Here is a 72,089-nt window from a genome sequence, read left to right on the forward strand (position 1 = left end):
GGGGAGGGGGATTAGGGAAAGTTTAGTTGATAATAGGTGCTCTTTAAGCATGGGTCCCAAAATGTCACAGATCTACATCATAAGAGTTAACGGGGTATTCCAGGCAAAAACGTGTATATATATATATATATATATATATATATATATATATATATATATATATATATATATGTATATATATATATGTATATATATATATATATATGTATATATATATATATATATATATATATATATATATATATGTATATATATATATATATATATATGTATATATATATATATAAATCAACTGGCTCTGGAAAGTTAAACAGATTTGTAAATTACTTCTATTAAAAAATCTTAATCCTTCCAATAGTTATTAGCTTCTGAAGTTTTCTGTCTAACTAACTGCTCAATGAGGATGTCACGTCCCGGGAGCTGTGCATGATGGGAGAATATCCCCATAGGAAATGCACAGCTCCCGGGACGTGAGTCATCAGAAAGCAGTTCTAAAGAAAATATCAACTCAACTTCAGAAGCTAATAACTATTGGAAGGATTAAGATCTTTTAATAGAAGTAACTTACAAATCTGTTTAACTTTCCGGAGCCAATTGATATATAAAAAAAAGTTTTGGCCTGGAATACCCCTTTAACTACAAGAAACACCAGAAATAAGCACATAGGGGGGTATTTATCAATTTTGCCTGTTGACAGTTTCTTTTTAGCGTTTTTTTTTTTTTTCACTTTGGTTTTCGTGGAATTGCACCGTATTTATCATTTGGTGCACATTGTTAGTAGTTTTAGCGCAAATGTTGAAATCAGCTGTTCTCAGCGCCTTTTACACAGAACTTACCCCCACATAGGACGCGTATTTTACCCTGTAGAGCAGCCATTTCGGGGTCCCCCCTGCAGTATATCAGCAAGCGACGTGAGTTATTTTCTTTTGTGGGGTTTATAGCCGCCATGTGCAATGGATTTTATTTTCAACTTGAGTAGTTTTTTTTTTGGTTACTTTAGTGCAGTGGTCTTCAACCTGCGGACCTCCAGATGTTGCAAAACTACAATTCCCAGCATGCCCGGACAGCCAACGGCTGTCCGGGCATGCTGGGAATTGTAGTTTTGCAACATCTGGAGGTCCGCAGGTTGGAGACCACTGCTTTAGCTTACCTTTCCTGACCCTGTGCGGCCATGTCCAATGCTGGCTCAACGGAGGGTGAAGGTTCCACAGAGACAACTATGTCGCAGGACAGTATTGCGCAGCCCCGGAGGCGTCGCTGCTTTCACAAAAAACATTTTGAATGTATTTTGACGCCTTTACATTTTCTGACATTGCTAAGTGTGTTTTCCATGTGCAATTTCTTGGCGGGGATTTGCGCCAAAAAAAAAAACCTAAAAGTCGCAAAATTGGCGCAAATGATGAATTACTGACTAAAGTAAAAATTCCACACAGGACCGTGTGATTTTGATAAAGTTGTAAAAATGACAGTGGAGAAAATGCGCCAAACTTTAGCGCAAAAAGACACTGCGCCAAAGCATTGCGCCAAAGTTACGTTAAAAAAAACACATAAATCCTTTGATAAATACCCCCCATAATGATCCAAAGGTACTGAAAAAGTTCCTTTTTAAACAAATATGCTCAAAATGACATACATTTAAAAGCATATCAAAATATTATAAAGTAATAAAGTGGTAGCAAAGGTGCTGAGAGAATCGACTGACGAGTGGAGACTAAACATTTAGCATAGAGCCTGATAGAAAGTATAAACATACTCAATATACATCATAATAGTTATGAGGACCATAGTGGTCACAATACATAAATGGTAAGTAAAGTGGAACAGTGCATAAGACATATAGGTCCAAAGAAAAGGCTACCAAAGTAAAGAAGTATGCATCAACAGATTACATCATTGCCGCAATGGAGAGGAATGGATGTGCGAGCCTCCACCTCCCAACGTTTCGCTCAAGGCTTCATCCGGGGCAAGGAGGAAGTAAAGTAAAGAAGTATGCATCAACAGATTACAACATCATTACCACAATGGAGAGGAATGGATGTGCGAGCCTCTACCACCCAACGTTTCACTCGAGTCTTCATCCGGGGCAAGGAGGAAGTAAAGTAAAGAAGTATACATCAACAGATAACAACATCATTACCACAATGAAGAGGAATGGATGTGCGAGCCTCCACCTCCCAACGTTTCGCTCAAGGCTTCATCCGGGGCATGGAGGAAGTAAAGTAAAGAAGTATGTGTTACGCCGAGCGCTCCGGGTCCCCGCTCCTCCCCGGAGCGCTCACAGCGTTCTCTTATTCACAGCGCCCCGGTCAGACCTGCCGACCGGGTGCGCTGCGATATTGCTCCCAGCCGGGATGCGATTCGTGATGCGGGACGCGCCCGCTCGCGATGCGCATCTCGATTCTCTTACCAGACCCGTTCCCCGTCTGTGCTGTCCCGGCGCACGCGGCCCCGCTCCTTAGGGTGCGCGCGCGCCGGGTCTTTGTGATTTAAAGGGCCGGTGCGCCACTGATTGGCGCAGCAGGTTTTAATCAGTACCTTCACCTGTGCACTCCCAACTTATACCTCACTTCGCCTGCACTCCCTCTCCGGATCTTGTTGCCATTGTGCCAGTCAAAGCGTTTCCTTGTGTGTTCCTAGTCTGTGTTCCAGACCTCCTGCCGTTGCCCCTGACTACGATCCTTACTGCCTGCCCTGACCTTCTGCTACGTCCGACCTTGCTCTTGTCTACTCCCTTGTACCGCGCTTATCTCAGCAGTCAGAGAGGTTGAGCCGTTGCCGGTGGATACGACCTGGTTGCTACCGCCACTGCAAGACCATCCCGCTTTGCGGCGGGCTCTGGTGAATACCAGTAGCAACTTAGAACCAGTCCACCGACACGGTCCACGCCAATCCCTCTCTGGCACAGAGGATCCACCTCCAGCCAGCCGAATCATGACAGTATGCATCAACAGATTACAACATCATTACCACAATGGAGAGGGATGGATGTGCGAGCCTCCACCTCCAAACGTATCGCTCAAGGCTTCATCCGGGGCAAGGAGGAAGTAAAGTAAAGAAGTATGCATCAACAGATTACAACATCATTTACCACAATGGAGAGGAATGGATGTGCGAGCCTCCACCACCCAACGTTTCGCTCAAGGCTTCATCCGGGGCAAGGATGCCCTGGATGAAGCCTTGAGCGATACGTTGGGTGGTGGAAGCTCTCACGACCATTCCTCTCCATTGTGATAATTATGTTGTAATCTGTTGATGTATACTTCTTTACTTTACTTCCTCCTTTCCCCGGATGAAGCCTTGAGCGATATGTTCGGTGCCGGAGGCTCGCACGTCCATTCCTCTCCATTGTGATAATGATGTTGTAATCTGTTGATGCATACTTCTTTACTTTGGTAGCCTTTTCTTCGGACCTATGTGGCCTATCTATCTTATGCACTGTGCCACTTTACTTACCATTTATGTATTGTAACCACAATGGTCCTCATACCTATTAGGATGTATATTGAGTATGTTTATATTTTCTATCAGGCTGTATGCTAAGTATGTAGTCTCTACTTGTCGGTTTAGCACCCTTTGCTTTTACTTTATTAATTTGTAATATTTCGATATGTTTTTAAATGTATGTCATTTTGAAAATATTTGTTTAATAAAGTATACGTTTTCCATACCTTTGGATCATTATGCGCTTTATTTCTGGTGTTTCTTGTAGTTCATTTTCAATGAACTAAAAGTTTTCACTCACAGAACGAGACGATCATCGTGAAATCACCGGAATGTGTCTGACACATTAGCTTCTCCGATTTTTTTTTTACTGCACAACCACATTCCCAGTCATCCACTGTGCACGGAACTACAGTACTGCTCCACTAAAGTGAATGGGGTTGTATACAGCTTCATTAAAGCGAATGTGGTTGTAAACTAAAGTGAATGGGGTTGGATACAGCTCCACTAAAGTAAATGGGGTTGGATACAGCTCCACTAAAGTGAATGGGGTTGGATACAGCTCCACTTAAGTGAATGGGGTTGGATACAGCTCCACTAAAGTGAATGGGGTTGTATACAGCTTCATTAAAGTGAATGTGGTTGTATACTAAAGTGAATGGGGTTGGATATAGCTCCACTAAATTGAATGGGGTTGGATACAGCTCCACTTAAGTGAATGGGGTTGGATACAGCTCCACTAAAGTGAATGGGGTTGGATACAGTTCCACTAAAGTGAATGGGGTTGTATATAGCTCCACTAAAGTGAATGGGGTTGGATACAGCTCCACTAAAGTGAATGGGGTTGTATATAGCTCCACTAAAGTGAATGGGGTTGTATATAGCTCCACTAAAGTGAATGGAGTTGTATATAGCTCCACTAAAGTGAATGGGGTTGGATACAGCTCCACTAAAGAGAATGGGGTTGAATTAAGCTCCTTGTAAAGTCAGAGCACTGCTGTGAAGATCCTTAATTTTTAATGTGGGGGTCCTGGCCGATGTTTCCATTAAGCTGCATGGTACCCGGATTTCAGAGGTAACATAAACACCTCTTCTACTTCCATGCACATTCCTTGGGACCTCATGATCAGCCAAAGGGCTTGTCCCTGTCAGGAACTGTACAGAGTAGAAGTAAATCCACCTAGCAAACCTCTCCTGCTCTGGACAGTTCCTGACATGGACAGAGTTGTCAGCAGAGAGCACTGTGCTCAGACTGGAAAGAACTACACAACTTCCTGTGGAGCATACAGCAGCTGATAAGTACTTTAAGGATTAAGCTTTTTATATAGAAGTAATTTATAAATCTGTAGAACTTTCTGGTACCCGGTGATTTGAAAACATGTTTTTTCCACGGGAGTGCCCCTTTAAAACTTTATGTTATCTGGCGAAACAAAGGAGACTGCTAAATAGTAAAACTTTCCTTGTAAACACAACATTGTTCACAGAAAAATACAATAAAATGGGAAGGCAAGGAGTCATAAAGGGGTTAATGCATTTGATGACATTTCCATCTTTTTCTGGCTGGTAGGTTCTTGTATTTTCGGACTCTTGGAGGGGTCTCTTCCTATTGTCTCCAGTCTTGAGGAGTCTGATACTTTGTTACGGCCTCTTATATAACAAATAGCGGTAGCGCCATGTAGTCACTGACCTCTGACCTTCACTTGTATTTGGCGGAGTGTATTTGTAATACAATATGTCATCATCCAGATATATTAAACTAATCTGTGGATCTACAATAATTCTGCTGACATTTAGCCTCGCGGCTCCTGGTGCAGAACAAACCATATGGAAGGAGTTTAGGCAGTCAATGAGCTGGCATCTCTACCCACCGGAGCCTGGGCGCCATTGACCCGCACGCCGCGCACAATGAATATATAAACATAGGAATAAAAGACATAAGAGCAATCGATATCGAACTGCTGAGCTGGTGATACAGGGAGAGAGAAGGGTCAAGTCTTATGGAGGAACACAAATCCTGTGAGACGCCGGAGCCGCCATCTTTACATTATAACACGCGGAGCAGAGCTGTCACATATATACACGGAAGAGGAGGGGCCAAGGCAAATCATATATACGATACAAGATGGATATGGGATAGAGAGATAGATATGAGATAGATAGATATGAGAGATAGATAGATAGATAGATAGATATGAGATAGATAGATATGATATAGATAGATAGATATGAGATATAGATATGACAGATAGATATGGGATAGATAGATAGATATGAGATAGATATGAGATAGACAGATAGATATGAGAGATAGATAGATAGATAGATAGATAGATAGATATGAGATAGATAGATAGATATGAGATAGATAGATAGATAGATAGATATGAGATAGACAGATAGATATGAGAGATAGATAGATAGATAGATAGATATGAGATAGATAGATAGATATGAGATAGATAGATAGATAAATATGAGATAGATAGATATGAGATAGATATAGATAGATAGATAGATATGAGAGATAGATAGATAGATGGATATGAGATAGATAGATATGAGATAGATAGATAGATAGATAGATATGAGAGATAGAGAGATAGATATGGGATAGATAGACAGATAGATAGATATGATATGATATGATATGATATAGATATGATATGAGATAGATATGAGATATATATGATATAGATAGATATGAGAGAGAGAGATAGATAGATATGAGAGAGAGAGATAGATATGAGATAGATAGAGAGATAGATAGATATGAGATAGATAGATAGATAATAGTAAATATGATGCAGCACTCCACAAGTTGCAAAGAAGGGTGGTTTTATTCCATCATGTGCATAGACAACGTTTCACCAGTCTCACACTGGCTTTTTCAGCGTGAGGCTGGTGAAACGTTGTCTATGCACATGATGGAATAAAACCACCCTTCTTTGCAACTTGTGGAGTGCTGCATCATATTTACTATTGTTTGGATTGAGGAACCGACGGACCCAGGTTCCAGTTATGCGGGCACCCCTAATCTCACTTCTCTTCTGGACATTGGTTGTGCCGTTTTTATTTGCATTAGATAGATAGATAGATAGATATGAGATAGATAGATAGATAGATAGATATGAGATAGATAGATAGATAGATAGATAGATAGATAGATAGATATGAGATAGATAGATAGATAGATAGATATGAGATAGATAGATAGATAGATATGAGATAGATATGAGACAGATAGATATGAGATAGATAGATAGATAGATAGATATGAGATATATAGATATGATATAGATAGATAGATATGAGATAGATATGAGATAGATAGATAGATATGAGATACAACCAAAGAATTGTATCTCCCATATGTGTAATACATCCAAAGAATAAATTGGCCAGCACTATTGATTCCAAATTATTATATAAACCTGGCATACAGGTGCAAGCTGCTGGGCTAAATATACAGCAACAGGAGAATACAGCAGCACACTGCTAGCACAAAGATATAGATAAAACATGAGTATATAGATGAAACATGAGTATATAGATAAAACATGAAAAGCTATACAGCTGTAATGCAACAAATGAAAATATGAAATTATGAAACAGTGAGGTACTTAGCTTGCAAATTTGGCGCCAAATAGCGTGGACCATCCCACCATGGTAAGGTGACCTCATTGGGACGGACCCTACACTATGAATATGCCTCTGTGTGAACAGTACAACAGGCATTGCAAGGTCTGAAACATCCAAGGCAGCTTATATACACCTGATGGAGGTGGGTGGGGTGCAGGAGCCAACATGGAGGTAGCCACTCCCCCGTATGTGTAATACAACCAAAGGATAAGTTGGCAAGCACTATTGATTCCAAACTATTATATGGACCTGGCTTACAGGTGCAGGCTGCTGGGCTAAATATACAGCAACAGGAGAATACAGCAGCACACTGCTAGCACAAATTTGGCCGTCAAATTTGCAAGCTAAGTACCTCACTGTTTCATAATTTCATATCTTCATTTATTGCATTACAGCTGTATAGCTTTTCATGTTTTATCTATATACTCATGTTTCATCTATATCTTTGTGCTAGCAGTGTGCTGCTGTATTCTCCTGTTGCTAGATAGATAGATAGATAGATATGAGATAGATAGATAGATATGAGATAGATAGATAGATGTGGGATAGATATGAGATAGATAGATAGATGTGAGATAGATAGATATATAGATGTGAGATAGATAGATAGATAGATAGATGTGAGGTAGATAGATACCGTAGATAGATAGATAGATAAGAGATAGATAGATAGATAGATATATATGAGATAGATATGAGATAGATAGATAGATAAATAGATAGATAGATAGATGTGGGATAGATATTAGATAGATAGATAGATAGATAGATGTGAGATAGATAGATAGATAGATGTGAGATAGATAGATAGATAGATAGATAGATAGATAGATAGATAGATAGATACCGTAGATAGATAGATGTGAGATAGATAAAAGAAAGAGAGTTATTTGAATGTGACATTTACTCGTCCATTGAGATGCAGAAGAGATGTATTCCACATTTCGGAGCAGTAAACCTTCCCTTATCTCTGGCAGATATTGATCAGGCGATGACATTACTGATGGACTCACTGACTTCTTCTAACATTTCAGAATATTTCTTTTCATTTCTACTGACAAATCGATTCAAATCTTGGAAGAACAAGAATGAAAGAAATAAAATCTGTCAATAGTAGAATTGTCGGTATTTCTAAAACCACATGTGTAATATATCTGCCGCACAACAACCCCCATCATCCTCATGTGTAATATATCTGCATCACAACAACCCCCATCATCCTCATGTGTAATATATCTGCCGCACAACAACCCCCATCATCCTCATGTGTGATATATCTGCAGCACAACAACCCCCATCATCCTCATGTGTAATATATCTGCCGCACAACAACCCCCATCATCCTCATGTGTAATATATCTGCCGCACAACAACCCCCATCATCCTCATGTGTGATATATCTGCAGCACAACAACCCCCATCATCCTCATGTGTAATATATCTGCCGCACAACAACCCCCATCATCCTCATGTGTAATATATCTGCAGCACAACAACCCCCATCATCCTCATGTGTAATATATATTCCGCACAACAACCCCCATCATCCTCATGTGTAATATATCTGCAGCACAACAACCCCGATCATCCTCATGTGTAATATATCTGCAGCACAACAACCCCCATCATCCTCATGTGTAATATATCTGCAGCACAACAACCCCCATCATCCTCATGTGTAATATATCTGCAGCACAACAACCCCGATCATCCTCATGTGTAATATATCTGCAGCACAACAACCCCCATCATCCTCATGTTTAATATATCTGTAGCACAACAACCCCCATCATCCTCATGTGTAATATATCTGCAGCACAACAACCCCTATCATCCTGATGTGTAATATATCTGCAGCACAACAACCCCCATCATCCTCATGTTTAATATATCTGTAGCACAACAACCCCGATCATCCTCATGTGTAATATATCTGCAGCACAACAACCCCCATCATCCTCATGTGTAATATATCTGCTGCACAACAACCCCGATCATTCTCATGTGTAATATATCTGCAGCACCACAACCCACATCATCCTCATGTGTAATATATCTGCAGCACAACAACCCCCATCATCTTCATGTGTAATATATCTTCAGCACAACAACCCCTATCATCCTCATGTGTAATATATATTCAGCACAACAACACCCATCATCCTCATGTGTAATATATATTCAGCACAACAACCCCTATCATCCTCATGTGTAATATATCTGCAGCACAACAACCCCCATCATCCTCATGTGTAATATATCTGCAGCACCACAACCCACATCATCCTCATGTGTAATATATCTTCAGCACAACAACCCCCATCATCTTCATGTGTAATATATCTTCAGCACAACAACCCCTATCATCCTCATGTGTAATATATATTCAGCACAACAACACCCATCATCCTCATGTGTAATATATATTCAGCACAACAACCCCTATCATCCTCATGTGTAATATATCTGCAGCACAACAACCCCCATCATCCTCATGTGTAATATATCTGCAGCACAACAACCCCCATCATCTTCATGTGTAATATATCTTCAGCACAACAACCCCTATCATCCTCATGTGTAATATATATTCAGCACAACAACACCCATCATCCTCATGTGTAATATATATTCAGCACAACAACCCCTATCATCCTCATGTGTAATATATCTGCAGCACAACAACCCCCATCATCCTCATGTGTAATATATCTGCAGCACAACAACCCCCATCATCCTCATGTGTAATATATCTGCAGCACCACAACCCCCATCATCCTCATGTGTAATATATATTCCGCACAACAACCCCGATCATCCTCATGTGTAATATATCTGCAGCACCACAACCCCCATCATCCTCATGTGTAATATATCTGCAGCACAACAACCCCCATCATCCTCATGTTTAATATATCTGTAGCACAACAACCCCGATCATCCTCATGTGTAATATATCTGCAGCACAACAACCCCGATAATCCTCATGTGTAATATATCTGCAGCACAACAACCCCCATCATCCTCATGTGTAATATATCTGCAGCACAACAACCCCCATCATCCTCATGTGTAATATATCTGTAGCACAACAACCCCCATCATCCTCATGTGTAATATATCTGCAGCACAACAACCCCCATCATCCTCATGTGTAATATATCTGCAGCACAACAACCCCCATCATCCTCATGTGTAATATATCTGCTGCACAACAACCCCGATCATTCTCATGTGTAATATATCTGCAGCACCACAACCCACATCATCCTCATGTGTAATATATCTGCAGCACAATAACCCCCAACATCCTGATGTGTAATATATATTCAGTACAACAACCCCCATCATCCTCATGTGTAATATATCTGCAGCACCACAACCCCCATCATCCTCATGTGTAATATATCTGCAGCACAACAACCCCCATCATCCTCATGTGTAATACATCTTCAGCACAGCAACCCCCATCATCCTCATGTGTAATATATCTGCAGCACAACAACCCCCATCATCCTCATGTGTAATATATCTGCAGCACAACAAAACCCATCATCCTCATGTGTAATATATATTCCGCACAACAACCCCCATCATCCTCATGTGTAATATATCTGCAGCACAACAACCCCCATCATCCTAATGTGTAATATATCTGCAGCACAACAACCCCCATCATCCTCATGTGTAATATATCTGCAGCACAACAACCCCCATCATCCTGATGTGTAATATATCTGCTGCACAACAACCCCCATCATCCTGATGTGTAATATATATTCCGCACAGCAACCCCCATCATCCTCATGTGTAATATATCTGCAGCACAACAACCCCCATCATCCTCATGTGTAATATATCTGTAGCACAACAACCCCAATCATCCTCATGTGTAATATATCTGCAGCACAACAACCCCCATCATCCTCATGTGTAATATATCTGCAGCACAACAACCCCCATCATCCTCATGTGTAATATATCTGCAGCACAACAACCCCCATCATCCTCATGTGTAATATATATTCCGCACAACAACCCCCATCATCCTCATGTGTAATATATCTGCAGCACAACAACCCCGATCATCCTCATGTGTAATATATCTGCAGCACAACAACCCCCATCATCCTCATGTGTAATATATCTGCTGCACAACAACCCCCATCATCCTCATGTGTAATATATATTCCGCACAACAACCCCCATCATCCTCATGTGTAATATATCTGCAGCACAACAACCCCTATCATCCTCATGTGTAATATATCTGCAGCACAACAACCCCCATCATCCTCATGTGTAATATATCTGCAGCACAACAACCCCCATCATCCTCATGTGTAATATATCTGCAGCACAACAACCCCTATCATCCTCATGTGTAATATATCTTCAGTACAACAACCCCCATCATCCTCATGTGTAATATAGGGTTTTCCGTTTTATGAGCTTACGTTTTTTCCTCCTTACCTTTAACAAAATCATAATTCTTTCAATTTTGCACGTAAAAATCCATATAATTGCTTATTTTTTGCGCCACCAATTCTACTTTGTAATGACGTAAGTAATTTTACCCAAAGATCCACAGCGAAACAAAAAAATGTGCGACAAAATTGAAGAAAAAATTCCATTTTGTAACTTTTGGGGGCTTCCGTTTCTACACAGTACATATTTCGGTAAAAATGACACCTTATCTTTATTCTGTAGGTCCAGACGGTTAAAATGATCCCCTACTTATATAGGTGATTTTGTCGCACTTCTGGAAAAAATCATAACTACATGCAGGAAAATTAATACGTTTAAAATTGTCATCTTCTGACCCCTATAACTTTTTTATTTTTCCGCGTACGGGCTGGTATGAGGGCTCAATTTTTGCGCCGTGATCTGAAGTTTTAAGCGGTACCATTTTTGTATTGATTGGGCTTAATAATAGATCATGATGGAATTTTTTTGCGTGTATGCCATTTACCGTGCGGTTTAATTAACTATATATTTTTATCATTTGGACATTTCCGCACGCGGCGATACCATAAATGTTTTTTTTTTATTTACACAGTTTTTTTTTTTTTTTTATGGGAAAAGGGGGGTGATTCAAACTTTTATTAGGGAAGGGGTTAAATGATCTTTATTCACTTTTTTTCCCCACTTTATTTTTTTGCAATGTTATAGCTCCCATAGGGGACTATAACACTGTGCACACTGATCTCTTATACTGATCATTGATATCCCATAGGGGACTATAACACTGTACACGCTGATCTCTTATACTGATCATTGATATCCCATAGGGGACCATAACACTGTACACACTGATCTCTTATACTGATCATTGTTATCCCATAGGAGACTATAACACTGCACACACTGATCTCTTATACTGATCATTGTTATCCCATAGGGGACTATAACACTGTACACACTGATCTCTTACACTGATCATTGTTATCCCATAGACTATGACACTACTGATCTCTTACACTGATCATTGTTATCCCATAGGAGACTATAACAGTACTGATCTCTTACACTGATCATTGTTATCCCATAGGAGACTATAACACTGCACACACTGATCATTGTTATCCCATAGGAGACTATAACACTGCAGACACTGATCATTGTTATCCGATAGGAGACTACAACACTGCACACACTGATCTTTTACATTGATCATTGTTATCCCATAGGAGACTATAACACTGCACACACTGATCTCTTACACTGATCATTGTTATCTCATAAGGGGCTATAACACTGCACACACTGATCTTTTAAATTGACCAATGGTTTCTCACAGGAAACCATTGATCAATGATTCTGCCGCTTGACTGCTCATGCCTGGATCTCAGGCACTGAGCAGTCATTCGGCGATCGGACACCAGCAGGCAGGTAAGGGGACCCTCCTCGTGTCCAACAGCTGTTCGGGATGCCACAATTTCACTGTGGTGGTTCCGAACAGCCCCCTGAGATAACCAGCATTAGCTTACTTTCACTTTAGACTCGGCAATCAACTTTGAATGTCCCGTCTAAAGGGTTAATAAGTGATTGCGGTGCCGTGCCATGGATCCCAGCCGTTGTTAGAGGCCGAGCCCGACCCGCTATGATGCAAAAAAATTAGCCCTCATACCACCCCGTACACGGAAAAATAAAAAAGCTATAGGGGTCAGAAGATGCCAATTTTAAACATACTAATTTTGGTGCATGTAGTTTATAATTTTTTTTAAGTATTAAAATAAAATAAAACCTACATATATTGGGTTTCCTTGTAACCGTGTGGACCTACAGAATAAAGATAAGGAGTCATGTTTTACCCAATATTGCACTATGTAGAAATGGAAGCCCCCAAAATTTCCCAAAAAACGTTTTTTTTTTTTGTAATTTCACCCCACAAATATTTTTTGGAGGGTTTTGCACAGCTTATATTCTAAAATAAGTGATGTCATTGCAAAGTACGATTAGGGACGTAAAAAACAAGCCCTTATATGGGTCTGTAGGTGCAAATTTGAAAGGTTTATGATTTTTAGAAAGGAAAGAGGAAAAAGTGAAAATGCAAAAACAAAAATGTGCTGAGTCCTTAAGGTGAAAATAGGCTGAGTCCCTAAGGGGTTAAAGGGTAACTATAATATTTTTTTACAGTGGAAGGATAAACCTTTAAAATGTTCCCCAACTCCATAGCCCATTGTTTGAAGCAAGCATTTAACTGAACTGCTGGCAGCCCCATGCAAGTCTACGGAGTGCTGGCAATTCTACAGACCACTCTCTTTATCAGTGGGCTACGGGGTTTCAGGGAGATTAAGGGTATCCTGCCACCGTAACAACATGGTAGTCACACTTTAAAGGGGTACCCTCGAGAACTAAACCCATTGCCCATCATTTCCCTCTCACCAACCTATTTAATTGTGTAAATAACCATTCATTAGCTATACTTAGCTGTTTCCTCTCTATTAGTTCTCACTTACTTGCCCTGCACTGTTGACTCAGGCTTCCTTTACTGCTGAGAACTGGGAGGAGTGTGCAGCCTCAGCCAATCACATGTTTTATCTCTCTGCTTATAGAGCAAAAGGATGAGGGCTGCTCTCGGAGAGTGAGCTGGAAGGTGTGTGTGATCTCAGCAAATCACATTTTGTATCTCTCAACTTACAGTGAAAGAGAATGGGGGCTGCTCTCAGAGAGTGAGCTGGGAGGTGTGTTTGATGTCAGCAAACCACACACATTGTATATCTCTGCTTTCAGAGCAAGAAGATGGGGCTGCCCTCAAAGAGTGAGGTAGGAGGTGTGTGTGATCTCAGCAAATCAAATACTGTATATCTCAGCTTACAGAGCAAGAGGATAGGGGCTGCTCTCAGAGAGTGAGCTGGAAGGTGTGTGTGATCTCAGCCAATCAGACACTGTATCTCTCTGCTTACAGAGAAAGATGGTGGGGGCTACTCTCAGAGAGTGAGCTGGAACGTGTGTGTGATCTCAAAAAATCAGACACTGTGTATCTGATCAAAGAGCAGGAGGGGGGGGGACTGCCCTCAAAGAGTGAGGTGCGAGGTGTGTGTGTGTGATCTCAGCAAATCAAATACCGTATATTTCAGCTTACAGAGCAAGAGGATGAGGGCTGCTCTCAGAGAGTGAGCTGAAAGGTGTGTGTGATCTCAGCAAATCACATACTGTATCTCTCTGCTTACAGAGCAAGATGGTGGAAGCTACTCTCAGAGAGTTAGCTGGAAAGTGTGTGTGATCTCAAAAAATCTGACACTGTGTCTCTGATCAAAGAGCAGGAGGGTGGGGACTGCTCTCAGAGAGTGAGATGGGAGGTGAGTGTGATCTCAGCAAATCAGATGCTTTCTCTCTCTGCTCAAATAGCAGGAGGGTGGGGGCTGCTCTAAGACAGTGAACTGGAAGGTGTGTGTGATCTCAGCAAATTAGACACTGTATCTCTCTGCTCACAGAGCAAGTGGATGGAGGCTGCTCTCAGAGAGTAAGCTGGGAGGTGTGTGTGTGTGGCAATAATAAAACTACAAGATTGGACAAAGTGTGAACAGTAGTTTTAGAAGGCAATAAAGTGGGAAGCAGTCAGCCTTCCCATTCTCAGCCTTCTAGACCAGGATTTCCCACCAGGGTGCCTCCAGCTGTTGCAAAATTATACTACTCCCACCGTGCCCGGACAGCCTTTGACTGTCTGGGCATGCTGGGAGTTGTAGATTTGCAACAGCTGGAGGCACCCTGGTTGGGATACACTGTTCTGGACAAAGGGCTTATTTTGTTGCAGTGTTTTGCTGCCTCCCTGCTTTTCGCTTTTAACCTATGCTGTATATATTTATTTATTTATTGTATTTGATAGAATTCCTGGGATCAAACTCTATAAAGCTCAGTAATAATAATAGTAATAAAGAAAGTCTTCAAAGTCTGCAACATAATAATCAGCAGCCAGACAATAATCACAGCAGCGACTTTTTACTTTTCACTTATTGATATTTTTCTTATTTTTAGAGCCGTCTCTTAGTACAATAAATCAGATGACACGCAGACAAAGGGCAACATAGCCGAGAGGAATGGTCCTGTCATGTTCCTTCTAATCATTTTTTTATTTTATTTTCTGGCTCTTTATACACAACGTCATTCATCTTGGATCGTCACCGCGCTTTTGTCTGTTCGTATTAATTCACGCTACATTCAGATTTATGACTACAAAAAAGGTAAGAAGTAAAATAAATAATTCTAACTTGCCTAGAAAAAAAAAAACAAATGGTGCTACCGTAGTCCTGCTGTGAACTCCGGTGCGCTCCTCTTCTTGGTCCCCTTTGGTTAATACATCATGCTGTGTCTCAGTGAATTGCTGGTTGCAGTCATGTGCCGCCGCGACCAGTGATCGGCTTAGGGACAATGTGATGTATTGAGATCTGGCACCTGGTCTTCTTCCTGCTGCCAGGGCTCAGTACGTCACATTGGCGCTCAGCCAATCACTGCCAGAGGCGGGACATCATTGCAGCCAGCAATTCGCAAAACTGCAGCGTGACGCATTGACCACAGGGAAGAGAAGCGCAGAAGGGACCACAGCAGGACCATCGAGGCTCCCGGGGAACGGCTGGAGGTAAGTAGATGTTTGTTGGTCAAAACTACTTATCCCAGAGTGCTACTTTAATATGCATGGAGATGTAGTTCACTCCCGTGCTGAATAGAGATGAGCGAACTTACAGTAAATTCGATTTGTCACAAACTTCTCAGCTCGGCAGTTGATGACTTTTCCTGCATAAATTAGTTCAGCTTTCAGGTGCTCCGGTGGGCTGGAAAAGGTGGATACAGTCCTAGGAAAGAGTCTCCTAGGACTGTATCCACCTTTTCCAGCCCACGGGAGCACCTGAAAGCTGAACTCATTTATGCAGGATAAGTCATCAACTGCCGAGCCGAGAAGTTCGTGACGAATCAAATTTACTGTAAATTCGCTCATCTCTAGTGCAGAATATTCAGCTATTTCCCTGTATCTAGAAGGATGATATAGTGGTCAGTCTCTTACACCTCTGAGTATGAATAAGGAGGCTCCTTCTCCCCTATCGTAGTAGGAATTCCCAGCATGTTAATAATTATCAGCAGCGGAACTGATAAGATGAGCAGATGGCACTTAGGCCCAGTTCACACTATGTATTTCCACTTGCAGCAGACTCCCATTGATCTCAAATTGATTCTGCTAAGAAGTTCAACCAACGGAAGTTTGATCCAACATTAGATTCTGGAATAAGATTGACCATTGACTAGGAGGCTACATTGCCATTGACGGTAAGTGCCGATTCTGGAGGATGCAGCTGTAAGGGGAATCCACCCAGTATTTTCTTGTGGAAATTCCTAAAGCTGGCCATAGACTTTCAATAACTGTTGGACAAACAAACAGTTACCTCACCTGACCTCAGTAAGTACAGTTCACAGCAGAACGTTCATGTGTTGTCTATGGGAAAGGGTAAGCGATGACCCCAACCAATCAAAATTTAGTTTTGTGTCTCCAACGTATCAAGAGTTTTTTTTTTTTTTTTTTCATGACAGTGTCCATTTTATTCTTGGTGCAAAGTCATCAGACAGAGTTTATAGTCAGGCAGAGTAAGGATGGTGGTGTTTAGTCAGCAACTATAGACAGTCAGGGCAGGCAACAGACAGGGGAGACGGCAAGGAATGTGATGGAGTCAAATAAGAGAGTCAGGTCAGTAATGAATAGGCAGGAACAGATCACCCTAGCACAGGAACCAGATATTATCTAGGCTGAGCTGAAGCAGCTGTCATTGTTGTTTCAGATTTCTGAGACAGATCAGATCTACACAAGCTGGGACAGGTGAACAAGGAATTGCCTCCCTGCTCAGTGAACAGTTGCTGGGACAGGTGAACAAGGAATTGCCTCCCTGCTCAGTGAACAGTTGCTGGGACAGGTGAACAAGGAATTGCCTCCCTGCTCAGTGAACAGTTCCTGGGACAGGTGAACAAGGAATTGCCTCCCTGCTCAGTGAACAGTTGCTGGGAGAGGTGAACAAGGAATTGCCTCCCTGCTCAGTGAACAGTTGCTGGGACAGGTGAACAAGGAATTGCCTCCCTGCTCAGTGAACAGTTGCTGGGACAGGTGAACAAGGAATTGCCTCCCTGCTCAGTGAACAGTTGCTGGGACAGGTGAACAAGGAATTGCCTCCCGGCTCAGTGAACAGTTGCTGGGACAGGTGAACAAGGAATTGCCTCCAATGCTCAGTGAACAGTTTCTGGGACAGGTGAACAAGGAATTGCCTCCCTGCTCAGTGAACAGTTGCTGAGAGAGCTGAACAAGGAATTGCCTCCCTGCTTAGTGAACAGTTGCTGGGCCTGCACAGAGCGCCTGACTCAATCAGTGTAAAAGTGTAAGTTGGGAGATATACAGCATTTCTTCTTACATACGGGTATGTGAACGAGAACTGAGCAGCAAAATGTACAATGTATGTGTGGTATTCCTTGGGGGAGGATATAATACAGTGGGGGTGTAGTGTAGTTGGGGTGTTGCTTAGGTATATGAGGGGTTAATTCAACCCCTGTCACTCGTGACGCCATGGTGAGGGTTAATTCGCTGAGGTAAATCTTCGGCCTATCGCCACCCTTCCCAGAAACGATAGGTGCGTGCTTAAATGAATGAAGGTCCACAATAGGGATGAATTTGAACTTGCATAAACTTTACTGAAGAACTTGCGGTACATCCAATTAACAGCAACAGTCTCAGTAATACAGTCTCTATACAGCTCAGCAATGATTGACAGATGCTGCGGACCGTTGACTTATCCAAGGGTTAATAAAAATAGGAGTTGTGCAGAGATCCGTCCAGATTTAGGGGTCTATTTAGGTCCGGTGATCCCGCAAAGTTAACAGGGATTGAGATAACTCACAGTTTCGTATGAATGGCCGTTGCCGCAAGGCTTGGGCCTGGTCACTGCTGAAGATAGCTGTGCAGATCCTCCTCTATCAGCAGCCCACAAGGAAAAAGAGCGCTTAATGGCCGCCGCTCCCTTATATGGGCAGGAGGAGCATGGCCATTTTGGATTGGTCCGTTTCAGCTGTCCCTCACCGTTACAATGCATGGTGGGTGCATACGTCACTGGGACCTCCTAAGGCCCTAAAGCAAAACCATAGAGTTTACCCGATCACATGACCCGCAGGTCCTGTTACGCTACAAACAGGTAGATAATTCACTATATACACTTTCTATACTTATAACTGTATAATTATCAGATAGAACTATTATATATCTAGTGGCTAAGTGAGAGGTGACAAGGGGAAGACTAGAAAAGAGGGACCCCGACGTCCTAGGGACTCTGACTATGGGGACCCCTATACAGGTAACGTATAGGATACTGTACCGGGACACCACATATGCCTCACCACTCAGTAGATTCAGAAGCAGGGACACCTGCCTTTAACAGGAGTCCTTGGTAACTGTACAGAATCGCCAGGCGCAAATCACAAAACAATCAGATTCAAACTAAATAGATTTGTGTTACTTATTTTTTTTTTTTTATTGTAACAAATCTGATTTGATCCAAAAAAATTCTAGTTGTCCTTGTGTTTGTACTGATAAAGGTTACAGCAATGACAAGTATGATAGATCCATTTTAAAGTGGATCTTAACTAATCCTTCTAACCTGACATGCACATTAGATCCTTAGCAGCAGAGTTGTAGCCTGAACCAGCAGGGGCCACCCCATTCCATTGACTCAGAATGTAATTCAGTGTTTCTCAACCTGAAATCACTAGTTTAAGGGGTACTCCGCCCCTAGACATCTTATCCCCTATCTAAAGGATAGGAGATAAGATGTCTGATCACGGAGGGACCCGGTGATCTCCGGGTTGACGCTGGGACGCAGTACCTAGCCATTGAGCCTCCTTTCATAGACATGAATGGAGGGGGCATTAAGGATGTGGTCGGCTATCATCCAGCACGGAGCAGAGTTTGCTCCATGCACCGGATGACTGGGGTGCTGCATCAGAGATCATGGGAGGCCCCAGAGGCGACCCCCCATGATCAGACATCTTATCCCCTATTCTTTGTATAGGGGATAAGGTGTTCAGGGGCGGAGAACCCCTTTAAGCTTTCGGTTGTCGGGCATGGTGTGATTGTAGTTTTGCATCACTTTTAGAGATACAGTTTGGGAAAAAAATATGTAATTGATCAAGATTCTGTTCAGGTTTTAGTATTTTTGATAGCACTAGAATCCGGATGTAACAGAACAGAGCGTCAGGATCAGGGGTGTAGCTATAGAGGTAGCAGTCGCACCAGGGCCCTGGTTCCTAAGCACATCTCCCCCATAAGAGACCAGTATAGTAATTGGCATATGGGCCCTGTTTCAGATTTTGCATCGGGGCCAAGAAGCTACAAGCTGCGCCTCTGTCAGGGGAGGAACCACCTCTGTTGGTGTCCATATTGGTCTCTAAAGCTCAGCCTGATGGTTCCTTCTTACTGCCAACCCCCATTACTTCTATTAACCCCCCAGCCCCAGTGTAAACATAGATCTATCCAGATAAAATGTTAACTAATACTATTTATGTGAAATAAATATTAATAAATGCCAATAGAGCTGTACAATAGAACAAGTATCAGTGTAACCAATGACACTTCCATATTACTTCATATTAAAATTTCTGTTTTTTCAGCACTAAAGTTCTTCTCACGATGATAGGAATGAGTGCTGAGAAGCAGAAAAATGTTTCCATTCACTTTATTAATCTATTGAAAGGGACTTTAAAAGCGCCTCTAATGCTGTGGAAGACGAGGGAGCTGCCGCTCGTGTGGTTACATTGTTCTAGTGGTTAATGCATATGGTTTTAATTGACAAAGGCTATTTTCTAATGCAGCATGAAAGCCGTGAAATTCTTTCAGCTCTGAATCTCGCTCTATTCATAGGAATTTTAATTAAAGTTACTTTGCTACTTGATTTTCTTCCAACTTAAATTAGGGTTGACTGGAGCAGTGGAGGAATTTAAGGAGAGTTGGCACCGAGCACCTTATGTAACGCTGCAAAATGGAGGAATTTGTTCTTAAAAAAACTTTAAAGACTCAAAGAACGGCAACATTTCACCTGATCTAAGCCGCGTCCTACTAAAACCTTTATTAAAAGATTCTATTTTATTTTTTTTATTGTTTTTTTCCACTTTATTAAGGGAAAAAAAATTAAAAAATTTATCTTATTCTTCGTTCCAAGCTACTGCAGGGGCACGAGGCATTCTGGGAGTCCGGCTAGGCCATCAGTATCTGATGGGTGGGTCTAATACCCGGCCCCCCTCCAAGTAGCTACAGCGGAATATACACAACTCACAGAGGCAGGGAGATCTGTATATGGTGCAGTAGCCTTGCTGGGATATTGCAGCTCAGCTTCCATTCATTTCCATAAGAAAGTCCTTTGGTCAGGGGTGTAGTTATAGGGAATGCAGCGGTACAATGACATCATGGGCCTGACAATTGAAGGGACCAAACCACTCATCTGCAACACAAGAAGTCACCAATATGGCGCATAGTAAGCAGGGACCCTTAACCCCTTAAGGACCTATGACATATGCATACGTCATCACACCCTGGGTCTTAAGGACCCATGACGTATGCATACGTCATGGTTTTTTCCTGGTCTCCGCCGCTCACCCGGCGGAAATCGGAAGCGGATCCCTGCTGAAATCCTTCAGCAGGGATCCAGGGCAAACGCCGAGGGGGGCCACGTAGGCCCCCCATGTCGGCGATCGCCGCAAATCGCTAGGGAAATCGCCCCTGCGATCTGCGGCGATACCGGGCTGATCGGCGGATCCCGGCGAAGAAGACAGCGGCGACAGGTGAGTAGATCTTCAGCCGCGGTCGGGCCCTTTACAGCAATGCACGTCGCCGTAAAGCGGCATGCATTGCTGTAATGGGACCCTGTATACTACAACTCACAGCATGCCCAGACAGCCCTTGGCATCTGGGCATGCTGGGAGTTGCAGTTTTGCATCATCTGGAGGTCCGCAGTTTTGGGACCACTGTGCCCTTCCAGATGTTGCAAAACTACACATCCTCAGCATGCCCTTACTGTCCAGGCAAGCTGGGAGTTGTAGTTCTGTAACATCAGGAAGGGCACAGATTGGGAACCACTGTATTAGTGGTCTGCAAACTGTAGTCCTCCAGATGTTGCAAAACTACAACTCCAAGCATGCTGGGAGATGTAGTTCGGCCCTTCTGATGTTGCAGAACTACAACTCCCAGCATGCCTGGACAGTTTTGGCATACTGGGAGTTGTAGTTTTGCAACATCTGGAAGGGCACAGATTGGGAACCACTGTATTAGTGGTCTGCAAACTGTAGTCCTACAGATGTTGCAAAACTACAACTCCAAGAATGCTGGGAATTGTAGTTCGGCAACATCTGGCTCTAAAGATGTTGCCGAACTACTACTTCCAGCATGCCTGAGAATGTTTGGGAGTTGTGGTTTTGCAACAACTGGAGGCACACTGGTTGGGAAACATTGTCTGTTTCCTAACTCAGCGTTTCCCAACCCGTGTGCCTTCAGCTGTGCCTTCAGACTGTGCTTGCTGGGAGTTGTAGTTTTGCAACAGCTGGAGATCCCCCCCCCCCCCCCCTGTGAATGTACAGGGTACATTCACATGGGCAGGGGGCTTACAGTGAGTATCAGGCTGCAAGTTTGCGATGCAGCAAATTTTGTGCGGCAGCTCAAACTCGCAGCGGGAAACTCGCTGTAATCCCCCGCCCATGTGACTGTACCCTAAAAACACTACACTACACTAACACAAAATAAAATAAAAAGTAAAAAACACTACATATACACATACCCCTACACAGCCCCCCTCCCCTCTCCAATAAAAATGAAAAACGTCTGATACGCCACTGTTTTCAAAATGGAGCCTCCAGCTGTTGCAAAACAACAACTCCCAGTATTGCCGGACAGCCATTGACTGTCCAAGCATGCTGGGAGTTTTGCAACAGCTGGAGGCACCCTGTTTGGGAATCACTGGCGTAGAATACCCCTATGTCCACACCTATGCAAATCCCTAATTCAGGCCTCAAATGCGCATGGCGCTCTCATTTTGGAGTCCTGTCATATTTAAAGGCAACAGTTTAGGGCCACATATGGGGTATCGCCGTACTCGGGAGAAATTGCCTGACAAATTTTGGGGGGCTTTTTCTCCTTTCACCCCTTATGAAAAGGTGAATTTGGGGTCTACACCAGCATGTTAGTGTAAAAAAGTAAATTTTTTTACACTAAAATGCTGGTGTTGCCCTATACTTTTCATTTTGACAAGAGGTAAAAGGGAAAAAAGCCCCCCATAATTTGTAATGCAATTTCTCCCGACTACGGAGATACCCCATATGTGGGCGCAAAGTGCTCTGGGGGCGCACAACAAGGCTAAGAAGGGAGAGTGCACCATGTACATTTGAGGTGATTTGCACAGGGGTGGCTGAATGTTACAGCGGTTTTGACAAACGCAAAAAAAACAAAACCCCACATGTGACCCAATTTCGGAAACTACACCCCTTACGGAATGTAATGAGGGGTGCAGTGAGAATTTACACCCCACTGGTGTCTGACAGATCTTTGGAACAGTGGGCTGTGCAAATAAAAAATTTTGTACAGCCCACTGTTCCAAAGATCTGACAGACACCAGTGGGGGGTAAATGCTCACTGTACCCCTTGTTACATTCCTCAAGGGGTTCAGTTTCCAAAATGGTATGCCATGTGGGGGTTATTTTGCTGTCCTGGCACCATAGGGGCTTCCTAAATGCGACATGCCCCCCGAGCAAAAGTTGCTCTCAAAAAGCCAAATATGACTCCTTCTCTTCTGAGCATTGTAGTTCGCCCATAGTGCGCTTCAGGTCAACTTATGGGGTACCTCCATACTCAGAAGAGATGGGGTTACAAATTTTGGAGGGTATTTTCTGCTATTAACCCTTGCAAAAATATGAAATTTGGGGGGGAAACACACATTTTTGTGAAAAAAACATTTTTTATTTTTTTACGTATGCAAAAGTCGTGAAACCCCTGTGGGGTATTAAGGCTCACTTTATTCCTTGTTACGTTCCTCAAGGGGTCTAGTTTCCAAAATGGTATGCCATGTGGGTATTTTTTGCTGTCCTGGCACCATAGGGGCTTCCTAAATGCGACATGCCCCCGAGCAAAATTTGCTCTCAAAAAGCCAAATATGACTCCTTCTCTTCTGAGCATTGTAGTTCGCCCGTAGTGCACTTCAGGTCAACTTATGGGGTACCTCCATACTCAGGGGGTACCTCATACTCATTTTCTGCTATTAACCCTTGCAAAAAATGTGAAATTTTGGGGGAAACACACATTTTAGTGACATTTTTTTTTTAAATTTTTAACATATGCAAAAGTCGTGAAACACCTGTGGGATATTAAGGCTCACTTTATTCCTTGTTACGTTCCTCAAGGGGTCTAGTTTCCAAAATGGTATGCCATGTGTTTTTTTTTTCCTGTTCTGGCACCATAGGGGCTTCCTAAATGCAACATACCCCTCAAAAACCATTTCAGAAAAACGTACTCTCCAAAATCCCCTTGTTGCTCCTTCGCTTCTGAGGCCTCTACTGCGCCCGCCGAACACTTTACATAGACATATGAGGTATTTGCTTACTCGAGAGAAATTGGGCTACAAATATAAGTATATATTTTCTCCTTTTACCCCTTGCAAATATTCAAAAATACGGTCTACAAGAACATGCGAGTGTAAAAAATGAAGATTGTGAATTTTCTCCTTCACTTTGCTGCTATTCCTGTGAAACACCTAAAGGGTTAAAATGCTGACTGAATGTCATTTTGAATACTTTTGTGGGTGCAGTTTTTATAATGGTGTCATTTGTGGGGTATTTCTAAGATGAAGACCCTTCAAATCCACTTCAAACCTGAACTGGTCCCTGAAAAATTGTTATTTTTGAAATTTTGTGAAAAATTGGAAAATTACTGCTGAACTTTGAAGCCCTCTGGTGTCTTCCAAAACTAAAAACATGTCAATTTTATGATGCAAACATAAAGTGGACATATTGTATATGTGAATAAAAAAAACTATTTGGAATATCCATTTTCCTTACAAGCAGAGAGCTTCAAATTTAGAAAAATGCAAAATTTTCAATTTTTTCATCAAATTTTGGGATTTTTCACCAAGAAAGGATGCAAGTTACCAAAAAATTTTACCACTATGTTAAAGTAGAATATGTCACGAAAACACTATCTCAGAATCAGAATGAAAAGTAAAAGCATTCCAGAATTATTAATGTTTAAAATGACAGTGGTCAGATGTGCAAAAAATGGCCCTAAGGTGTAAAATGGCTGGGTCCTTAAGGGGTTAAAGAGTGCTCTGGGGAAGTTAAGGAAAAAAAATGACCCAAAGCCACCTGTTGCAAGAAAGCAAGAAAAAATAATATTCAGGAGACAACAGGGGCCACAGGAGCTGGCAAAATCCCATGGATAACTACAGGGGAAACACAACAGGTATTGCAAATACCTGTTGTGTTTCCCCTGTAGTTATCCATGGGATTTTGCCAGCTCCTGTGGCCCCTGTTGTCTCCTGAATATTATTTTTTCTTGCTTGCAGCCCAGACTACAACTCCCAGCGGTCAGTGCGGCTCTGTGTAATGGCTACCAGCCAATTGCTCTTACTATCTGTGTGCATGCTGTGTTGTTATAAACTGTACATGTCTTTACTTTCAAACTATCCTTCCCCCCAGCAATAAATCGTGATATTCTCTGAATGTCAAAAGTCAGTGATTAGATCTACACCAGGAAAAGAGCAGTGTTGTGTGCTGAGGAGACTTCTACAGGTGTGATCCTCAGACAGAGAGGGGAGGGGAGGGAAGTTGTGGCTGTGAAGCCAGAAATCACATGGTATTTTTCTTGCAGGAGGGTGGGGGCTGGGTCTCATTGAGGAGTTTACACAAAGACAAAGTGGAGCTGATAATGATGTCTCACTCCCTGCATGTAAGTGACAGCTGAAAGAGGGAAACTGCTCTATATAGCTAGTGAAGGATATTTAGACAAATACATAGGTTGGTGAGAGGGAAAAAATGGGCTATGGGTTTAGTTCCCCGGAGTATCCCTTTAACACATTTTGCTAGATGAACTGTAGATGCTCGGCATCTTGCAAACTATACTGTCAAGTGTGCATTGAAGAAAAGTGTGCAATATGATTTCCCTCTGGTTATCACTAGTGATGAGTGTCAGGGGCCATATTCGAATTTGAAATATTTTGTAAATATATTGACGAATATTTGTCCTATGTTTGCGAAATTCGCATATTTTCTATGTTCATTCACTTTTTTTTCCATGCGAAAATTCACATGGAAAATTTGCATACAAATTTGCATGTGAAAAAAACGCCCCCCCCCCCCCCCAAAATAAAAAATAAAAAAAATCGCCATTACGAATCTATAGCAATATATTTTAAATATTTGCAAAATCACAAAGTGACGATATTCACCATAAAAATTAGCATTACGAATATTCGTGCTCAACACTAGTTATCACTGAGGTGTACTGCACTCCCCAATTTTTTGGTATGGGATTCAATGCACTGAATGTATGTTTGCAATGTTACTTGGTGCCACTAGATGTCCCTGTGTGTCACTATAAATGGAGTGGTAAAGCAGGAAGTAATGCAGCGTGTGGTTAAGACCAAATGGAGTGCCGAGGAAAGCTATGAGATTCTGCTCAGTATCAGGGTACTGCTAATGGCCGATCAGGTACAGGACAGTACTGATGCCCATTGGGGCTGGTTACAGAATTTATGACATATAGAACGGGAGGTGTTTAGTCTAGTGGGGCTAGGTTATCCAGCTGAGCCCACCTGTAGGTGGAAGTGAAATTGCCACCAAAGGTAATAACTAGCTGTCACTATGACCTGTGAAGACGTTGTAACCATCATCCTATAATTCTGACATAATTCTATATACAATGTTTAAAGTGCATTGCTTCTCCCCTTGAAAAATGTGGCTATAGGTATTGGGCAACTTCCGCTGCAATCCATAGAGTTGGCCCCTTTGCGACCGGTCATGCTATGTCAGGTGCTCACAGTCAGATCATCCTACCACCTCAAGTTGTGCTCGGCATTGTTGTATGGGATAGAGTCACCAGAGCTGCATGAGTAGTGATACTACACTGTGTACACAGAAAATACCTACACTAACTTAGTCCTGGTCCCCCGCAGCTCTCTTTCTTCTTCCATTCTTCTTTATTTTTTCTGATTCTGAGATAAGCATTTAGCATAGCCAATTGCTGGCCCAGACAGGACATGAGTGCAGCCAATGATTGGCCATGTGGGCAGGTCTGGTCTTGGAAGCAGGAAGAAGAAAGAAGAGCCTAAGGGAGACCTAGGAAAGGTAAGTATAGGTTTCTTTTCTATTCCCATAGCTCCTGCCCCCATAACCGTATTATAATATATATATATTTTTTTACTTAGGATAACATCTTTAATCTTAATTGTTATTGAGGATGACTGATGTACTATAATAGAGGAAACAGATGGCATCTCTTGTATACAGCGGTGACTAAGTCTGTAACAGCCACATTCCTGCTCCTATTGGACTCTGAATATTTTCTTCAGATGTCAGGGTGATATATTGTTCTGCTTGGCACAGACGCCATTGTGTAATACATACTTTGTCCTGGCGGCGCTCCTGGCAACCATGACACTATCTCTAATGGAATTGCTTTCATCTTTTCTTTGGGGGAGGACGAGTTGCACAATAATTAGAAATGAAGTCAGAATCTGACTGGCAGGAGCGAAGCGTTAATGTCTCCAAGGTCCCTCATCACCATTCAGCTCTGAGACGAGGAGAAATGAGATGTGAGTGACCTGATACAGAAGAATTGACAGGTGTCACTGCAGTCACGTTTGGGGACAACCTCGCCATATCTGGATGTGAAGACCTACAGATGAGTTTCTTCTCTCCAGCCATTTCTCAGTGATCTCGTCCCCCGTCTAGAGGCGGCCATTACAGAGGCTTATATTATACACCCAACTTTCTCTAGAACCTGAAAGACATTTACATTACATTCGTTAGAACCTCTCTTTCCTTTTGCTGGCTCCTGGCTTAATTCCTGATCTGATTCTGTTGATGGCAGAATGGTCACGTCACGCCCCCTCAATGCAAGTCTATGGGAGGGGGCGTGGCGGCAGCCACGCCTCCTCCCATGGACTTGCATTGGGGGGCATGGCGCGACACCACAAGGGGCGTGGCCGTGACGTCATGACCCCCGCGTTCAGAAGAAAATGTCCCAAACGTTGAGGCAATGGAGTTCCCCTTTAAGACATTGCACATGCAAAATAATATTTGTGTGAATTTTAAAAGGAAACGCAACCACTCAAACCATGGCAAAAAAAAAAAAAAAGAGCAAAAACAATAAAAAATGTGTAATATGTGTATGACCACAAGTGGTTACCCGGTTGTCCAACAGACATGACTGAGCGTAAGGATATAGTGACAGGTCAATACATAAACTGAGGGCAAAGACGAAAATAAATACATTTTGCAGCCCGAACGTTATTTATACTGCAATAATGTTTGAGAAAATGCTTCAAACTGAAACTAATTTCTCCAAATGTTGCGCATGGCGGAATGGATTTGGCACATCCTGTTCTTTTCAAGTGTTGTTTGCAATAGGATTCAGCAGAACTCGTCTTGTACTTTAGAATTGAATAATAATTCACAAGGATTTCCCAGAATATTGCCGACACATCAGTTACTTCTAGTAAACATTTAATTCAGTCGTATGTAAAAAACTAAAACATAAAATTCTAAGAAGAAAAGAAGAACAATGATTCTGCAGTTTTTAGGGTGCATTCACACCACAATTGTTCAATAAGGGGAACCGGATCGGGCTGGGGGGAGTGAAAACCGGGTGCTCCCGTATCCCAGCTGGACCCGCCCCCCATCTCATTAGTTTGAATGGGCCGACCGGAGTCAGATAGGGACTCAGGTCGGCTTATTTTTGTTTTCTTTTAGTTTTGTGACCAAACTAAAAACCTCTCTCCTGACAGGAAGTTGTGTAGTCCTGTTATTGTGAGTGTGGTGATGTTTTAGCGGCTCGCAGGCTCCTCCCTCTCTCTTGAGACAACACATCTGTGGTAGCCCTTGGGGGGTGTATGGTAGTTGGGGTGTTGTTTCGGTAGATGAGGGGTTAAGGTTAACCCTATAGTTCATGATGCCAGGCTGAGGGCTAGTATGCTGACGCAATTCTCCGGCCTATCGCCGCCCTTCCCAGTAACGATAGGTGCATGCATAAAATGACTGAAGGTCCACAAGGTACTTGAACTTGGATAAACTTTACTTAAAGGCTTGCGGTACATCCAATGCACAATAACAGTCTCATGCAAACATTCTCTATATAGTTCAGTGACTGACAGTTGTTGCGGACCTTGAATTGTATTATAAGTCTCTGAATTTAGGGTTAATTTTGAAGATCTGTCCGGATTTAGGGGATAGATAAGGTCCGGTGATCTTGCAGAGTGCTTAGTGATTGATACACTCACGGTTTAGAAGAGATCAGCCGCAAGGCTCAGGCCTAAATTCACTGATGACAGCAGCGCAGGTCCTTCTCCATTAACAGCCCAGGAGGAAAGAGAGCTAACAATGGCTGCCGCTCCCTTATATGGGCAGGGGCGGGGTTGTTCTCACCCGTTACAAGGAATGATGGGTTCAATACGTCACAGGGACCTCCAAAGGTCCTTAAGCAAAAACCATAGAGTTTACCTGATCACGTGACCGGCAGGTCCTGCTACGCTCCGTACAGGTAATTAACTAATTATATACATTAGTACTATTATATTTACATAAATCCTGAATAAACTATTAGTTTAATGACTATCTAGATGAGAGGTGACAAGGGGCAGACTAGACAAAAAAGGACCCCGACGTCCTAGGGACTCTGGCTATGGGGACCTGCAGGTACAGGATAGGATGCGGTACCGGGATACCACACATCCATTCTGCTGTTTCAGGAGGTGTGGCTGGATCTTTTCTCTGGACAACTGGTCATCTTTTTCACCCACACCATGAGATTGCGTTCTCGGACTTTTGGCTAAGATCAAGTGTAGTATCTGTTCTTATCAGTTTCATGCCGGTGGCAGGTGACGCCGCTATGGAGGTGGTAGGGATGAGTACTGCCTGGTAGGGGGCAGGTGCACCAGGGCATTCCAGGGCTGGTTCTAAGAAATCAGCTCGACGGCTGCCCCAATGTGACCTGTTACCTCCGGGTCTCGCCATGAGGCTGAGAGGGTCTAGAGCCGAGGTACTTTAGTGCCTCTGGGAGTGGTGACCCCAAGGTGACGAAGCTCACACTGAGAGTACTGGCTCACTGAGTGGAAACACGGGCACATGATCTCTTCACCTTGTGGCACTCACCTCTTGATTCCTGGCCTTCTGGCTAGGATCAGAGACATTTTTTATAGATACGGCCGGATGTCCGGGCAGTATATCTGCGCACATTCACTTATTTCTTTCTTTTTGTCACTGTGTCACTTTTTGCGTGTTGTGTGTTCACATAATTGTTAGGATGTGGTAGCCCTTCTGGGTGTCCCTCCTAATGGTCTAGGGGAGGTGTGTGTGGCCATTAGGTTCTGTACCTCCCTGCAAACTCCCCGGGTACTCCTGCATGGGCAGGGTACCAACCTTTTATGACTCTACGGGCAGATACCTCCGCTAATGCCAAGGGGGATGCCGGGAGCTAGAGATGGGCGAACTTACAGTAAATTCGATTTGTCACAAACTTCTCAGCTCAGCGGTTGCTGACTTTTCCTGCATAAATTAGTTCAGCTTTCCGGTGCTCCGGTGGGCTGGAAAAGGTGGATACATTCCTAGGAAAGAGTCTCCTAGGACTGTATCCACCTTTTCCAGCCCACGGGAGCACCTGAAAGCTGAACTAATTTATGCAGGAAAAGTCATCAACCGCCTAGCCGAGAAGTTCGTGACGAATCAAATTTACTGTAAGTTCGCTCATCTCTTCTGGGAGCATTTGTGGTCCCTTGGTAGCTTCGGCAAGAAGGATCTTCGAACCTGGAACCTCGCAGGTACCTTTTGGTTCGCAGGCGAAAGGTAAGGTTTGTTGGGGGGTCTCTCTCCTGTCGGAGAAGGGCTTGCGATAGACCGCATCCTTTGTGCACGTTTTTTTTGTGTAACACATTTGCACTTTTCTTGCACTTTGGGTGATTCAAGACCACGTTCCTCAGCTATTAGATAATAAAAAATAAAAAAAGAATGCGTTTTTTGGTTGATTTTATCTAAACTATTTTTCATACGTGCTATCAAGCATTTTTTGACAGGATACAGTTAAATCACCCAGTGTCAAAGTCTGTGTAACTTTCATAGAAATGATGGCCTTATAGGAACATAGTCACCTCGTCAGAGGACTCTTTTTTTTCCAGCCATTCTATGTTGCCTGTTCCGGTGATAAAAATCCAGGCCGTTCACAAGCCGCTCTGTTTGTCAAACCTAACTTGCACCCTTCCCCATGTTACATACTATTAGATCTCGCGAGATCTCAGGTCTAAAATTTAAAATAACAATAAAAACAATTATTTATAAGTCAAACTGATTGTAACTTATCACAGATGGAGACAGTAGCTGCTGACAAGAAAAGATTAAAATTGCAACTTTCATTTATATCATGAGGAGCAAGTGACTCCCTAAGTCCAAAACACCTTCCGTAGAACCTCTTTTTAACCTGTTCCTGTCCACTTCCATTTATTTCTTCCAACATCATCCATTTCAAATCAAATATCCGATGTGCCTTTTCTACAAAGTAACTGGCTACACTTGTTTTGCCATATTTTTCATTGCCTTCTTTTTTCTTGCCTTTTTCTAGTTTTTTTTTTTATTTAATCCCTGATAGAGCTATAATGTTCGTTTATCCTAAATTTTAATGGGCCTAGATGTTTGACCAAGATATGTCATCCCACACGGGCATTTCAATAAATAAATTACTTGTTTGGTGTCACACGTAAACCATCCACAGGCAGAGGAGCAATCAGGGACTGGTATCAGCAGTGTTGCAACCCCACTGATACACTGTGCAATAGTCTGCTGTGAAATTGGATGTTCTGCAGCAGCTCTGGCAGGGAAACTGTCAGGAGTGCTGAGGGAGGTGATTAAGAAGAATGGGAGGACTGTAATAAAAAAATACATTCTGGGAATTGTAGTTTTAAGCTAATGCTTTACCCCTAAATACAAATAGATTTTGGTGATATATGCTGCCTGCACCTACTGGGGGGTACTGGGGGGACTCTAACTCTGCTGTCTGCACCTACTGGGGGGACTCTAACTCTGCTGTCTACACCTACTGGGGGGAATCTAACTCTGCTGTCTACACCTACTGGGGGGACTCTAACTCTGCTGTCTACACCTACACCTATTGTCAGGGGACCCTGCTGCCTACACCTACTGTGGGGAACTCTGATGCCTACACCTACTGTGGGGGGACTCTGCTGCCTACACCCACTGTGGGGGAACTCTGTTGCCTACACCTAATGTGAGGGAACTCTGCTGCCTACACCTAATAAGAGGGATTATCTACTGTGTTCCTGCCTAGCTAATATGGGCACAAACTACTAAATTAATTGAAGGGCTACCTACCAACTACATAGGGGGTTTTCGTAATGCCCCTCCCGAGACTAGACTCTAGATCCGCCACTGGGTGGAGGAAATGCTGGCTACCTACTTGACTAACTCCCAGGCTACCTAACTTTGTACCTGGAGGCCTAACTATTTACCTACATACCTGGCTATCTAACTACCTAAATACCTGGCTGCCTAACTACTTACCTACATACCTGGCTATCTACCTACATACAGGAATATGGGTGCACTACTGTGGTAGATGTATACAATGACATGGCTATCCCTCAACACTGATGTTAAAATTGAGACATTCGCCAGTGTATCCTTATATGAAGGACACACCAGAGCCCGCACACCAACGCCAAGGTTTCTCAAATTGGTGCGAGACCTAACGCTAATCCTACCTGTGCTTGATAAGCAAAACAGGGGCCATTGGGCAATTACGGCAGCATTCGGTTGACTCACAACTTCCTCCCAGATACCCTCCAGCGTGACTGAGCACACATACAATGGGAGGAGGGAGGCAAGCTGCAAGCCCCACCTGAGTTGGCTAATATGGGTGCCTGGCCTCACAGGTGCTACCTTAATGCTGCCTTGTAGATATTCAAGGCGCATTAATTTTGGAGTTTACACACCTCCAAATATAAAATTTAAACAAACAACAAAAAAACGTGGTCTCAAATGGCTGGAGGTGCTCAACCCCAAATGCGGTTGTGCATTTATACTGGGGGAGCAGATCCTGCCCTTGTAGTCCGTTGCTAGGGGCGATCCCCAGCATAAAAATGCATACAATGGAGGATGCCTGCAGCGGACTACAAGTGCCACAATAGAATCCTACACCAGATAAACGGTGTGGATGTTACGCTACCTAACTATGTATCTACCTGGCCTTTATACATGGCTGCCTAACTACCTAGCTAGCAACCTACCTACCTGGCTAGTCACCTACCTACATATATGGATTTCTGATCTATCTACCAAGTTAACTATTTACCTTGCTACCTATCTACCCTTTTACTGTGCAGGACACCAAGGAGGACATTATAACAGTTAGGGGTTTATAGATGGAAAAATTGTGTAGAGGAGGGGGCGGGGACTGAAAAAATGCAGAGTCTGACATGTTTGTCCTACAGATGTTAAAAGATCAACATGGCGTTCTGATCTGGACCAAGAAGAAAAGGAAAGAGGATCAAAAAATACATAATTTTGAGTGTTGTCAGTCCACCCCTGAGAGCGTCCACTATGAGGATTAGTGTTGAGCGGCATAGGCCATATTCGAATTCGCGAATATTCGCGAATATATGGACGAATATTCGTCATATATTCGCTAAATTCGCATATTCGTAATATTTGCGTTTTATTTTCGCATATGCGAAAATTCGCGCATGCGAAAATTAGCATATACAATAATTAGTATAAGCGAAAATTCGCACACCAGTCTCACACAGTAGTATTAGAGCCTTCTTTACACCACACAAGCTGGAAGCAGAGAGGGATGATCACTGTGATGTGTACTGTGAAAAAAAAAAAAGAATATTCGTAATTACGAATATATAGTGCTATATTCGCGAATATTCGCGAATATGCGATATTCGCGACTAAAATTCGCATTGCGAATATTCGCGAGCAACACTAATGGGGATCCGCCTACACAGCTAGCTCTGCCTATGCCTAACCACAGAAATCATAGATGCAGAAATCCTTTCCTGTTACCTCCTATCATGCAAATTAATTAGAAAATGCATAGACATAATTAATGTATTATACTTTGTACAATTAAGATAAATTCATAAATAAATACAGAATCCAAATACATCATTTAACAAATGCATAAATAAGTAGAAATGCATTAAAACATAAAGTAAGTATAAATAAATACATTAATTAATTATGGTATATAAAAATCTAACCCAAAATTATTAGAATAGTGCTCAAAACAAAAACAAAAATCATAAATAAATAAGTAAATAATTGTGGAATCCAAATACATAAACTAACACATGCACAAATAAGTAGAAATACATAAAAACATGACATATAAATAAATAAATAACTTAATTAATTATTAATAATAGTTAATTAGGGTATATAAAATCCAAAACGAAAAAATATGAAAAAAAAATAACACTCAAAACAAAAAATCATAAATAAAAATAAAAATCATAAATAAAACAGAATTCAAATACATTAATTAACAAATGCATAAATAAGTAGAAATAAATAAAATGGAAATAAATAAATAAATAAAGTAATTATTTAAATAAATAATTAATTAATTAATTATGGTATATAAAATCTAACCAAAAATTATTAAAATAATAATAATATTCAAAACTGTGATATGATAGATGGAGTCATGATCCCGGTTCTCTGCGGTACCACTTTCTCCGGGTCTATCAGAGCTCAATCTGCTCTTGGTTTTTACTGATACGAATATAAAGAACTTGAAACATTGTTTCACCACCGAGAGAGAAACAATAATGGAGCGTTCTGCCTACGACGGGTTCAGAGCCCCAATGAATTCATTATGCACCATTGCTAAATGGATTTATTTGATACTGTGGGAACATACAAACACTAGGATAACACTGGGCCTGTCAGCTGCCGCCCGGACTGGAAATTCTTATTATTTTCTTCAAAATGGATGGGATTTTGTTATCTGGCAGCCCTTATACCGGTGCCCTGGGACTCTGCAGGGATTTCTAGGAACACATTGGCTTTTATTATAAAAGACGTTTTCACAATAATTTATGTACAAACACAAAGCCGGAATGGAGCTTATGGGAAATGCACAGAAAACGCATCATTTATTGTCGAATATCACAATGTATGGAATACGTCCCTTTATATTCTATCAGACGAGAAATACGGGTTCACAGAGTCCATATGTCCAGATCCCATAGGGATTTCATTACATTGGTGTTTCAAAACCAGGGTGACTCTAGATGTTGCAAAACTACAACTCCCAGCATGCCCGGACAGCCAACGGCTGTCCGGGCATGCTGGGAGTTGTTGCTTTGCACTAGCTAAAAGCTGATGGTCACCAATATAATTACAGTGCTGTGATTTCATACTCCCGCCGGGAGCCGTGATTGGTTGGCGCTGACCAATCATGGTTCCCCGCAAGGGAATATGAAATAGATGCTACATCTCAAGGGTGACAGAGGGAGCGGGCTCCCTTTGCTTTTTATTCATGACAATAATTTAATGTGCAAACACAAAGCCGGAATGGGGCTTACGGGAAATGTACAGAAAGCGCATCATTTATTATCGAATATCACAATGCATGGAATATGTCCCTTTATATACTATCAGCAGAGAAATACGGGTTCACAGAGTCCATATGTCCAGATCCCATAGGGATCTCATTACATTGGTGTTTCCAAACCAGGGTGACTCTAAATTATGTTACTTTGCACTAGCTAAAAGCTGATGGTCACCAATGTAATTACAGTATTGTGATTTCATACTTCCCACCGTGAGCCGTGATTGGTTGGTGCCGCCCAATCATGGTTCCTGGCGGGGGAATATGAAATAGTTGCTGCATCTATAGGGTGACAGAGGGTGCGGCATGACTGGAACATGACTGGTGCACAGAACTTGCTGGGTTTCTTAAGGTTTGCTCAGCAACTGTATCGTCCAACATGAAGTGTCACCAATTGATCTTTGTAGAACATGTGGGGGGGATCAACGCTGGACTTACACTTTCAAATATGAACGCTGAGTCTCCGGACTGAATTGGGCGATCACCTGGATCTGCTGACTGGTTGTTCAGCAAAGTCCTGAGAGTCTCAGGAACGTGCAAATTCTAACATGATGCCCAACGGGACCAGAATGGTGGCAACTGGAAGAAGCCACTGGAACATGGAGTGGGGAGTATGTTATCCATATTTTTAAAAGGGGGCATGGGATTTGGCCAAAGCTAGGTCCTCCTCATGAGCCATATCATAGTTTATAGGCTGCATCTATGTACCAGGGATTTTTCTAGACTTTTGCAATACCTGGTGAAACTTGGGCACCCAGCAGGAGAATGGGACCTTGATACCAATGGGCCTAAAGATTGAAGGTCCGGGCAAAAGATCCATGGGACGTGTCCCTGGTGTCTTTTATTACCAGCATCACTGATACCTATGCCCTTGGTCCAATCAATGACATCTTCCCTTGTGGGTGAAGGTCCCTTTTAATGGAGTAATGCAGCCATAGACACTCATGCCTATTTGGCAGGATGGAGGATAAATGTCTGATCGCTGGGGGTCCAATCGCTGGGACCCCCCCACAATCTCCCTTACTGGGACCCGGCATTGCGATAGCTGTGCGCGGCTAATGCACGTGTCATTGACCTCACTGAGGTCGACAACATGCCCCCTCCATACAGCTGGATGGGAAAGGTAGGGATGCATGAACGCTGCATCTCCGCCTCTCCCATAGAGATACATGGAGGGGGGCGTGTCATCCTTGGCATCATGCTGCAGCTGACACGCCTCCTGCACAGGAAAGCCAGGGCAGAACCGGGGCCCCGCAAAGTAGATCGCGGGGCGTCCCAGCATTTGGACCCACTGTGATCAGACACTTATCCCCTATCAGGTGGATAAGTGTCTATTGCTGCAGATCTCCTTTAATTCTGCACCATAATTTTTAGTCTCCCTCTGTCCGTGTCTCCCGCGTGGTTGATCTCTATATTGTACAGTTTTCAAGTAGCCGAGATGAAGCTATAAAAAGCTGCACGAACCATATTGTGTGATTCAGCACCGAAAACATTGCACTGCAGAAAATGTCTGAAGGTGACGGTGTTGTCATTGTTCGCTAATAACAAAGAGCAGATCTTCAGTCAAGTGTAAATCGCTGCTACACGCGACTCCGCTGAAGGGCCAGACAGGACTCCATCTGTTACCGGGGAGCGAAGTCCTCATTGCTTTGTGGTAGAATTTGCTTATGTGGGAAATCATAGATAAGGGCACTGTACATTGAAAACCATCAGCACCTGCTGCGACGCCTATAACACCGAGATGAAGGGCACAGTCACCAGTAATGGGGGATTTAACCATTGGAAATAAAATCCTGATAATAAAGATAGGACAAATTTTTATAATAAGGGGCATTTATTTTTACATATGAAACCGCTACACAAGATCTGACACTAGTGGTAAGAGATTAAGGTTGCAGCAGCACTCTTGGTCAAAAAATGGAGGCTCTTTGATCACTTTTTGATCAAAACATGTCCCCCATCCACCACGCGGAGATGGCCTCTTGTCGGATGGGACCCTAACATGCTTAATGCACTCATCTCTTCTGGGAATATGGCCTCTGACTGGGTGACATGCAGGATCCACTATCAATTTAATAACCTCCTGTGAAACAGGGAGGGGTACACGGATACAGAGGGGGACACTCCCCGTAACTTGGAAAGCAAAAACACAAAAAAGAAACATAGCCAGTAAAACTACGTAATACACGGGTGCACGCTGCTGTGGCAAATACAAAGTATACAAAAATAGATGCCACCTCCATGTGGTGGATGGGAGAAATGTTTTGATCAAAAAGAGCCTCCATTTTTTGACCAAGAGTGCGGCTGCAGACTACCTTTTTGTATACTTTGTATTTGACACAGCAGCGTGCACCCATGTGTTAGGTAGTTGTGCCAGCTATTTTTCTTTTTTATGAATGAATCATCTAGAAGTCCAGGACCGGTCTAACCAAATGACGTGCACCCTCCAAGGGTCAGTCCAAAGCATCAAGAGGGAACATGTGTTAATTCTTCCCATCCCCAATATGTTTTATAGTCCAGAATTGCCTCATACTTGTACTCAAAATGCTGCCAACAACATATACAGGCTGGATAAAAGTAAAATAAAAACTGAATTGTCTTGAAGGCCTAAAATGTCAAGGTTTAGTTCACCGAGACACTTAGCTATCACTTCTGCATTGTAACATGGTCTCCATCATGGGAAGAGCCTTGTTCACCATTAAAGGGGTACTCCTCTGCCCCAGGATCCATAACATTTAGTACCGAATGCTGGGTGCGGGGTCGTGATGTCATGGCCACGCCCCTCATGATGTCATGCCACACACCCTCAATGTGGGTCTATGGGAGGGGGCGTGACGACCGTCACTCCCCCTCCCATTGACTCGCATTGAGGGGCGTGACCATGACATCACAAGGGGCGTGGTCATGGCATCACGACCCCCTCAGCCCAGACCCAGCGTTTGGACCTAAATGTTCCAGATGCTGAGGCAGTGGAGTACCCCTTTAAATTGCTCCTGGATGGTTGGAGTTGTTACTTTTGGAGGATGTTAGATCCCATTCTTTATTCATGTATTGAAATAAAAAGAAAACAATCCGGGGAGCAGTCCTAGTGCCTTATCGCAATATCAGCTCAGGAAGACAATAAATTAAGTAATTTGCGCTTATCGAAGGCTGTTGCACTAAGAGCACAACACCTAAATAAGCATGTAGTTAAATGGCCATTGGTCAGCAGCCCTGGGCAGACCCCATAGCTTCAGGAGCTTCGGCTATACACACCGTATAAGGAGGACGGTGATAGTTAAAGCATCCCAGTGGTGGCACTTCTCCAGAGTAAAAAAGATTTATTCCAAGATAAATAGCATAAAACAAGGAAGACAGCACATCCAACGCGTTTCGGGTCCAAACCAGACCCTTTCTCATGTGCGCGCATCGCATGCGCTTGAGAAAGGGACCAGTCCAGACCCAAAACGCAGCACCACTGAAGCAGAGAAGTGCGTGTGATGGAATGCATCACACGCACTTGAGAAAGGGAATGGTTCGGACCCAAAATGCAGGATCACTGAAGCAGAGAAGTGCGTGCGATGGAATGCATTGCACGCACTTGAGAAAGGGACCGGTTTTTGAACCTGAAACGCGTTGGATGTTCTAACTTACTTGTTTTATGCTATTCATCTTGGAATAAATCTTTTTTACGCTGGAGAAGCGCCATCACCGGGATCATTTGCCTATTACCGTCCTCCTTATACATTCTTTATTCATGGTCGTGATCTAAGGCAGAATTGTGAGTCAAGTCTCCTGGATGAGAAGCCACCATGGATGGTCTCAGGGGGCTTTACTGGTTCATCCATGACCAAGAAACCCCCCCCCCCCCCCAGAGCTCAATCCCATAGAGAACCTGTGGTTGATCCTCAAAAAGTGGGTGGAGAAAAAAGAACACGGGATTGTGAGAAACTTCACACATTGATAAGAATGGGAGGTCAGGATCTGGCCCAGAAGATGGCATCCAGCATTTGGGTCCGTTCACACAGGCGGTTTACCTGCATATTTTCTGCAGCATATTTTGCTACCATCGACTTCAATGGGTCAGCAGGAAATCCAGAATAGAGGCAGATTTGTAGATTTTCCTTCTGACTCATTGAAGTCAATGGTAGCAAAATATGCTGAGGATTATCCGCAGCAAATATGCTGCAGAAATTCCACAGGCAATCCATCCGTGTGAACGTACCATTACAGGGAAATTGCAGAAGTCTTGGAGAAGGAGAAGGATAAGCCCTGGAAATATTTGTCTTTACATGAATTTGTATTTGTCAATCAAAGTGTTAAACCTTACGAAATGTTTTTCCAGTAACCATAGAAACATCAGAAAAAAATCTAAAATCACTGAAACAGTGAACTGCATGGTAACCAAAATTTGTTTCAGTGTCAAAACTATTGGCCACGATGTTACGTTCTTATTTCTGATGTCTAACCCTGAGAATACTGACAGAAATAACAATGTGTTCGTACCTCTGCAATGATCTGCAGGGAACGTATGTGTAGATTAATATACTCCACAGCCAAGTGCTCTGGGCACCGATCCATTCATGGCAACACGGATCTGTGCAGGGAAAAGGTTGGGAGAGGGAGTGTTGTCCCGGGGCCAGGAAGAGCTGTCAGGTGGAAGGGAGAGAAGACGCCTCATAGATATGACTGGTTGGCCCCAAGAGAGACAATATGGGTGACAGGAACAAATGTCTCGGAGTCCACAAGAGAAATAGACTACGCTGAAAGACTGCGCAGGAGGTCTAATATATATAAATTTGGGCACCCCAGGTAAAACTTTGTATTAATGCGCATAAAGAAGCCAAGGAAAGATGGAAAAATCTCCAAAAGGCATCAAATTACAGATTAGACATTCTTATAATATGTCAACAAAAGTTACATTTTATTTCCATCATTTACACTTTCAAAATAACAGAAAACAAAAGTTTGGGCACCCTGCAGAGTTAATATCTTGTACTGCCCCCTTTGGCAAGTATCACAGCTTGTAAACGATTTTTGTAGCCAGCCAAGAGTCTTTCAATTCTTGTTTGAGGTATCTTTGCCCATTCTTCCTTACAAAAGTCTTCCAGTTCTTTGAGATTTCTGGGCTGTCTGTCATGCACTGCTCTTTTAAGGTCTATCTATAGATTTTCAATTATGTTGAGGTCAGGAGATTGTGAAGGCCATGGCAAAACCTTCAGTTTACGCCTCTTGATGTAATCCCCCGTGGATTTTGAGGTGTGTTTAGAATCATTATCCATTTGTAGAAGCCATCCTCTCTTTAACTTCAGCTTTTTCACAGATGGGATCAAGTTAGCATCCAAAATTTGCTGAAATTTTATTGAATCAATTTTTCCTTCTACTCGTGAGAAGAGGTTCTGATGACTCTTCCATGAAGACCATATTTGTACAAGTATCTCTATATAGTGGAATAGTGTACCACAACTCCAGTGTCTGCCAGATCTTTCTGGAGGGATTGTGCAGTCAAACCTGGGTTTTGAATTGTTTTTCCCACAATCCTGCGAGCTGTTCTGTCTGATATTTTTCTTGGTCTTCCAGATCTTGCTTTAACTTCCACTGTTCCTGATGACTGCCATTTCTTAATTACATTCCGAACAGAGGATATTGACATCTGAAAACGTATTGCTTTCTTCTTATAGCCTTCTCCAGCTTTGTGAGCGTCAACTATTTTCAGTTTCAGATTTAGAAGAACCCATGGTGCTGATTGTTGGGGCAAGGTCAAATGAGTCTGGGCATTTAAAACCTTTGAGATTGACATCACCTGGTCTTCCCAGATGATGATTGAGAACAATCCATGACACTGGCAGGTCTCAGCTTTGCAAAGGGGGCAGCGCATGCTATAAATTCTGCAGGGTGCCCAAACTTTTGCAGACGCCATTTTTTTGTTTTCTGTTATTTTGAAAGTGTAAATGATGGAAATAAAATGTAACTTTTGGTGACATATTATAAGAATGTCTAATCTGTAATTTGATGCCTTTTGGAGATTTTTCCATCTTTCCTTGGCTTCTTTATGCACATTAATACAAATTTTTACCTGGGGTGCCCAAACTTTTGATCCCCACTGTACATAGCCTATTATGCAGCGTGATGGCGTGTAACCCATAAGTCACATGAGCAAATGTTATTATCTCTATGGATGACAAGAACAAAGGGCGGGTGCTCCCTGGTGCGGTATTGTAGGGCTCATACGGTTTGATAGAGGAAATTGGTAGGAGTGTACGAACCCCTTAGGCTATGTTCACACAGCAGAATGTTCTAGCGGAATCTGCTGGAAAGAGTCCTCTATGAAATTCTGCAAAATTTATTGCACATTGGGCCTCATTTACTAAGAGTGAAGTGAAGTTTTATTTGTGGGTTTTTGTTTCCGACAGGTATTTTTCCATAGCATTTACTATTGTATCTAGTATTTGGCAATTTTTCCTACGTTTTACTCTTTTTTGTACCTGCTCTGAGCTGTTGGGTTTTCCAGAGCTCAAATCCATCACATTTTATGTGAAAACATTAGTAAATTTGTAGGATTCTTTGTAGGTTTTTTTTTTTTCTTTTTTGGAGACCCGTCCCATTTACCTGATGGCCACATCGTTTTGTAGGGTTTTCCGTGTAAAGGGGAGAGTTAGTAAGATTTTTGGGGATTTTTTTGATTGAAATTTTGGTGCTCCAGAAAGTTAAACAGATTTGCAAATTACTTCTATTAATAAATCTTAATCCTTCCAGTACTTATGAACTGCTGAAGTTGAGTTGTTCTTTTCTGTCTAAGTGCTCTCTGATGACATCTGTCTCGGGAACTGTCCAGAGTAGAAACAAATCCCCATAGCAAACCTCTTCTACTCTGTGCAGTTCCTGAGACAAGCAGAGATGTCAGCAGAGAGCACTGTTGCCAGACAGAAAATAACAACTCAACTTCAGCAGCTGATAAATATTGGAAGGATTAAAATTTTTTTTAATAGAGGTAATTTACAAACCTGTTTAATTTTCTGGCACCAGTTGATATATATATATATATATATATATATATATATATATATATATATATATATATAAAAAAAAGTCCTGGAAGACCCCTTTCAATTTTGCAGAATTCTGGGCAGAATCCTGGTGAAGTCCATGAGGCTTTGAATTTTGCAGAATTCTGTGTTTTGAGCGCATAGAAATTTCTCTGAAAAGCTGCTAAAATTCTGCTCAAATTCTGCAAAACAACAAGCTTGGCAGAACAGAATTTGAGCGGAATCACAGAATTTCCACTGTGTGAACATAGCCTTAGAATTGTGCATGTGAATAGACACAACTCTTTTATAGGCCTGGATAGATAAACCACATTCTCTCCTACCGGTGGCATCATTAAAGGGGTACTCCCCTGGATAGCCGCCATAACAGAGGTACGGCCAAGTCAAATCAGTCTTAAAGCGGTACTCTGCTGGAAAACATTTATTTATTTTAATCAGCTGGTGCAAGAAAGTTAGACAGATTTGTAAATTACTTCTATTTAAAAACCTTAACCCTTCCAGTACTTACAGCTGCTGTAAGCTCCACAGGAAGTTCTTTTCTTTTTGAATTTTGTTTCTGTCGATTTTGGGAACTGTCCAGAGAAGGAGCAAATCCCCATAGCAAACCTATTCGGCTCCGGACAGTTCCTAAAATGGACAGAGGTGTCAGCCGAGAGCACTGTGGTCAGACAGAAAGGAACTGCCTGTGAACTAACCGTGTAGCATACAGCAGCTGATAAGTACTGGAAGGGTTAAGCGGAGTACCCCTTTAACCCTCACAAGATATAGGGATTCTGAAGAATACAGCAGAAAATATTTTTTTTAAAAAGTCATAAAAATATGTTGCAAGTTTTCATCTGTAAGGGTCCAGGTGCTGAGACCCCCACCGATCGCTAAAATTTATTAGAACTTTCTATAGAGACTGTTTTAGCTGCCTTGAGACAGCGGGGAGAAACCGTTCTTAGCTGAAACCTTCTCCTCATTAATGCTAGTGATCGGTGGGGGTCTCAGCACCTGGACCCTCAAAGGTAAAAAAATAACTTTTGACATGTCATTATGACCAGTGGATAGGGGATTCCTTCCTAAGTGCTAGAGTACCCCTTTAATACACCAAATATACATAGACATATACACTGTTCAGTTTACTCATCTATCTTATTTCCTTTTTAACAGTTATTGTTTCTTATCTTTCCTATAGATGTCGCCAAACTACAACTCCCAGCATGCCCAGACAGCCAAAGGCTGTCCGGGCATGCTGGGAGTTGTAGTATGGCGACAGCTGGAGGCACTCTGAAACAGTGGGTTAACATGTCCAGGAATGGCCCTCTAGAGGAAGGCAGAAGATGTATAGCATTAAAGGGGTTATCCAGGAAATAACTTTATATATATATATATATATATATATATATATATATATATATATATATATATATATATATATATATCACCTGGCTCCAGAAAGTTAACCAGATTTGTAAATTACTTCTGTTAAAAAATCTTAATCCTTTCAGTACTTATGAGCTTCTGAAGTTGAGTTGTTCTTTTCTGTCTAAGTGCTCTCTGATGACACGTGTCTCGGGAACCACCCAGTTTAGAAGCAAATCCCCTTTGCAAACCTCTTTTACTCTGTGCAGTTCCCGAGACAAGCAGAGATGTAAGCAGAGAGCACTGTTGCCAGACAGAAAACAACAACTCAACTTCAGCAGCTGATAATTATTGAAAGGATTAAGCTTTTTTAATAGAAGTAATTTACAAATCTGTTTAACTTTCTGGAGCCAGTTGATATAAAAAAATAAAATTAAATTTCCAGGAATACCCCTTTAAAACAAGACAGGCAATTTAGTCATCATGGGTGACGGGCATTGTCCTAGAGCGGACCTTTTTCTACCATGAACACTGTTGGGGTGGCTGTTGCCTCAAAGGTCCCCAGCACAGTCTCAGGTTTATTTCTGTAATATTGCTATGAACATGCAAGGGATTAACTGTCTGTACCCCAAATCCTTATCTTCACTATGTAAAGATAGGTAACATGTCAAATGTTTCCCCTAAGCCAATAAAAGGGGTACTCTGCCCCTAGACATCATATCCCCTATCAAAAGCATAGGAGATAAGATTTCTGATTGCGGGGGGTCCCGCGATTTTGGCTGCGGCACCCCAGACATCCAGTGCCAGATGATAAGGTGTCTAGGGCCAGAGTACCCCTTTAAGGGCCTGTCTCCACCAAGTCCTCAGGGACAGGGGAGGGACCTACAGCACTTGTTAGAGCGTTAGGCTCTTTCCTCTGATGAGGGCTGAGGGGACATCACCCAGCAGCAGGGTTACTCGGCCTCCAACTACAATATTCTAGATCTATGCAACAAGCTGCAAACTTTCTGACATGTCCCTCTACAGGGACAGTACCAACACTGTGGATGCTTTAGGGACAAGAGCAAAGCTGAAAGGCCCTCTAGCAAAGTAAGGACTAGGTTTGGGTATCCTCTGGGTCAGCCTGTCCAAAGAGTCTTCCCTGTCGATGTCCAAAGGTCAGTGAAATCTCAGACTAACCCAAGGAAACATAAATGGGGGAGGGAGATTTTGCCAAGTTTACCATGGAACATTCCTGGGAAGACCCATAAAGTATGCACTCACACTTGGATTGCTGCCATAACAGTACAGGTACAGCCAAGTCAATCAGTCTAAAGTCAAATCTCAAGTTGTAGTCTAAAGTCGTCTAAAGTCTCAAGTGTTAAAACTTCTGCAAGTGCAGTGTAGTACAGGCCAGAACCGCCGCACACCCCTGAGCCCAGCACATACCACTAGAGATTGGGAATTACTCTACTCTGGAGGACTACAAACAATTCCCAAGTCTATATTCTGTACATTGTTTAAAGGGGTACTGGGTGGTCTGGGATGTCTGATCGTGGGGGTCCCGCTGCTGAGGACACCCTAGATCTCCTTGCTGCACCTGGCGTTCGTTTAGAGTGTCGGGTGCAGTGCCAGAGGCTCGTGAAATCACGGCCACACCCTGCCCGTGATGTCACGCCCCCTCAATGAAAGTCTCCCTCCCATAGACTTGCATTGAGGGTGTGTGGCTGTGAGGTCACAATAGGGGCGTGGCAGTGAGGTCACTTGCTTCCCCCTTACATCGCCAGTCATCTGGCACAGAGCTCAGTTCCCTCCATGCACCAGATGTCTGTGGTGCCGCAGCGGGGGGACCCCCGTGATCAGACATCTATCCCCTACCCTTTGGGGATAAGATGTCTAGGGGCAGAGTACCCCTTTAAGGACTGTAACAGTGACATGAACCACTGTCTTCTGTTATATTGGATCTGCAAAATCAGTAAAGAACAAGCTGTTACCAATAAATCCTGGCTTTTGAGGAACTTATTCCCTGGGACGTTGATACTGCCTTATTTGGATGGAGAGCTGCTTTATTTGAAGTAGTGATTAATGGGAACTATCACTTAACTACTAGATTATTACACTTCAGGCATTGGACACTACAACCCCCATCATCAATCACACATACTAACTACAACCCTCATCATCAATCACAGATACTAACTACAACCCCCATCATCAATCACACATACTAACTACAACCCGACTTCTGGTGTCGCAAACCTGCCAGACCCCACTCATCTATGAGATGCGAGTGCTTTCTCTTTAAAAGTGCAAGACCCAGGCTGCAGTCCTGGAGATCCCCGTAGTCCAATGGTGGCAGGAGAAGGATGGCACCGGAGGAGCCCAGTGGGCCGCTGGAAGGGAACAGGAGTGTGATAATGGTTGTTCCTCTCAGCCTAATGTTACAACTTATCCTACAGGAATAATGGCCATGAGATTTATTATATTCATGAGGACAGCTGCCGGAGAGACATTTCGATAACGCTCCGGATGGTGGTAAATGTGGTTAATTTCAATGCTGAAGCCAGCGAGACTGACAGAGCTAATATTTGTAGAATGCCGAGCGCAGCGTCTTCCTTGACAAGATGAGTCAAAGCCCAGGTCCTTGTGGAAGAGATGATGGGAGTCTCCAGAGACAATCACGAGATTATAATAATAACACGTTCTTAAGATCCGTGACAAAGCAGTGAGAATTATGACAAGTTTTGTTAAGTTTTATTTCATGATTTTGCCATATAGTATTTTTCTTGAAGCAAATGGGGCCATTAATAACCTCTAGGACTCCGTCTCTGCCAGTCAGGACTTATCTGCTTAACAGGACGCGGCTCCCCGGTGTCTGAAGCTGTCGGCCGGGAATGTCTCGTGTAAGGTTTCCCTGATCACATCAGTTTTCTGGAGATAAACTCTTGTTACATCCTGATATCTTGAATTTGCTTACATTTTAACAACAAACCACACATCTGCAATGATATACAAGATTACAGATGACTGTGAGCAGTAGAATTGTCTATGTAAGCAGCGCCACCGCCTCACAGGCCTATCCACCCACTGTCACAGCGCTTCAAAACCAAAAAGTGCCTAAAGTCTTGGCAGGAGCTCGAAGTGTTCACCCCGGGGTCACTTGTCCGGATTCCATCCAGATCACAAGCGGCTGAAGGTTATCATTGCTATGCAGAGCGCTATGTGACAGACTGCGGGCAACAACACAGCTGTACGTCCCAGATGGAGGGTGACACTGCAGACGTGATTGACAGCTCGCCCCCGACACTTGAAAGACCTGTCAATCACACAGCCGGCCCAGACTGACCACATGTTCTTGCCAAGTATTCCTGGAATGAGAAGAGAAATTAAAAGTAAAGTGTGCGGAAATACAAAGAGAAAAATAGGAATACATGAGTCGATAATCCCATAATGCTCCAGGATATACTGATAAGACCCGATACAAACACAGGGGGAAGAGGGAGACTGTGGAATACAGCTGACCCCTACTGTTACCAGCTGGGATACAAGATATAGCTGATTCTGGCCATTTAACATCTTGGATATAGTCATTTATATCTACTCATAAATGTTTCCCATTTATCAGATATGTGTTAAAACAAATAAAATAAACTTTACAGATGTGTCTAATCCCTGACTATAAAGCACTTGTAGAGTGTTGGATTCTGGATATATCTGGCCAAGTGTTTCTCCACAGAGATTTGGATCCATCTGACCAGGACATGTTTCTCTATAGATCTGGATCCATCTGACCAGGCCATGTTTCTCTATAGAGATCTGGATTCATCTGTCCAGGCCATGTTTCTCTATAGAGATCTGCATCCATCTGACCAGGACATGTTTCTCTATAGAGATCTGGATCCATCTGACCAGGTCATGTTTCTCTATAGAGATCTGGATCCATCTGACCAGATCATGTTTCTCTATAGAGATCTGGATCCATCTGACCAGGCCATGTTTCTCTATAGAGATCTGGATCCATCTGACCAGGCCATGTTTCTCCATAGAGATCTGGATCCATCTGATCAGGACATGTTTCTCTACAGAGATCTGGATCCATCTGACCAGGCCATGTTTCTCTATAGAGATCTGGATCCATCTGACCAGGCCATGTTTCTCCATAGAGATCTGGATCCATCTGACCAGGCCATGTTTCTCTATAGAGAATTGGATCCATCTGAACAGACCATGTTTCTCAATAGAGATCTGGATCCATCTGACCAAGCCATGTTTCTCCATAGAGATCTGGATCCATCTGACCAGGCCATGTTTCTCTACAGAGAACTGAATCCATCTGACCAGGCCATGTTTCTCTATAGAGATCTCAATCCATCTGACCAGGCCATGTTTCTCCAGAGAGATCTGGATCCATTTGACCAGGCCATGTTTCTCTATAGAGATCTGGATCCATCTGACCATGCAATGTTTCTCTATGGAGATCTGGATCCATCTTACCACGCCATATTTCTCTATAGAGATCTGGATCCATCTGACCAGGCCATGTTTCTTCACATAGATCTGGACCCATCTGACCAGGCAATGTTCCCCCACAGAGATCTGGATCCATCTGATCAGGCCATGTTTCTCTAAAGAGATCTGGATCCATCTGACCAGGCTATGTTTCTCCACAGAGATCTGGATCCATCTGACCAGACCATGTTTCTCTATAGAGATCTGGATCCATCTGACCAGGCCATGTTTCTCCATAGAGATATGGAACCATCGGACCAGGCCATGTTTTCCTACAGGGGTCTGGATCCATCAAATCAGGCCATGTTTCTCCACAGAGATCTGGATCCATCTGATCAGGCCATGTTTATCTATAGAGATCTGGATCCATCTGACCAGGCCATGTTTCTCTATAGAGATCTGGATCCATCTGACCAGGCCAAGTTTCTCCACAGAGATATGGATCCATCTGACCTGGCCATTTTCTCTATAGGGATCTGGATCCATCTGATCAGGCCATGTTTCTTTATAGATCTGGATCCATCTGTCCAGGCCATGTTTCTCTAGGCAGATCTGGATCCATCTTACCAGGCCATATTTCTCTATAGAGATCTGGATCCATCTGACCAGGCCATGTTTCTTTACAGAGATCTGGACCCATCTGACCAGGCCATGTTCCCCACAGAGATATGGATCCATCTGATCAGGACATGTTTCTCTATAGAGATCTGGATCCATCTGACCAGGCCATGTTTCTCTATAGAGATCTGGATCTTTCTGACCAGGCCATGTTTCTCCATACAGATCTGAATCCATCTTACCAGGCCATGTTTGTTCACAGAGATCTGGATCCATCTGACCAGGCCATGTTTCTCTATAGAGATCTGGATCTTTCTGACCAGGCCATGTTTCTCTATAGAGATCTGGATCCATCTGACCAGGCCATGTTTCTCTATAGAGAACAGGAGCCATCTGATCAGGCCATGCTTCTCTATAGAGATCTGGATCCATCTGACCAGGCCATGTTTCTCTATAGAGATCTGGATCCATTTGACCAGGCCATGCTTCTCCACAGAGATCTGGTTCCATCTGACCAGGCCATGTTTCTCCACAGAGATCTGGATCCATCTGACCAGGCCATGTTTCTCTATAGAGATCTGGATCCATCTGACCAGGCCATGTTTTTCTATATAGATCTGGATCCATCTGACCAGGTCATGTTTTTCTATATAGATCTGAATCCATCTGACCAGGTCATGTTTCTCTATATAGATCTGGATCCATCTGACCAGGTCATGTTTCTTTATATAGATCTGGATCCATCTGACCAGGTCATGTTTCTCTATAGAGATCTGGATCCATCCGACCAGGCCATGTTTCTCTATAGATCTGGATCCATCTGACTAGGACATGTTTCTCCATAGAGATCTGGATCCATCTGACCAGGTCATGTTTCTCTAGAGAGATCTGGATCCATCTGACCAGGCCATGTTTCTCCACAGAGATATGGATCCATCTGACCAGGTCATGTTTCTTTATATAGATCTGGATCCATCTGACCAGGCCATGTATCTCTATAGAGATCTGGATCCATCTGACCAGGCCATGTTTCTCTATAGAGATCTGGATCCATCTTACCAGGTCATGTTTCTCTATAGAGATCTGGATCCATCTGACCAGACCATGTTTCTCTATAGAGATCTGGATCCATCTGACCAGGCCATGTTTCTCTATAGAGATCTGGATCCATCTGACCAGGCCATATTTCTCTATAGAAATCTGGATCCATCTGACCAGGACATGTTTCTCTATAGAGATCTGGATCCATCTGACCAGGCCATGTTTCTCTATAGAGATCTGGATCCATCTGACCAGGTCATGTTTCTCTATAAAGATCTGGATCCATCTGACCAGGACATATTTCTCTATAGAGATCTGGATCCATCTGACCAGGACATGTTTCTCTATAGAGATCTGGATCCATCTGACCAGGCCATGTTTATCCATAAAGATCTGGATCCATCTGACCAGGCCATGTTTCTCTATAGAGATCTGGATCCATCTGACCAGGACATGTTTCTCTATAGAGATCTGGATCCATCTGACCAGGTCATGTTTCTCTATAGAAATCTGGATCCATCTGACCAGGACATGTTTCTCTATAGAGATCTGGATCCATCTGACCAGGTCATGTTTCTCTATAGAAATCTGGATCCATCTGACCAGATCATGTTTCTCTATAGAGATCTGGATCCATCTGACCAGGCCATGTTTCTCTATAGAGATCTGGATCCATCTGACCAGGACATGTTTCTCCACAGAGATCTGGATCCATCTGACCAGGACATGTTTCTCTATAGAGATCTGGATCCATCTGACCAGGCCATGTTTATCCATAAAGATCTGGATCCATCTGACCAGGCCATGTTTCTCTATAGAGATCTGGATCCATCTGACCAGGACATGTTTCTCTATAGAGATCTGGATCCATCTGACCAGGTCATGTTTCTCTATAGAAATCTGGATCCATCTGACCAGGCAATGTTTCTCTATAGAGATCTGGATCCATCTGACCAGACCATGTTTCTCTATAGAGATCTGGATCCATCTGACCAGGTCATGTTTCTCCACTGCTTAGTGATACCATTTTCACTCTTTTGCCTCCTGGTTCTTGCCTTTCTGTTCCCCTTGGACACAATTTCTCTGGAGCTCGTTTTCTGCTGTTATATCCCGTCTGTACTGTGTAGCAGTGAGTTGAGATTAGTCAGACACCAGCGTTGTATTCTGCTGCAGTGTCCTGACTGTTCTCCTGTTCATGAGGTCCTGACCGCTAGTCTCACCCTCGCTCCCAGTCGCTCCCATCACTGAATTGTCCCATCTTGTGCAGATTCTACCTGATCTCTTAAAAATGGTCAGTGGATCTGATGTCCATACAGATGAGATCTGACTGTGAGGGGCAAAGTCTGTATGATCTGTATACAATGTGTGATCAGAGAATTGTATTCTGTCCTCCTAGATCTACAGACGGATAAAGCCGGCACCTTCACCATTGTCATCATAATTCTTCAACCTGTAAAAATTGTGAAAGAAAGTTCTACAAAAATATATAAAGCTGAAATAAAGTTCTGAGATCACCTGAGACCAACGTCAGTGATTCTGTACTTGTACCTAGCAAAATCCAATCCTCCGCCAACGGTGAGGAATAATTGTGGAGCCACTCTGCGCCGATCCTGGCGGAGGTTCGGATTTGTGAATGTAACACATTTGTGACCTACTTACTGAACCTGCACTGAAAATCTTATCCTCACCGCAGAGAAAAAACGCAATAAGTGTAAAGTTATCGACTCCAATATGGAATATAGACTCAAAAGGTACAAGACTGATGGGAAGCCAGAAAAATATTGTCTATTATCTATCTCATATCTATTATCTATCTATCTCATATCTATCTATCTATCAATCTATCTATCTATCTCATATATATCTATCTCATATCTACTGTATCTATCTATCTCATATATATCTATCTCATATCTATCTATCTATCTATCTATATATCTATATCATATCTATCTATCTATCTATCTCATATCTATCTATATTTTATCTACTGTATCTATCTATCTTATCTATCTATCTATCTATCTATCTCATATCTATCTATCTATCTATCTATCTATCTATCTATCTATCTATCTATCTATCTATCTATCCTGATATGGATTTGATCAGATAGCCTAGTAAATATCCTACTCCCATCTGAATCCATTTATATTCTTTGATCAGATTAAGTGCATGCACCATAAGTAAATCACACAGACACACACATGGTCAATGGTAAAATACTTCTAGCTTTATTAGGCCGTCCACTTGGTGATATAACCTCTGTAATTAGCATAAGTTTCCACCCTCACTGGGGGGTAACTATAGCTGTGGCATACCATATTAGGTATGCTTTTCCTGAAGTGTTTGGCGGCCTGTGAAGTTTTTGTCCAGGACCTCTACTCAATCGGAGGGGGTGAGCAAGGAGCAGAGTAGCATGAGGATAGTGGAGGCCCTGTCCTAAAATGGCCATTTTATGTATACACATATATACATCCATTACAATCTATCTATCAATTTATCTATCTATCTATCTATCTATCTATCTATCTATCAATCTATCTATCTATCTCATATCTATCTATCTATCTATCTCATATCTATCTATCTATTTATCTCATATCTATCTCATATCTATCTATCTATCTATCTCATATCTATCTATCTATCTCATATCTATCTATCTATCTCATATCAATCTCATATCTATCTATCTATCTCATATCTATCTCATATCTATCTATCTCATATCTATTTATCTATCTATCTATCTATCTATCTATCTCATATCTATCTATCTATCTATCTATCTATCTCATATCTATCTCATATCTATCTATCTATCTATCTATCTATCTATCTCATATCTATCTATCTATCTATCTATCTATCTACCTCATATCTATCTCATATCTATCTATCTATCTATCTATCTATCTATCTATCTATCACTGAAAGATCCTCCTGACATAATACGCTCCGTGTATTGTCAATGTGAACACCAAAGGTTCCCAAGAACAATACCGTGGAGAATAGGGGCCCAGTTCTGGAAATAGTGGAGTACCCCACGGTACTATCCTGCAGGGGGAGCTACAGGAAAATGCATTTCTGAATTCCAGGGGGGGGAGGGGGGAATCACAAAAATTAACGAATTACCAACTTTGAGGATTAATAACCTCTCCCCCAGGAACCCCAATCTCTTAGAGACATGATACAATACTAAAGCGTTATATTCCTCGTCCTCATAGACACGACCTCCATGCAGATATTGCTTCTATGTTGTTTTCCTTCAGTTTTTACCTTCAGCGATTTCTTTCTGTTGTTTTTCAATAAATCTAAGCCTGGTGGTGTTTGTTGAATTCACATTTTTAATATACAGTAAATTTCCAGACGGTGATGAATTCTTCCTGCGCTCGGCGCTGGATTTACGTTCCCCGCACGCCCTGAATCCCGTCTATTTATATCGCTCTCCATTGATTGATTAAAGAGACACAAACTCGGAGCATCGGCTGCAAAAGGAAATTCAATTAGTAATTGTGTATCTAAAGGTAAATACAGATATAAATATTTGTCCTGCAATGAAAGGACTGGAAGAGGAGGCGAGCGAGCGGGGTTTAGTGATTCGCCATTCTTAGGTGTCATGGGTGATACACAATATTATTGGGGTGACAACCCCAATAAGGAATATGGCAGTAAACGGAGGGTCATGTGATGCGATAAGTCCATCGGCACCCTTCATTGGAAAGCACTGCAAATGTGATGGTTGCTTGGACGTGGAGGACATCCTTATATCCTAAAAGGGGTACTCCGCAGCTCAGCGTTTGGAACAATCTGTTCTGACCGCTTGAGCCGACGCTGGGAGCTCGTGACATCATAGCCCCACCCCCTCATGACATCACGCCCCACACTTCCTCAATGAAAGTCTATTGGGTGATCGGACCACAATGGCTGATGTTATCTAACAGCAGCCACCTTGGCATATCGCCTAGACCTCCCCCCCTGTCGGCGATCACCGTGAATCACATTTTTTCCGGCCAATTGGGTCACAGGTGACCCGGTGACATGGAAAATAAGGGTGATTGGGGCTGTCTGGGATAGCACCAATCACCCTTGGCCTACAAGAGTGAGGTGACACTGATGGCACCTCACAATCACCATGACTGGTCCACCAATCGTGGCGCTCTTGTAGGCAGTGGTAGTGGGTAAGCTGCGGTGGGGTGATCACTAGAGATGAGTGAACTTACAGTAAATTTGATTCGTCACAAACTTCTCGGCTCGGCAGTTGATGACTTATCCTGCATAAATTAGTTCAGCTTTCCAGTGCTCCGGAGGCTGGAGAAGGTGGATACAGTCCTAGGAAAGAGTCTCCAGCCACCGGAGCACCTGAAAGCTGAACTCATTTATGCAGGATAAAGTCATCAACTGCCGAGCCGAGAAGTTTGTGACAAATCAAATTTACTGTAAGTTCACTCATCTCTAGTGATCACCTTAGCGGTGTCGGCGGGTTAGGAGGCAGCGGTCGCCGGTCCGAAGGCAGCGGCGCTGCAATCCGGAGGCAACAGCAGGAGGCGAGGCCTGTGTGCCTCCTGCTGTTGCATTAGTACAACTCTCAGCATGCACAGGCAAAAGGTATGCTGGGAGTTGTAGTAGTGCAACAGCTAGAGACACACAACTACAGCTCCCAGCATGCCCTTTGGCTGTACGGTCATGCTATGGGTTGTAGTTTCGCAATAGCTGGAGGCACCGTTTGGGAAACACTGCCATAGGGTATGCAAATCCTTAATTTCGGCCTCAAATATGCATGTCACTTTCTCAATCCAGAGCCCTGTCGTATTTCAAGGCAACAGTTTAAGGCCACATATGGGGTATTTCCGTACTCAGGAGAAATGTTGTCACGAATTTTGGAGGCTTTTTCTCCTTTTAACCCTTTTGAAAAAGGGATGTAAGTGCAAAAAAAAAAAAAAACATTTTCTAACATGCTGGTGTAGCCTCATACGAGGTAAAAGGAGAAAAGATTTACAGATTTAAAATGTAAAATTTGTACAGATATAGCCCATATGTGGAGGTAAAGTGCTCTGCGGGCGCACAACATGACTCAGGAGTGAGAGCGCCGTGTACATTTGAGGTGATTTGCACAGGGGTGGCTGATAGTTGCAGCAATTCTGACATAAACACAAAAAAAAAAAACAACACATATGACCCCATTTTGAAATTACACCCCTTACGGAAGGTAACAAGGGGTACAGTAAGCATTTACACCCCACTGGTGTCTAAAAGATTTTTGGAACAGTGGTCTGTGAAAATCAAAAATTTAATTTTTCATATGCACAGCCCATAAAGAAGAATATGTCATGAAAAAAAAGTAAAAGCATCTCAGAGTTATTAATGCATAAAGTGACAGTGGTCAGATCTATCTATCTCATATCTATCTATCTATCTATCTATCTATCTCATATCTATCTATCTATCTCATATCTATCTATCTGTCTATCTTATATCTATCTATCTATCTATCTCATATCTATCTATCTCATATCTATCTATCTATCTATCTATCTATCTATCTCATATCTATCTATCTATCTCATATCTATCTATCTCATATCTATCTATCTCATATCTATCTATCTCATATCTATCTATCTAGCTGTCTATCTCATAACTATCTATCTGTTATCTATCTATCCCCTATCTATCTATCTATCTCATATCTATCTATCTATCTATCTATCTATCTCATATCTATCTATCTATCTATCTATCTATCTCATATCTATCTATCTCATATCTATCTATCTATCTATCTCATATCTATCTCATATCTATCTATCTATCTATCTATCTATCTATCTCATATCTATATATCTCATATCTATCTATCTATCTAGCAACAGGAGAATACAGCAGCACACTGCTAGCACAAAGATATAAATAAAACATGAGTATATAGATAGAACATGAAAAGCTATACATCTGTAGTGCAATAAATGAAAATATGAAACTATGAAATTATGAGGTACTTAGTAGTGTACGGTCCGTCCCAGAATGAGGTCACCTTACCGTGTTGGGACGGTCCACGCTATTTGGCGCAAAATTTGCAAGCTAAGTATCTCATAATTTCATATCTTCATTTATTGCATTACAGCTGTATAGCTTTTCATGTTCTATCCATATACTCATGTTTTATCTATATACTCATGTTTCATCTATATACTCATGTTTCATCTATATCTTTGTGCTAGCAGTGTGCTGCTGTATTCTCCTGTTGCTGTATATTTAGCCCAGCAGCCTGCACCTGCAAGCCAGGTTTTTACAATAGTTTGGATCAATAGTGCTGGCCAACTTATCCTTTGGTTGTATCCATATATCTATATATCTCATATCTATCTATCTATCTATGTCATATCTATCTATCTATCTATCTATCTAAACAAAGAATAAGTTGGCCAGCACTATTGATTTCAAACTATTATACGGACCTGGCTTACAGGTGCAGGCTGCTGGGCTAAATATACAGCAACAGGAGAATACAGCAGCACACTGCTAGCCCAAAGATATAGATAAAACATGAGTATATAGATACAACATGAGAAGCTATTCAGCTATGGTATTACACATAAGGGGGAGTGGCTACCTCCATGTTGGTTCTTGCACCCCACCCACCTCTATCAGGTGTATATAAGGTGATTTGGATGTTTCAGTTCTTGCAATGCCTGCTGATCTATTCACACAGAGGCATATTCATAGTGTAGGGTCCGTCCCAATGAGGTCACCTTACCGTGGTGGTACGGTTGAAGCTATTTGGCCGCCAAATTGCAAGCTAAGTACCTCATAATTTCATTACTGCACCATAGCTGAATAGCTTCTCATGTTGTATCTATATATTCATGTTATATCTATATCTTTGTGCTGGCAGTGTGCTGCTGTATTCTCCTGTTGCTGTATATTTAGCCCAGCAGCCTGCACCTGTAAGCCAGGTCCGTATAATAGTTTGGAACCTTACCATGGTGGGATGGTCCAAGCTATTTGGCTGCCAAATCTTGAGCTAAATACCTCATTTTTTCATTTTTTTTGCACTATAGCTCTATAGCATTTCATGTTTTATCTGTATATTTCTGCTAGCAATGTGCTGCTGTAATCTCCTGTTGCCATATATCTATCTAGATAGGCAAAGAGATGCAGCCACCACGTAGTAGAAGTCAAAGTGGTAGATTTATTCAATAATGTGCAACAGACTACATCTCCCCAGTCTCACACTGGCTTTTTTTAAGTGAATACAAGTGATATATCTTGGGCATTTATTTTGCCCCATTCAATTAGGTGACATCACAAATACAAAATTTGCATATGAAAGCAAAAGTAAAGTGTAGTATACATATAATCAAAACAGAGATCAGTGTACAAATCGTTATATAATCAACATATCCATTGAATACATGATGGTGATCGATACCGTGTAAACAGTTATAATAGTGTCCGGGTTCCAGGTGTCTGAGACCCCGTCATGATGCCTCCCATCCAGGATGCCAGGTTAGCATGGTCTATACGAGGGCCGCGGTGAAGCCGCTAACTTCCGGGTCAGAGAGCAAGTCCATGTGTGACGCTTCAGCGCGTCCTTAGCAACAAGTGTTGGTGCTGCGCCACAACTAGCGCATGCTCAGTAGAGAAATTCGTAAGCGTCCTTAGCAACATATTGTATGCACTGCGCCGTGCCCCGCGCATGATCTGAGTGGAAAAAAGAATTCCCTGCGCATCCAACAGATGCTGTGTGCTTGTTTCATACTTGCAGCATCCATAATGATGTATAGTATAGGAGAAAATACACGGATGAGATGGTCAGGCAGCAGCTTGCTATGTTACTATGAGGATACAAAAGGTACAGTGGTCCCTCAACATACGATGGTGATCCGTTCCAATTGGTCCATCGTTTGTTGAAACCATCGTATGTTGAGGGATCCGTGCAATGTAAAGTATAGGACAGTGGTCTACAACCTGCGGACCTCCAGATGTTGCAAAACTACAACACCCAGCATGCCCGGACAGCCAACGGCTGTCCGGGCATGCTGGGAGTTGTAGTTTTGCAACATCTGGAGGTCCGCAGGTTGAAGACCATTGGTATTGGAGGTTATACTCATGTTTCCCTGCCATTACGGACCATCACCGCTCGTCACCGCTGCCCTGGATGTCGGCTTTCATCGCTGTCGCCGTGTCCCCGAGGTGTCCCCGACGCTCCGGCAAGGCCTCTGCTTCCCCGGCATCCTCGCTCTCCGTCACCGCCATCACGTCGCTACGCACGCCGCTCCTATTGGATGACGGGATGGCGTGCGCAGCGACGTGATGACGACGATGGAGAGTGTCCACGCGCCGGAGCCCCGAGGACAGGTAAGTGATTGTCAGCGGACCACACGGGGCACCGTAAATGGCTATCCGGTGGCAGCTGAAGCAGTCTGCGCTGCAGGATAGCCGTTTATGCGATGGCCCCGACATACAAAAGCATCGTACGTTGATGCTGCCTTCAACATGCGATGGCCTCTGAGAGTGATCGTATGCTGAAATGATCGTATGTCGGGGCCATCGTAGGTCGGGGGGTCACTGTACATTGTTGCTTTTTGTTGTGTGAAAGGAGATGTATGGTCCTCATGGGTTTGGCATCATGGCTGGTCCCAGGTAAACAAGTGCTCTAAAATAGACAAAAATAAAAATTAATAATCATATAAAATGATGCGTATCACTATTCATCATACACCAAAGCTTTTGGGGACACCTTAGGGGCTGTATCCATTAAGTTTCATCATTTTTTGGAAGTACAGTAAATTCAACCGTCACGCCCCCTCCCATAGACTTGCATTGAGGGGCGGAGCGTGACATCACACGGGGAGGGAGGCGTGACGTCACATGCCGCCGGCCCTGTAGTTGCCCGTAATCAGAACCGGAGCGAACAAACGGAGTCCCGCATGCAAGATCACAGGGGTCCCCAGCGACGGGACTCCCGCGATCAGGCATCTTATCCCCTATCCTTTGGATAGGGGATAAGATGTCTAAGTACCGGAGTACCCCTTTAAGAGTTTCCTCTGTCCTCCACTCGTTACCTGTATTAATGGCTCCTGTTTGAACTTATCAGTATAAAAGAAACCTATCCACAACCTCAAACAGTCACACTCCAAACTCCACTATGGCCAAGACCAAAGAGCTGGCGAAGGACACCAGAAACAAAATTGTAGACCTGCACCAGGCTGGGAAGACTTAATCTGCAATAGACAAGCAGCTTGGTGTGAAGAAATCAATGGTGGGAGCAATTATTAGAAAATGGAAGACAAATAAGACCGCTGATAATCTCCCTCCATCTGGGGCTCCATGCAAGATCTCAACCCGTGGTGTCAAAATGATCACAAGAATGGTAAGCAAAAATCCCAGAACCACATGGGGGGGACCTAGTGAATGACCTGCAGAGAGCTGGGACCAAAGTAACAAAGGCTACGATCAGTAACACATTACGCCGCCAGGGGCTCAAATCGTGCAGTGCCAGACGTGTCCCCCTGCTGAAGCCAGTACATGTCTGGGCCCATCTGAAGTTTGTTAGAGAGCATTTGGATGATCCAGAAGAGGATTGGGTGAATGTCATATGGGCAGATGAAACCAAAGTAGAACTTTTTGGTAAAAACTCAACTCGTCGTGTTTGGAGGAGAAAGAATGCTGAGTTGCATCCAAAGAACACCATACCTACTGTGAAACATGGGGGTGGAAAATCATGCTTTGGGGTTGTTTTTCTGCCAAGGGATCAGGACGACTGATCAGTGTAAAGGAAAGAATGAATGGGGCCATGTATCGTGAGATTTTGACTGAAAACCTCCTTCCATCAGCAAGGGCATTGAAGAAGAAACGTGGCTGGGTCTTTCAGCATGGCAATGATCCCAAACACACTGCCCGGGCCACGAGTGGCTTCATAAGAAGCATTTCAAGGTCCTGGAGTGACCTAGCCAGTCTCCAGATCTCAATCCCATAGAAAACCTTTGGAGGGAGTTGAAAGTCCTTGTTGCCCAGCGACAGTCCCAAAACATCACTGCTCTAGAGGAGATCTGTATTGAGGAATGTGCAAAAATATCAGGAACAGTGTGTGAAATATATATATATATTTGGGCCCCCATATTAGTTTCAAATCCCAGAGCAGACCCCACACTGAGACAATGGATGTCTGCTTCGGTAAGCTGCCATCAGCCAAAGTCACATCTATTGCTGACAATTCTGCAGAACTGGAGCCAGAGGAGGGAAAACAAAATAAATGAACTATAGAGATATGTAGAAGTTCATTTTCAGGGCATTTTTTTTATTTTTTTTATGGAGAATGTCCTCAATGTAGCTGGATTTTAGGGATTTTAGTGTTTTTAGTGTTTAAAGAAATAGTTGCTGAAAGTTGATGAAAGTGCTGGATACATTATAACACATTGCTGTCACACTGTGTTACATTAGCACCTGTTTAGAGACATTTTGTCGCGGCAGTTTGGCGGTGTTGCGCCGATAACGATGCAACCTGACAGACAGACGTGAGCTTCATAAGGAGGGCAATGACTTCGTGCCCAATATCCAGTAAGTTCTGTTTTATGTTAGAGAAGTTTTCAGTGGGAGAAATTACCAATGAATTCACATAGGAAGGTAAAGTGTACAAAAGAATATATACAGAGAAATGCAATGTAACTAAACTAATAACATACAGACAGCTGTACCGATCAAGTCTTATATCAAGCCTAATGAGTAAACATCCACAGTATAGGGAGAAAATGTAAGTACCGTATTTTTCGCCGTATAAGACGCAATTTTTCTTCCCCAAACCTGGGGGGGGGGGAGTTGGTGCGTCTTATATGGCAAATACACACCTATTGGGTCGGTCCCTGCGGCCATCAATGGCCGGGACCTGCAGCTAATACAGCACATCACCGATCGCGATGATGCCCTGTATTAACCCTTCAGATACGGCGATCAAAGCTGACCGCCGCGTCTGAAGCCAAAGTGACACTAACCCGGCTGCTCAGTCGGGCTGTTCGGGACCGTCACAGTGAAATCGCGGCATCCCGAACAGTTTACAGGACACCAGGAGGGACCTTACCTGCCTCCTCGGTGTCTGCTCCATGCCGGCGCTCTCCTTCGATGTCATCCAGTCGGCGCGCACGCCGTCCCGTCATCCAATAGGAGCGGCGTGCGTAGCGACGTGATGACGGCGACAGAGAGCGTGGACCCTGGGGAAGAAGACGTTCGGAGTTTCGGGGACACCCCGGGGACGCGGCAACAGCGATGGAGGGCGACATCCAGGGCAGCAGTGACGGTCCGGAGCGGCGGTGACATGTGAGTATTACCTCCTATACCAGTGGTCTTCAACCTGCGGACCTCCAGATGTTGCAAAACTACAACTCCCAGCATGCCCGGACAGCCAACGGCTGTCCGGGCATGCTGGGAGTTGTAGTTTTGCAACATCTGGAGGTCCGCAGGTTGAAGATCACTGTTGGGTGCAGAATCTTTTTTTTCTAGATTTTGTACCTTTAAAATTGGGTGCGTCTTATTTGTCGGTGCGTCCTATAGGGCGAAAAATACGGTAAACAGTAAGAGAATTTTGTAAACTACAGTTTCTTGCAAATAAAATATGCAAATAATATTAGTAAATGTGATTGTAACGCATCACAAGAAAACCAGATAACGGCCCCTCAGACTCTCAATACTGAAAACATATATCAAGGCGAAAATACGATATGTGGGGTGTCGCTAAAAGCGACACCCCACATATCGTATTTTCGCCTTGATATATATGTTTTAAATAAAATATGCACAAAGTATGCATAGAAGTATTTTGGACCATTCCTACCTGCACCTGTGTTTCAGGTAATCAAGATTTCTGGGACACTTTGGCACAGCACCCTCTTCAGGTTTACCTCCCTGCACTGTGAATGTTTACTCAATGCATGAAAAGATATGAACGGTGTAACTGTCTCCGTGTTATTAGATTAGTTACATTGTGTTTGTCTGTAATTGAGACATTTTAATAGTAATCAGCGCAGAAATCCAGGTAGTCTCAAAGGGTTCGATTACTTTTTCTCACGACTGTGAGTAGAGCTCGTGGTTATCGCCTTATTGCAGGACATTATATTGAGTCGGTTTTATCTCGCAGTTTTCTTGGCACGTCCTCAGCTTCCGGAACTCTTATTACGGAAGAAAAACGGCCTTTAATTTCTGCAATTAGTTGATTAGTTTGTGAGTGAAGAACAGGACTCCGTTCCATGCAGCTTTAATGAGTCTTAATTTCCCCTTTAAAGATGTTTCAGTACAAGGAACAGCTAACAAGCCCATTATTATTTGTTCGGCTTTGTGAGATTTGGCTATTGTAACAAACAGAAATAGGGCTTGTTATTCGGGAAGGGGGAGAGGCTATTAACGAACATATAATCCTTAAGCATTTGCACCTGTTCTCTAATATGGCGCATGACGATGATAAACAGGAACATATCACAGAACGGGTCAGGAAGGAACTAGAATAAAGAACTACACAAATGTTTTTAGGACCTCATGTCTCAAATGTATTCCATCGTCTCAAAGATCTATACAGTGGTCCCTCAAAATATGATGGTAATCCGTTCCAAATGGACCATCGTATGTTGAGGGATCCGTGCAATGTAAAGTATAGGACAGTGGTCTACAACCTGCGGACCTCCAGATGTTGCAAAACTACAACCCCCAGCATGCCCGGACAGCCAACGGCTGTCCGGGCATGCTGGGAGTTGTAGTTTTGCAACATCTGGAGGTCCGCAGGTTGAAGACCGCTGTTAGAGGAAGTTGTACTCACGTGTCCCTGCTGCTCCGGACCGACACCGCTCGTCACCGCTGCCCTGGATATCGCCTTCCATCACTGTCGCCGACGCTCCGGCAAGGCCTCTGCTTCCCCGGCATCCTCGCTCTCCGAATGTGGGGGCCTCGTATCGACGTTCGCCCACTGCCTACCTAATGTGGGAAGAACTCTGCTGTACCTAATGTGGGGGGAACACTACCTACCTAATGTGGGGAGAACTCTGTTGTACCTAATGTGGGGAGAACTCTGCTGCACCTAATGTGGGGGGAACTCTGCTGCACCTAATGTAGGGGGAACTCTGCTGCACCTAATGTGGGGGCCTCGTATCGACGTTCGCCCACGTCGCACTCCCAGAATTCAAGGGCCGGCGTTACTACGTCCTGACGCCGGCCCTAGAGCGTGATGTGTATGAACATCGAGGGGGGGGGGGGGGGGCTCCATGTCCATTTTGCTTGGGGCCCCCAAATTCCTTCAAACGGCCCTGTGTAGATAGGTAGTTAGGCAGCCAGATAAGTAGTTAGTTAGATAGGTATCCAGGTACAAAGTTAGGTAGCCAGGGGGTTAGTCAAGTAGGTAGCCAGCACCCCCTCCACCCAGTGGCAGATCCAGAGTCTAGTCTCTGGAGGGGCATTATGAAAACACCCTATGTAGTTAGTAGGTAGCCCTCCTATTAGTTTAGTAGTTTGTCCCCATATTAGTTAGGCAGGAACACAGTAGATAGTCCCTCACATTAGGTGTAGGCAGCAGAGTTCCCCCATATTAAGTGTAGGCAGGAGAGTTCCCTCATAGTGGGTGTAGGCAGCAGAGTTCCCCCACAGTGGGTGTAGGCAGCAGAGTTCCCTCACAGTGGGTGTAGGCAGCAGAGTTTTCCCCCTCCCCCCAGTAGGTGTAGGCAGCAGAGTTAGAGTCCCCCCTCCCGCAGTAGGTGTAGGCAGCAGAGTTAGAGTCCCCCCCAGTAGGTGTAGACAGCAGAGTTAGAGTCCCCCCGAGTAGGTGCAGGCAGCAAAGTTAGAGTCCCCCCAATAGGTGTAGGCAATAGAGTACCCACCTCCAGTAGGTGTAGGCAGCAGAATTTGAGTCCCCCCCAGTAGGTGTAGGCAGCAGAGTCAGAGTTCCCCCCCCCCTTGGTGTAGAAAGTAGAGTTAGAGTCCCCCCCAATAGGTGTAGGCAGCAGAGTTAGAGTCCCCCCCAGTAGGTGTAGACAGCAGAGTTAGAGTCCCCCTCCCGCAGTAGGTGTAGGCTGCAGAGTTAGAGTCCCCCCCAGTAGGTGTAGACAGCAGAGTTAGAGTCCCCCCCCAGTAGGTGTAGACAGCAGAGTTAGAGTCCCCCCCAGTAGGTGTAGACAGCAGAGTTAGAGTCCCCCCCAGTAGGTGTAGACAGCAGAGTTAGAGTCCCCCCGAGCAGGTGCAGGCAGCAAAGTTAGAGTCAACCCCCCCCCCCCCGTAGGTGTAGAAAGTAGAGTTAGAGTCCCCCCCAATAGGTGTAGGCAGCAGAGTTAGAGTCCCCCCCAGTAGGTGTAGACAGCAGAGTTAGAGTCCCCCTCCCGCAGTAGGTGTAGGCTGCAGAGTTAGAGTCCCCCCCAGTAGGTGTAGACAGCAGAGTTAGAGTCCCCCCCCAGTAGGTGTAGACAGCAGAGTTAGAGTCCCCCCCAGTAGGTGTAGACTGCAGAGTTATAGTCCCCCCCAGTAGGTGTAGACAGCAGAGTTAGAGTCCCCCCGAGCAGGTGCAGGCAGCAAAGTTAGAGTCCCCCCAATAGGTGTAGGCAATAGAGTACCCACCCCCAGTAGGTGTAGGCAGCAGAATTTGAGTCCCCCCATCAGGTGTAGGCAGCAGAGTCAGAGTCAACCCCCCCCCCCCCCGTAGGTGTAGAAAGTAGAGTTAGAGTCCCCCCCCAATAGGTGTAGGCAGCAGAGTTAGAGTCCCCCCCCAGTAGTTTAAGGCAGCAGAGCTGTTGTTTCCGTCCACCCCCTCCCCCAGGAGGTGCAGGCAGCAAAGTTAGAGTCGTCCCCCCCCCCCCCCCCCCCAGTAGGTACAGGCAGCAAAGAGTTTCTCCCCCTCCCTCCTTCCCAGGTTGAAAATAAAAAATATATGCTCACCTGATGTCCCACGCAGTGATCTCGTCCAGAGGGGCCTGCATCTTTCTTCCGCCATAGTGCATGCGCAGATGAGTGACATCATCGGCGCCTGTGCTGCGTGGGGGCGGAGGTCACTGTGCGACTCACACAGAGGGGACGCCTTCACCTGTATGTGCGTCAGTCCGCCCCTGTGAGTGGTTTTTGCTTGTACATCTGGAGGATCAGAGCTCAGTAGCTGGTCCCCTCCCATAGACATGAATTGAGGGGGTGTGGCCATGGCGTCATGAGGGGCATGGCTAACCCCCGCAGCACAAACACAGCAGTCGGAACATTTAGTTCGGAATGCTGGCCAGTGGAGTATCCCTTTTATATCTTGGTCCCCCCAAATCTCATGCTGCAAGAAAATACAGCTCACCTCTCTCTCTCTCTCTCTCTCTCTCTTTCTCTCTCTCTCTCTCTCTCTCTCTCTCTCTCTCTCTCTCTCTCTTCTCTTTCTCTCTCTCTCTCTTTCTCTGTCTGATCGCGGGGGCCCTGCCACTGGGGACCCCCGCTATATCGGACCCACCGCTGGGAGCTGCACGCAACGCTGCAGCCTCGGAGTCTGCCGGGTCCCGATTACGGGGCCAGAGTATCGTGACAGCATGACTCCGCCCCTGTGTGACATCACGCCCCGCCCCTGCAATGCAAGTCTATGGGAGGGGGCTTTACGGTTAAGATGTCTTAGGGCCGGAGAAACCCTTTTAATCACGGCTACAACACTGCTGGGAGCAGCACTTTCTTAGATGAGATACTCGGCGACTGCTGACTGCGGCATAAAGTGGATTGTTTTTTTCCCTGTCTCCAGCCAATGAACGCTGTCAAACTTATGTAAGACACAGATGAGCGCCGTCTCCTCTCAGCTCGGGCTTCATATCTGATGAAGGATGACAGTGAAGCCATAAAGACACATTTGTAGTGCGAATACACATGACGCTTTCAGAGCATTTTATGTGTGACAAGGAAATAAACAGACGGGGGCAGCTCCTTCCCGGCACAATTCTCCAAAGTCATAGAGAGTAAAAGCTCTTTGTGGACTTGTTTTACCTTTAAACTCATTGAATGTTTTATGTGGAGCCATTTACTCATAGAAGAAGTAAGAGCTTTGTGCGCGGCTCGGTGCTTCTGCCGCTGTAATCACCGTGATTGGCAGCCGAATGTATGCCACGTCTTCACATATAAAGAATGTGTCTTATATAAAAAGAGACAAACCTCAATTATGTATAAAATAATGCTCCATATATCTGACTGACTGACCCCACCATATATAGGGGGCTATTATATATGTATGTGTAGTGTCCCAGAGTGCTCTTCTGGGACTGAGTTTCTGATGGGTCCTGTTCACTCCATGTCAACTCCTGTTAACGCCAGTATTTGTGAGAATATACTAGAAAATGCATTTTTACCTTTTGCACTTTTTTTTACCTGTACTAGTACTCTTGGCAGGCAGTAAAATGGTTAATAAAACTTAACGCCAACACCACTTAACTCCTAGCACACCACAAACATCTTTTTTTTTGGCGTTACGAACAGGATTACAGCCGGATTACTGGACTAATTATGAATGGGATCACATAAATGGTTTTTGAGCTGTGTCACATATGTTTAAAGAGGTACTCCACTGCCCCAGCGTCCAGTACATTTTGTTCCGAATGCTGGGTGCAGGCTACGGGGGTCGTAATGTCATAGCCATGCCCCTAGTGGCATCATGCCATGCCCCCTCCATGCAAGTCTATGGGAGGGGGCGTGGCTTTGTGGTCGTGACGTCAGGACCTTCGTCATCACGCATGCGCGCATATAGTTGTTCTGAGTATAGGTTCATCAAGTTTGTTTGGTACAGTCGATCATAGTTTACATACTCATGCGCATGGTTTGTTCGGTACATATGTGCATGTAGTTTTTCTGGCCATACGTTCATATAGTTTATTTTGTGCATTCGCTCATATGGTTTGTTTCTTTGCATTTTCTTACATAGTGCGTTCCAGGCGTATGCACATTTACTTTGTTCCATGCAGACATTCACATAGTTCATTTGTGCATACTCACATATAGTTCACATGCTCAGAGTATTTCAGTATTTCTCTGTCCCTGCCTGTCCTGGGGTTTAGAGCCCTGCTGCCGGCCCTTCTCTCCCCCTGGCTATCGGTGGCTATCGATGGGGGGGCAGTGGCGCCGATAGCCAGGGGGAGAAAAGGGGCAGCCGCACCCATTGCCGGCTCCGCTGCCTCCCACCTCCCCGGTTGTATAATTACCTGTTGCCGGGGTCAGGTCCGCGCTGCTTCAGGCTTCCGTTGTGCGTCCCCTACGTCGTTGCTATGCACTGCACGGCGCGGCACAATGACGAGTGACGTCATTGCGTCTCGCAGAGCATAGCAACGACGCAGGGGACGCACACTGGAGGCATGAAGCAGCGCGGACCTGACCCCGGCAACAGGTAATTATACAACCGGGAATGGCGGAGGCAACGGGGCAGCGGAGCCGGCAATGGGTGCCGCTGCCCCCTCTCTCCCCTTGGCTATCGGCGCCGCTGCCCCATTACCGGCGCCGCTTCTCTCCCCCTGGCTATTGGCACCGGCAATGGGGCGCCGTCACCGATAGTCAAGAGGAGAGAACTGGCAGCGGCGCAGATAGCCAGCAGGAGAGAAGCGGCTGCAGCAGGGCTCTAGACCCCAGGAAAGGCAGGGGGAGAGAAGCGGGCAGTGACTGCCTCTCTCCCCCTGCCTTTCCTGGGGGCTTCTGCGGGGTCAGAAACAGTGTATCGGGGTATACACATGCACACACATGCACCCTCATTTTACAAAGGATATTTGGGTAAAAAACTTTTTTTACCCAAATATCCTTGGTAAAATGAGGGTGCGTGTTATAGGCCGGTGCGTGGTATTTAATTTGTTCTCGGCACGTTCACATAGTTCGTTCGTGCATAAGTGCATACAGCTTATTCTGTGTATACGGTCATTAAGGTATTCTGTGCATACATAGTTTGTTCTCGGCATACGCACACTTAGTTAGTCCTAGACATAAGCGCTTACATTTGGTCCTGCATATACGCTCCTATTGTTGTCAGGTCCACATGCTCATATAGTCCTGTGCATACACTCACTTAATCTGTTCCATGGATATGTTCAGGTAATTGGTTCCGTGCATGCAGTCATAGTCTGGCTACACGCTCACATAATTTGTTCCATGCGTATGCTATTTAGTCACAGTTTGTTCTGGGCATACGCATGTGTAGTTTGTTTTGTGTGTCTACTCATTTAGTTGCTCGGGGCATATACTCATTGAAGTTGTATGCTTACACTCACTGAGTGTGTTCTGCACATACGCTTATATTGTGGGTTCTATGCATACAGTGTTTAGTTATTTTGGCCAAACGCGTATAGTTTGTGCTGGGCCACACTCGCATATAAGTTGTTCCGGTCATACACTCATTTAGGTTATTCAGGCTATACTATCATATACTTATTCAGGCCACTCTGTATACGCCCATATAGTTTGTGCTGTTCATAGCCACATAGTATGTTCGGTGTACATTTATATAGTGTGTTCTGGCAATTCGTTCAGATTGTGAGGTCAGTGCATTCAGTCGTAGATTCTCCTGGGCATACGCGTTGATAGTCTGCTCTGACCACATGTTCTGACAGCTTGGTTTGTTAGAATTAGTGTTTCATAGATATGGTGCAGTAGGGTAGACAGCATTTGTAGGAATTCATGTATAGTTTTACGCATCAGGGCATCATGCAATCATACAGTTTGTACTGGGCATATGCGTGATAATGGGCATGTGTTCATATAGTTTGATCAGTGCATACGCTCGCTCATGCAGTTCATTCTAGCCTTACGTTCATATAGTTTATGCGGTATAGGCTCTCATATAAGTTTGGTCGGTGCATACGGTCATGGTGTCTGTTTTGGATATGTGGTCTTGATGTTCTTGATGTACACATGGTCTGGTTGGTTATGTCGGGCCCACGTTCATATTGTCATGTTCAGCATATGTGTCAAGGAGTTATGCTAGGCATATGCTTATAGCAGTCATACTCGGTACATGTTCATATGTTCATTCAGTACATATACGTTACTTTGGTCGAGGCTTTCAATTTTGGATTGACCAGTCACATCTACAGGTCGGTCCAGATACAACCTGACATGACTTCAGGTTGGTGACAATGTCATTATATACGTTGTGTTTAGTTAGCAGTTGGGTTAGGCAGCAAGCATATAGCTTTATTTCCGTAAAAAAAAAATTGTTGCGTATGCAGGTCAATGCATGGTTACGAACTGTCTCTGCTTCAAGTTGATAGTGATACTATTAGTTATATATTTAGTGGAGTTTTCCATTTTCGGCTAGACCTGTCACGTCCACAGGTCGGTTTAGTCACTACTTGACACGACTTCAGGATGATGGCAATGTTGTTATATGTTTGTGCATGTTTATTTAGCATTTGGGACATGCATACAGGGATATAGCTTGGTTTCTGTTGAGGTTTTAGTCTGTCTCGGTTGTCAGTGATATTGGTTATATATTGGTTGAGTTGAGTGATATTGGTTATATATTGGTTGATGATGCCTGTTGCATAAGTCATTGTCACGGCCACAGGTCAGTTACAGTTACAACCTAACACGGTTTTAGGTTGACGACTAGATAGTTATCTGTGTTTACATGTTTAGCACTTGGGATTGTGCATACGGGCATGGTTTGTTCTGCTTAGATATCCTTTAATTCCTACTTGCATTTGTTGGGTTTTTGGCCACTATTTACTGCATTTATCTCATACTATCAAGGTATATATATATGTCAGGCTTCCAGTATCATGTTGCGTTATCTTGCCTGACAAGGCTTCTTTGGATATGTCTAATGCCAGCAACGCTGCTCTGAAAAATGTTCAAAGATGGAGGTTAGTAAGCCCTCTAGCCATCAGGCCATGACAGCTGGCCAGGTTAGAAGGTTAGCAGACGCCACATAATTCCCGATTTGGATATCAGGGCAGCTTAACATTAGAGGCCGCTCTATTCTCAGGTGATTATGGTTTTCTAGGGTCTGGGGAATTAACATACAGGTGCATGGTCGAAATTACATCAGGTTTGGGAGGATACAGATAATCACGCATCGAAATGATATAGTAGCAAACATCATTGTAAGGATCCGGACTGGTAGCAGGAAGCAGTACTGGTAGTGGATCCTCTATGTCAGTCAGGGATTGGCGTGGACCGTACCGGAGGATCGGTTCTAAGTAGTTACTGGTATTCACCAGAGCCCGCCGCAAAGCGGGATGGTCTTGCTGCGGCGGTAACTACCATGTGGTGTCCTTCGGTAGCGGCTCAACCTCACTGACTGCTGAGACAGGCGAAGCACAGAAGGGACAGGCAGAGGTGTAGTCAGACGTAGCAAAAGGTCAGGACATTCAGCACAGGTTCGGAGGCAGTAGTCGTTAGCAACGGGTTCAGCAACAGGCAAGGAATACACAATAAACGCTTTCTCTTGGGCACTGAGGCAACACAAAGATCCAGCAAGGGCAGGAAGGGGCAGGGTACATTTATAGGAGCAGAGGACATTGGATTGGGCCAGGCACCAATCAATGGTGCACTGGCCCTTTAAATTTTACACAGCCGGCGCGCGCGTGCCCTATAGTGCAGGGACGCACGCGCCGAGAACCATATGACAGGGGAGCAGAGGAGAGAGCCGGAGCTGGTGCCGGTAAGTAAGGATGGGATGCGGGACGCGCGCGGGGACAGCCCGCAGCGTGGACCGCGTCCCTGCCAGTGACAGAAGCGGAGTGTCCCCGGTCAGAGAGTCTGACCGGGGCACTCAGCGGGGACAAATCCGGTCCAGGAGCAGAGGACGGAGCGCTCAGCGTTACAGTACCCCCGCCCCCTCTGGTCTCCCCTTCCTCTTGGTACCCAGAAACCTGAGGATGAGATTGCGATCCAAGATGTTCTCTTCTGGCTCCCATGATCTCTCCTCAGGACCGCAACCCTCCCAGTCAACCAGAAAAAATCTTCTCCCTCTGACCAACTTAGAGGCCAATATCTCCCGAACGGAGAAGACATCAGAGGTACCGAATACAGGAGTGGGAGGAAGATTCTTGGGGGAGAAGCGATTGAACACTGCTGGCTTGAGGAGGGAGACATGAAAACAGTTTGGAATTCTAAGGGAGGGAGGGAGATGGAGCTTGTAGCACACTGGGTTGATCCTCTTCTTGACTCTGGAGGGTCCAAAGTAGTAAGGACCTAGCTTATAACTAGGGACCCTGAAGCAGATGTACCTTGAAGAAAGCCAAACTCTGTCCCCGGGAACCAGGACAGGAGGGGACCGTCACTTCTTGTCCGCTTGGACCTTCATGCGGGAAGAGGCCTGTTGTATGGAGAGACGCGTCTCGTGCCAGATGGTAGCAAAGTCCCGCACAAGATCATCCACAGCAGGTACAACGGAAGTGGAGGACAAAGGCTCCACACACAGGTTATGGTGAAAATGATTTAGCAAATCTTTATTGGCACATAAAAAAAGACATATAAACACATAGGTATACTGGGGTGAAAGTCCTGACATTAATAATGGTACACTGTATGTCTGAAAATAACGCTACAGGAAGATATAAGTGAAAAAATAATAAAAAGACACATATATCATGCACACATATAATCAGAGGATGTACAAAAGTGCTGTAGTGTCAATAGGTAGATTACTATAAAGGGCTATGTAGCTATATAGTAGAGATGACACAAAAGTCAGCAGGAATATAACTTGAAATGTAAAGGCCAATAGTGCAGCAAGGCAGTGGAATAAATGGTATATATGCAATGCCCTCAAAGGGATAAGATAAACAGATAGAAAAGTGTAGCAACAGATGCATGCAGTGGTCGGGACTCACCCCAGCTCCACACCAGACCACCCATGTGTTTCGCCGGGAGAGGCTTTTTCCAGGAGCGGTGTGGGACTGGGCGAAATGCGTCAGAGGTCTGTTGTGGAGCTGAGGTGAGTCCTGACCACTGCATGCATCTGTTGCTACACTTTTCTATCTGTTTATCTTATACCTTTGAGGGCATTGGATATATACCATTTATCCCAATGCCTGGCTATGGGGAGGTGGATCCACTGACCTGTGAGTATGATGGCGCGGGCCATACCAGGAAGTGTAGTCTAAGGTGCTGCTGGTTTTCACCAGAGTATGCTGCAAGGCAGGTGGCACCCAGGTCGCTAACCCTGATACGACCCGTCCCCACAGGCAACTGAGGTATAACATGGCACAGGAAGGATGAGGCAAAGACAAAGTCAGGACAGGCAGGAA

At 43.8% G+C, this 72,089-nt stretch overlaps 1 non-coding gene across 1 annotated transcript; it reads left to right on the plus strand.

Moving 5' to 3' along the window:
* The first annotated feature begins 29,605 nt into the window (after nucleotides 1-29,605).
* On the plus strand, nucleotides 29,606-29,793 carry LOC130290104 (U2 spliceosomal RNA). The gene has a single exon (XR_008847510.1). It is a non-coding gene; the product is annotated as a U2 spliceosomal RNA (small nuclear RNA).
* The last annotated feature ends 42,296 nt before the right edge of the window (nucleotides 29,794-72,089 follow it).

The sequence above is a fragment of the Hyla sarda genome, chromosome 8 (assembly GCF_029499605.1).
Source record: "Hyla sarda isolate aHylSar1 chromosome 8, aHylSar1.hap1, whole genome shotgun sequence".
In the NCBI taxonomy this organism is placed as follows: Eukaryota; Metazoa; Chordata; class Amphibia; order Anura; family Hylidae; genus Hyla; species Hyla sarda.